At 52.8% G+C, this 58,956-nt stretch overlaps 3 protein-coding genes across 4 annotated transcripts; 2 read left to right on the plus strand and 1 right to left on the minus strand.

Moving 5' to 3' along the window:
* The first annotated feature begins 2,317 nt into the window (after nt 1-2,317).
* Nucleotides 2,318-46,822, plus strand: EDC3 (enhancer of mRNA decapping 3). Its single transcript, XM_075535526.1, has 7 exons — nt 2,318-2,476; nt 10,601-10,782; nt 12,884-13,194; nt 30,115-30,450; nt 39,328-39,481; nt 43,024-43,241; nt 45,023-46,822. The coding sequence occupies exons 2-7, from the start codon at nt 10,619-10,621 to the stop codon at nt 45,355-45,357; spliced, it is 1,518 nt and encodes a 505-aa protein (XP_075391641.1). The 5' UTR covers nt 2,318-2,476; nt 10,601-10,618; the 3' UTR covers nt 45,358-46,822.
* On the plus strand, nt 9,431-9,922 carry LOC142430455 (large ribosomal subunit protein uL24-like). The gene has a single exon (XM_075535559.1). It carries the CDS (start codon nt 9,431-9,433, stop codon nt 9,920-9,922), a length of 492 nt encoding a protein of 163 aa, XP_075391674.1.
* A 296-nt stretch (nt 46,823-47,118) lies between the features above and the next one.
* On the minus strand, nt 47,119-58,741 carry CLK3 (CDC like kinase 3). 2 transcript variants are annotated; one of them, XM_075535616.1, is made up of 13 exons: nt 58,617-58,741; nt 54,965-55,116; nt 54,360-54,576; nt 52,802-52,898; nt 52,467-52,533; nt 50,630-50,746; nt 49,907-50,073; nt 48,927-49,021; nt 48,716-48,845; nt 48,458-48,540; nt 48,227-48,306; nt 47,944-48,034; nt 47,119-47,553 (listed from the first exon to the last, which is right to left on the minus strand). In XM_075535616.1, exons 2-13 carry the CDS (start codon nt 55,114-55,116, stop codon nt 47,377-47,379), a joined length of 1,473 nt encoding a protein of 490 aa, XP_075391731.1. In that variant the 5' UTR covers nt 58,617-58,741; the 3' UTR covers nt 47,119-47,376. The 2 variants fall into 2 exon arrangements, with proteins under 2 accessions (XP_075391731.1, XP_075391729.1); XM_075535614.1 differs by having other exon boundaries at nt 58,578-58,690.
* Nucleotides 58,742-58,956: the final 215 nt, after the last annotated feature.

Genomic DNA, 58,956 nt, shown 5'->3' on the forward strand with positions numbered 1-58,956 from the left:
AGGGGCTTAGGCGGAAAGCAAATGTTTTGAGAATGATGAGGGCAATGAAGGTACAAATGTGCGTTCCACAATTTATGTATGTATGGATTGTGATAAGAGTTGTATGAGCCCTATTAAGACAATTAAAAGAAACAAAAACAAAAAAGAAACATACAACTTTCCTCTAGTTCTTTAATGCTTCCCCCCCCACTATCATGACCCCAGTTCTACCGTACAAATCTGGCTAGACCAGAGCATGTACACAGGTACAGATAAGAGCTGGAAACACAGGGAGTCCAGGACAGATAAATCCCCCAGGACCCATATTGAGAGTACCCATACCAGGAGAAAGGGAGAACCAATCACAATGATCTACATATAACCCACTCCTTGGGGGATGGACAACAGAAAAGTCGGTGAAGGGAGACATCAGTCAGTGTAATAAATGAACAAATAATGATTTATAAATTATCAGGGGATCATGAGGAAGGATGGGTGAAGGAGGGGGGAAATGAGGAGCTGATACCCAGGGCCCAAGTAGAAAGAAAATGTTTTGAAAATGATGATGGAAACAAATGTACAAATTTGCTCGATACAACGGATGCATGTAAGTATTGTGGTAAGAGCTGTATGAGCCCTCTCCCCAAAATGATATATATTAAAAAAAGACTAGTGGGATTGCACAGGTAGGTGGAACAGAAAGGAACAGGAAAATAACATACTCAATTGACTTTTGGGGACTACAGCATGCAGAAGAGAACTCTCTCTTTCTAGCCCCAAGAGAACCATCTCTTGATGGAAGCTGGGGTCTCCTAAACTTAAATACTGCTTGGAAGAATTTAAATACTCAAAGGAAGCCACAAGAGAATGTCCACCTTTTCAGGCCTCCCCAGAGCCCTGATGGCACAGCAGTTAGACTCAGTTGCTGATAGGTTACCAGTTCAAGCCCACCAGCTCCCGAGTAAGCTGTAGCAGTCTGCTTCTGCCAAGACTTCCAGCTTTGGAAACCCTGTGAGGCATTTGTTCTGTAGCACAGAGTTGCTATGAGTTGGCATCAACTGGATGGCACTGGGTTTGGTTTGGAATCCTGGGTTGTCAACTATGTGCATGTTACTCATTCAATTTCCCATCACTTTTGTTGGCTATTGTCTCCAGTTCAGTTTCAGAATTGCACAGCTATTTATTTATCTTTAAGGACGGTGAGCTAGGATTCTACTTTGAGTCTGATGTTACAACAGCTCCCAAATTTGGACAATGAAAAGAATAGACTGGGATGAGCCTTTTTTTTCTCATAAAAATCATTTTATTGGGGGCTCGTACAATTCTTATCACAATCCATACATCCATTGTGTCAAGCACATTTGTACATCTGTTGCCAACATCATTCTCAAAGCATTTGCTTTCTACTTGAGCCCTTGATATCAGCTCATTTTCCCCCTTCCCTCATGAACCCTTGAAAATTTACAAATTGTTATTGTTTTGTCAAGTGTTACCGTGACGTCTCCCTCCACCCACTTTTGTGTTGGGATGAACCTTTTTAAAAGAGGGATGCCAGCGCCCTTCTTGACCGACTCGGGTAGTGTCTTGGGTGCGGCGACGAGGAGGGTCCCTGGAAAATGTTACTTCCATACAACTCTTCAACTCGCTTTCTACCCGCAGGTGTAGGAAACCACTTCCCTCGTCTATGCAGCCTGCCTTGGCAGGGGGCCCCACTCAGGCGGCAGGCTTGCAAACTTTCAGGGGAGGAAATTACTTACTATGCTTAATTTTGACCCTAAAAGTCCCCTTACTTCACGCCCCCCCCCCGAAAAAATCCATACTAAGCTATAAAAAGTCTAACGTAGAAGGCCGGAGTGGCACGTTCTTCTGTACAAGGAATAGGTTGGTGGGGCAGAGGGGACCAGGTCGGCTGACTCTGTAGCTGCCCAAGATGGCCTTCACCCTGACAAACTTTGAAGCGGGCATGTTTCCTTCAACCCGTCGCCGGGCTGCCCTACTTCCAGCAGCACCCTACACCTGCGACGAAACAAGACTGGGCTCCCACGTCAGCAGGCACCCTTTCGGAAAGGGCTCTGCGCGAGCAAGGCGGCCGGCGTAGGCAGCGGGGCAGGAAGCGGAAGTTTCTCTCAGGAAGCGGTGTCTCCCAGGCGCGGGGGCTGGGGCCGGAGAGGCCGGACGCCGACTCCGGCCCGGGTTTCGTCTACTGTAAGGAGTGGGGTCGCTTAAAACGGTCGCCCAGGAGTGAGTCTGGCAAGCTGACGAGCCGGGCTTGCCCGTGGAGCCCCGAGCCTCTCCGCCGCCGGCCGCGGCGCTCCCTGCGCGTCGCGCCGGAAGTGACGCCACGCGGACGGCGTCCAGACGCCGGGGCGCTTCCGGCGGCGGCACCCGGGGCTCTAGGGGTCTGCGTGGAGAAGCCCCTCTCTAGCGTGCGTCCTTCCCGCGTTGGGCCGTCGGCGCTCTGTGGAGTTGGACGAAGCACCGGCCGGACGGCGCGGAGGTGGGAGCTGGAGGGGGCGCCTGGTTGGTGGGCGACTGGGGGAGGGGGCTTCCGGGGCTCCAGTGGGGTTTGCTTTGAGACTTCAGGGCGCCAGGCCAGGTGGACCTTGGGAGAGGCGGGCTCGAGGTGGCGGTCGCTTGTGGACCTGTAGGATGGGGGCCAGGTACTACGAGTTCCCCAGGGGGTTCGCATAAGGGGGGACAGCAGATTCTAAGCGAGGTGGCAGTGGCGTGAGGTCGGAAGCATTAGCGGCCTGGCCCCAGGTGCAGCCTGGTTGGTGGCTCTACACTCACTGGCTCACTCATCACTCCACTCCAGTGACCTGTTGGCCAGGAGACGAGGGCCACGCCCCTTACTGGTCGTTTGAGGACAGGTGGGCCTGGGAGATGAAGTGGATTGAGAAGGTAAACGATACATTCGAGGGCACAGCTTTACCTGAATCCCAGGAATTTCTTCCAGACTTTTTTCCTGCCCTAGGTCGGCCCACTATGTGGTATTCGTTGTAATAACTTGCTTGAGTACTTAAAAGTGTTTGGGTGGGTGAGAGGCAGCGTCCTTGCTGGCCAGGTGAGTTGATTTTGAATAAGTGCCCCAGTTCCAGGCCTAGACGGAGCTTTAGCAATCCCCTCCTCTGGTTACAGAGGAGGAACTTGAGGACCAGAGTGGTTTTTGTTTATTCTCGTCCCTCACCTCAGACTAAACGGACTTCATTTGGTCATCTGTCAGGTACAGGTTTTCACCCCACCAAAATGTAAATGACTGTGTTTCAGTCTGAAACCTCAGCTTGACTCCAATCTCTATGAATGTACCAAACTCTCGCCCAATTGCTTGCTTCTCTGAATGAGGTGAAACGTTGCACAGACATGCCCTTTTGCTTACTAAGAGTATTTTGGTGGCGCCTTCATGAGAGGGTAGGCTGTGGGCCTAGTAAAGTGTCTCAGGCATTCTTGACCTGTGACCCACAGTTGACTATATTTACGTCATTACCCAGTGTACTCCTGCACACAGGAGCACAAGCATGAGCGTGCACACACTTGGAATTAGAGTTCACCTATCCTTTCTGCAGATGATGCCAGCTGACATTTCTATGGAATCAAGTGAAGACAGGGTGGTGGTGGTGGGATTGTAACTCACTAAATGAACTCCGAACCACAGGGTGCTTATAATTTGAAAAGCACTAGACTGAAAGATACATAAAATCCTGCCATTCCTGAGAGCCTGTAAATACTACAAGTGGAAGATGTTGCATTTTCCTGTTCTTTGCCAGATAAGCAGGGTTAGGTTAGACTTCTTTTCAGGTAGCCAGATCCAAATTGGTATCTCAAGGAAGATAGTGTGAGGATTTTAGTAAGACACTTGACTTGTTAAGGCTGTTCCGGTAACATGGGAGGTGAGGTGGAGGGATCGTGATAGGATTAGATTGAGTGCAGTTGTCTCAGCAGCATGTGCTTACTTTGCGTCATTAACATTTTGATAATTCTCACATTTCACACTTTTCCATAATGCTGTTATATACTTGATAGACTATTGTGCAGTGTAAACCTAAGGAAATAACCACATCTGTGTGATGTACTTTATGTGGTCCCTTTATTGCAGTGGTCTGAACTGAACCTGTAATATCTCTGAAGTATGCTTGATGTTTCATGGTTAAACCAACCTTGCATTCCTGAAATGAACTCTGTTGGTGTTTAGTTCTTGCTCTATCTTGCCGAGTTGGGTTTACCAGTATTTTGTTAGGAGGTTTTGTGTCCGTGTCCATGAGGAATATTAGTCTGATGTATTCTTTGCCGGTGTACCTTTGTCTGGCATTGGTCTCTGAGTAAGATAATACTCCTCTTAAAATGAGTTGAGAAATGCCCCTCCTCCTTTGGTTTCTGAAGCAGTTTGTGTAGGATTGGTATTACTTATTTCTCAAATATTTAATAGAATTTATCAGTAAGGTCATCTGGTTTAAAAAAATTTTTTTAAATGACAGCATTTACAAGTAAAGTCACCAAAGAAAATGTCAGACCTGGACCTTCCTTTGTGGGAAACTTTTAAATGACTAAATCAGTTTCTCTACTTGATATGTGCCCCGCTATCACAGTCATTACACGCTCTGTTACCAACTGAGAGGCCAGTGGTTCGAACCCACCAACCACTCCATGAAAGACACACAGTTTGCTCTTTACAACCTTGGGGACCCTGACGGGGTTCTGTGAGTCAGAATCAACTTGACAGCATCAGGTTGGGTCTTTTGCTTTTACCTGGTATAGGTCTATTTAGAATTTCTGTTTCCTTGAGTTAGTTTTGTATCATTCTGAGAATTTGTCCATTTTGTATTTTCCCTTTTTCTTTTGAATATGTGTCCATTCAATTTTTCTCGCAGATGTTCAGTAATGGGATGTTTTAAAGAATCTACAGATGTGCAAGGTGGTAGGATTTATAGGCCGGATGATCTCTTTACAACTACTCAGCTCTGCCCCTCTAGTGCAAGACAGCCGTAGACAGTACACAAATGAGCGATCACGGTGGTGTACCAAGGAAACTGTGTTGACACCGGGCCAATTCGGACTGAGCGGATAGACTGCTGGTCCCTTTCCTAAAGTAGTAATAGATTTTATGGGTGAGTCTTTGATTGATTATTCAATTAGGCAAATCAGGTTTATGAAAGAGTAGAGTGCTTGCATAGCGCTTGGGAACTTTGTGTACTTGCAGAGATATGTGTGTTCCAGTTTGAAGAGCGGCACTTTGCAAGGGATCAGAGGGTGAATTGGGGCATTTTTGTTTGGTTGAGAAGAGAGGTGTTCCTCACAGGGTGATTGTTCCAGGGTCATCCCGTAGTCTTCTGTCGGATCAGTGTGGTTTCTGTCAAAAGGAGACCTTTGGACTAAAATCTGTTACATGGTATACACCCTATAGATTCGCTCAATCTTCATAATAATTCTGCAAGGTGTTTAATTGGTATAATTTCCACATTATATAAGACACAGTTGAGACCTCCATTGGGTTACTTTCCCAGGACGTATAGCTGGAAGGGTGAACTGGGTTTAGGATGTCAGACTTCAGAGGTGAACTGGGCTTAGGATGTCAGACTTCAAAAGTTCATGTCTTTTCACCCTGGAAAGGTCCTTGCTATTCCCACAGCTTTTATTCTACAAGTACAAACACCTTTTCAGGTGCATGGGAAATGCCTCGCTTTTTAGAAGTACATGCTAACTTCTTGCTCATGCACAGCTGGGTTATAATTACTTGTAGCAGGTCCAGGGGCTTCTCCTTGTACCTGAATGCTCTGGACCAGAGGCGGCAGGTGAAATGAAGCGAGTCAGCCCCGAGGCTCACCAGCTGTTGGCAGCTTATGGACCGTGTTATGGCTTCAGCTGCAAAATGGCCAGAAGTCTGTTGAGGGCCGCTGTACTTTATTGTATTTTACAAGACAAATGATGTAGTAACGCCCTCTCGTCTACCATTCGGGGGTCTGGGAGTCCTGAGAGTTCAACAGTGGACCCAAACTGTTCCATTTAAGAGTCATCTGGAAAAATCCCAGTGATCTGGGGTCTGATGCTGCTTTTGTAGCTGCACAGATTGTTAGGATAGGTTCTAGGAGCGAATTGGTAGAATAGTGTTGGCTGGGCCAGCATTGCGTCCTCGTGAAACATCTTGTTAACATGTTGAGAAGTACACCAAAGATTTCGTCTTTTTAGAGTGGAGTTGCTTGAAGGATTCACTGCCATAGATAGGCTTTTCGGGGGGAAATTACATATTTTCATTGTACATCAAATCCGGCCAGCACACTTAACCAAGATGTAGTAGGGAAGTAGACTGGTGAGGTGACGGCTGCCCTAGTAGGAGAAGAGCAAAGTGATGGGTGAATCAGGCACAGTACTAAGGGAGATGCTTAAGAACTGGAAGCAGAAGGGGCACAGCTAAAAGCCAATGAACTTTGCCTTTATGCAGTGGCTGCCAAGCTGCCAAAGGTACCCCCTGCCATGTGGCTGGCCAGCTGGCTGGCGGTGGTGGACCCTGTAGCCGGGTTTTCAAGATTTGACAATGTTTGAAGGTGGATAAGCATTATCATGATAAATGTTTTCCAAAAATATGTCAAAGGATGACTGTGGGAATAAAACAACAGCCCAAAAACCAAACGAATCATACCAAGCATATTACAGGCGGGGACAAAAAATTTATCCAACAGGTAGCTGTGGGTAAATGTTCAAGCCTTTATCGTGGCATTTAAAAGTGCTTGGGGAAAAAACAAGTGCTTCATGCCTCAAGTGTGGCTTGCAATATTAGGGAAGAAAAATTGATCATGAAGAAATATTTTATTTGGCATTTGTGTTAGTCTGGGTAGACTAGAGAAATAAATCCAGAGACACTGATGTATATAAGAGAGTTTTATACCAAAGAGCAGTTGTATATTGGGAAAACATCCCAGCCCAGCCTAGATCAAGTCCATAACTCCAATATTGGCCCATATGCCTGATACTAGTCCATAAATCCCTCTTCAGACTCACGAAACACATGCAATGATGCCAGGTGCAGGAAGATCACAGGCTGGTGGGTGCAAACTCGTGTGGATCCAATTGCAATGGAAGCATCACCTGTCTCCACAGGTCTCCGCCGCAAGGCTTGCTTAGGTCACAGTGGAGCTCCATGTGTCTGGTCCACAGGAAGATGAAGGCAGAGAGAGTGTGGCCCGCCTCTCAGGAGAAAAAGAGGAAGTTCCCAGAATCCTCATGAGAAGGCCACACCCACAAGGACGCATCCTTAGGCTGTGACCTGATTGACAGGATAGACTCCACCCCTATACTGGAATTTATCAAGTTGACATCAAATTAAGTAACTACCACAGTATTGATAATCTTATGTAACAATCAACATGTAGAAAATTTTGTATTTATGTGGTTATTGTTTCATTTGCTGGGCAATAAAGTTTTCTATTGTTGAAATATATGTGCAGGTCTTTAAGTAGCTCCTTCTCGTCGTTAGCAGTCATAGACTTGGCAGGATACGATGTGCTTGTCAGTCACCAGCTGATTTGTGGGGGGTGGTTTCTGCAGACGTCTTCATCCCTCCAGATGGGATAATTAAAATGCCCTTATCTGGCTCCTCTTTGAGGACCTGTTCTTGGCCCTGAAAAACAGTTCATTGGACTATTCTACCCCACCTCTGCTCCCCAAACCAAACCAAAAACCCACGGGCATCAGCTTGGTTCCAACTCACAGTGAGCCCATGGGACAGGGCAGAAATGCCCCTGTGGATTTTCAAGACTAACTCTTTCTGGGAGCAGTGAACCTGTCTTCCTCCCTCGGAGTGCCCAGTGGTTTTGCCCAATGTGTAACCACTGCGCCATCAATGTTTCTCGTATTCCAGCCCCACTAGTGCTTAATAGCCGTGGAATTTCCCATAAAGTTTTCCCTTCTGTGACCTATAGAATTATCTGTAGACATTCTGTTTTTGACAACTTGCTTTTGAAAGCTCAGGACAGCTGAATATAGTCCCTGGCACTATTAGGTATCCAGTGCATATTTGTTGGATGAATAACTAGGAAAAACAATGAGTTACTTGTTCCAATCCTGTAGAGAGAGGTTGAGAGATCGATCCAGCTTTGTGATTGAGCTCTGTCAAGTATGGATTTCAAAAGAATTCAATCCTGGTGGAGTAATGGGTTAAGCATTGGGTCACGAAGCACAGATTTGGCGGTTCAAACCCCACTAAGCATTGGAGAAGGAAGAGGCTTTCTGGGCCCATTAAGATGGGAAACCCTAAGAAGCAGTTCTTTGCCCTGTTAGAGCGATTGTGAACTGGAATTGCTGCAACAGCAGGGGGCTTGGTTTTGGGGGGGTTGTAATAGCTTGTTAATGCAGTGGCAGTTTTGTCTTGATACTTTTAAATGAAACTACTACTATTGAAGATTTGTAAAGTGGACACCAATAAAAGGTACAAGATAGGTATGTTTTCCCATGATGGCCTCACTGGCAGTGCCTACTTTCCCTCCGGAAGTAAAGACTGGGTTTGCCATTAAAATCAGATGAACCTTGATAGCAAGATACTGACTGATTATTACCAAGTGTTGGGTTGTTAACCATAAGGTCGGCCATTCAAACCACGGGTCTCTGCTGGAGAGAGTTGAGGCTGTCCGCTCCCATCAGGATTCCCAGCCTGTAGAGACTGGCCCCATGGAAGCCCTGCAGAGGCGCTGCGAGTGGGAATTGACTGAGTTGCGGCACTAGGCGAGGCTGTGGAGTGCCCTGTTTTAACTTCCACCGCCTGGTAGAGACTGACGAGGAGCGCCTTTTCCTGTGCTGCTTGGCCTTTGGAGCTGTCGTGGTGGTTGAGTGGGAGGTATCTCGGCCTTGCGTGTGGGATACACAGTGCGCCTCAGCGCAGTAGCACTCATCTGCCCGTGGAGGCTTGCCTATGGCTGGGATGCTGAACTGGTTTAGCAGAGCTGCTAGACTCCTAGTCGGTACTAGGAAGAAGGTCCTAGTTAAACGATTCTGAAAAATCAACCACTGACAGGCCTGTGGATTACAGCCATCTGATCTTGGTGTGAACGGCTCTCCAGGAGCCGGGTGACTGGACGATAACTTGTAGCTCTTTCATTTGGGATCAAGTTTGCTTTGCCCCCTGTAGCTTCTTAAGCTGGAAGCAGATAGATCATTGGTGTGAAAACCTTTCTTCTTTTCTAATATAAGCATTTAAAGGTGCACATTTTCCTTCAGGTTCTGCCCTGAGCATCCCACATATTTTTGCATGCTCTGTTTTCATTCCCAGTGAGTCCTAACTGGTTCCCCTTTGCCTTGTGAGGCCATCTGTGACCCGTGACGTATCTAGAAATACCCTGCTGACTCTCCGCATATTTAGGAAGATTCTAAAATGCTGGCGTTGGTGTCAGGTGTGATTTTGTTGTGGCTTGAGGACATACTCAGCTATTCCAAGCCTTTGAAATGTAATGTTTGCTTAGGGCCAAGAATGTGCTGCTGGTGCTTTCCCTTGGGGGCCATCGCTGAAGGAGCAGCAGCCAGAATTAAGTTCAGTCCCTTTGTGACTTCAGATCGGAGCAGAAACCGGAAAAGGCATTGCAATGCACCTTCCCATGTTGGCAGGAAGATTATGTCTTCCCCTCTTTCCAAGGAACTGAGACAGAAATACAATGTTCAGTCCATGCCCATCCGCGCGGATGTTGAAGTTCAGGTTGTGCAAAGACACTGCAAAGGGCAGCAGATCGGCAAAGTGGTCCAGGTTTGCCGGAAGAAATGCGTTATCTACCCTGAGCGGGTGCAGCGAGATCAAGCTCATGGCACCGCTGTCCGTGTGGGCAGTCACCCCAGCCAGGTGGTTACTACGAGGTTAGAACTGGACAAAGACCGCAAAAAGATCCTGGAACGGGAAGCCAAATCTCGCCAAGTAGGAAAGGAACAGGGCAAATACAAGGCAGAATCACTTGAGAAGATGCCAGAGTAAAATGTCTTGTACACAACCTCCATTAAAACCGGCACATTTGAGAAAAAAGAGAGACTGTGCTGGTGACTCTCCTATGTGTGGTGGGAACGTAGGAGGGAGAATCGAGTGCTACGACCACTAGAGTTTCCCTCCGCGCTCCTTGAAGCTCGCTTGTGTTTTCTGCAGCCGCTCGGTGTAGTCTTCCAATTGCTCCCTGTGGTCGAGAATTCATCACTGTCCGCAGCCGGAGGGCTCGTCGGATAACACGTTCCTCTGGCATTGTCAGTTTTAGTACTGCTGCTTCCACATTTCTTGGGATTAAATTATCTTTGAGAGCATTCTAATAGCAAGTGTATTAAACTATCCCCAGATATAAACCGGTTATAGTTATATGATTTGATTAGGAACATAGTATCTTTGCCATGTGATAAGAGAAACAGTATCTTTGCAATGCGCGTGCGTGTATGTGTGTTTAAAGCAACTCTAAGATCTCTACGTTAAATGATAATGCCTGTTTATTGATATGTACACTCCTACTTGGAGAAAAAGAGTTTTCTAGTGCCGCTTCTGTTACCAGTGTGACAGAATGTGTATTACTAAGTGCTGAGTCAGACACAGAGTAGCACCAGGTTAATATTTGCTGCTTGTCAAGACCCGTGTGTTTTTCTAGGCACACTGAATGGTTTCTTCTCTTCACAGGGGTCTCACATCTGAAACATGGCTACAGATTGGCTGGGCAGCATTGTGTCCATCAACTGTGGAGAGAGCTTGGGTGTGTATCAGGGCAGAGTGTCGGCAGTGGATCAGGTCAGCCAGACCATTTCTCTGACCCGGCCGTTCCACAATGGAGTGAAGTGCCTTGTGCCAGAAGTCACCTTCAGGTGGGTGCCCCGCCTCGGGAGCGTGAGCCCCTGGGTCTGCTGTGCCACTCTTCTCTCCCACAGGCAGCGCTGGCTAGAGCTGTGCCAGATGACACTTTTAACCCGAGGACGCAATTTCTAGCTGCTGTTCCCAGCAGAGATGCGATGGCGTAACTAGCTTTTGGCTAATGATTTAGGGCTTGTGAAACCTTTTTCTTAGAATTTGTCAAGCATAGGACATTACTTAAATGGATCCATTTCAGAAGAACCTTACATTTCCCCCTCTAATATGCTTTAATATTTTCTGCTTTTTTTCAGTAGTTTTATTGAGACATGACTCACATTTCATCTACTTGCATAATTCAGTCATATTTAAAAAGAGTTATATATACATCACCACAACCAGTTCTAGAGCATCCTTTCCCACCTGTATTCATTCCTTACTCCCTATTTCCCTTAAGACCTCCCACTCCCAAGCCCCATAAGCCATTGTCCCAATTGTTAGCTCTGTGCCCCTGCCTTTTCTGAGTTTCAAAAACTGGGAAACATAAAAAATGCAAACAGAAAACTGAGAACAATAAAAACACACACGTGTGTGTGTGTGTGTAAATATATATATATGACTACTGGTATTATTAAACTAGAGGATAAAAACCTTTGTTGAGAAAAAAGCAAGAAATATTTAAAATGAGAACAAATCCAGAATGAGTCAAATGACCAGGTGTCATATTATGCCCTAGTCCCATCCACCACAGTCAAGTTTACAATAGTCTCTAGGTGACCGCAAGGTTTCTCCCACCCCCCAACTGTGGTCAGGGGATCCGCGTTGGTGGCCTGCAGATGGATTGGGGGCGCCCACTGTCCTCGCCACAGCCTTCTTCAAAGTGGGGTTAACTATTTAGGTTCTGATACTTCACCCTCCTTCATGTTTGGATTTTGTTATTGTCATTTTTGGATCACACAAGCTGGTGTGCTTCGTCCAAGCGGACGTAGTTGACGTCTCACTTAGGTGGTCGCTTGTTTGAGTATGAGCCTTGAAATCCAGGCACCGTCTGCTTTCCTCAGCACACTTCACTGTAACACCCATACCCTCCGTGATCTCTTGACGCGAGAGCACCAAGCAGGGCCATGTCGTAGTACTAACTGTTCTGGGATTGGGGTAGAATTCAGTGGGAGCCCAGAATCTATGTGCTTGTCCATGGATTAGATATGACTCTGGTTCACTTCAGAGTTCGCCTTATAATTTTATGACAAAGAACATTATTGATGATCCTCCAGGGGCATAAGACTCATCCACTGAAAGCTTTCATTCTCAGCTTTTTGGTTGTTTTTTTTTTCATTCTCAGTTTTATGTGATTTGAATTTTCTTCCTTTTTAGGACTTTTCCTCTCCATAAACGTACCCCACTCTTTAGATTTGTAAACCAGTTTCTCCCTAGAGGCACCATCTCCAACAGCTAAATCCTTCTCAGAGTCAGTGCCATCGAATTGATTCTGACTCACAGTGACCCTAGGACAGGGTAAAGCTGCTCCTGTGGGATTCCGAGACTATAATTGTCTTCTAATTTATTAATTGGGAGTTAATACATATATCTTTCTATAGTTCAATTGCATATTGTACATTGCTACCACAATTGGTTTCCAAAAATGATTTTTCTTCTTGGACTTTTTGATATCGCCCTACCCCCCCCCCCCCCATTCTACTTGCTGTCCCTTAGGTTCATCAAGACTGTCCCCTTCCTTCGCCCGCAGAGCGGCGAGTGCTTTCGAACCGCTCACCTTGTGGACCATTAGCAGCCCAACTTGTAACACTGCTCCACCTGGGCTCCTCACTAAGTTCCTTAGTTGACCAAAAGTTCTTTTTCTTAATGTTTGCTGACAGATCTCAAGAATTAGCCACGGAAAACCTTATGGATAATTCAGGCCTAAGAACATATTAGTTAAGTGTTCTATTTCTGGTGAGAGAGTGAAAAATTTTTTTAAATCCATAAAGCATTCTTAGTGTCTGCTTCAGATGATCATTGCAAAGCCCGTGGCAAGGTGTCACTTGTTGCTGTCGACCCGTTTGTTTACTATTACCACTGCTACTGTTCAGTGATGTGGACTCTTGTTTTGTGTTTCAGGGCAGGTGACATTACGGAATTAAAAATTCTGGAGATCCCTGGGGACAACCAGCAATTTGGAGATCTTCATCAGGTGGAATTAGGCCCCTCTGGCTTGGGGTACCAAGTAGGTATCAATCAGAATGGCTTGGGCAAATTGATCAAGAAGCCATCCTCCTCCAGCAGCGCCCCGCAGAACATCCCTAAGAGGACAGACGTGAGGAGCCAAGAGGCTGCCGTTTCCCCCCAGCAGCAGTGCTCCAAAAGCTATGTGGACAGGCATCTGGAGTCCTTGAGTCAGTCCAAAAGTTTCCGTCGACGGCACAACTCTTGTAAGTAGGATCGCCTTGATAATTCCTCTCTCCCTGATGGGTCCGGGCTAAGCTCTTCACTGCCGCTCTCTCAATGAGCCTTTCATTACCCGAATAAAAAGAGCACTGGAAGAACAGCTGTAGCCTGGCGTTCCTATGTCGGCTTCAGTCTCTCTCCGTGCAGGGGGAAAGGACGTAGACTGCTCAGGACACATGCTCACACTGTGCCCTCTCCTACCGCTTCTCTCTTCGTTCCAGAAAAACCTCTGCTCTGCCTCGAAGTCACTGGACTGGCCATGGTGCTTCCACTGCGCTGACTGATGGCAGTCGTGGTGCCCGAGGGTGCACTTGCATCTGACCTTCTGGCAGTTCCCGAGAAGCTTGTTGTTGTTGGTGGTGGTTTGCTCCCATCCTCTGTTGGGAGGAGAGCCGGGTATTGGCGCAAACATCTCTCGGATCTGTCCGTCTCTGAGAGAGACTGGCAGTTTTGAGCTTGCTGTATTTACTGCCCCTGGCGCATCAGTGTGTGCTCGTGTAGCGATCATGCCTACCTTTGTCCGCACCAGAGTTCTGAGTAGCATGTTCTGATTATCCAAAGCTCACTGCTGTTGAGTCAATTCTGATGCATAGCAACCCTGTAGGACAGGATATCACTGCCCCTGGGAGTTTCCAAGACTGTTAACTCCTTATAGGAGTAGAAAGCCCCATCTTTCTCCTGAGGAGCGGCTGGTGGTTTCGAACTGCAGATCTCTTGGTTAGCAGCCCATCTCGTAACCCACTACACCACTAAGGCTAACTGTAGAACCATATCAAGCTACTAGAGTCTGTTAGGCTTGTTATGAAAGTTCTTTTCAAAAAATCATTCATCAGTGGCAAACCATTGTAATTTTCTGGATTTTGGCCCCAGAGGTAGTGGCAGAATATGGTAGAAATGTTTAACATGCCTTTATTCAACTATCCACATAAGGTTAATAAGCTGAAGTCAGATTAAAGCAGAATTTAAAATAAGCTCGGTCTCTGCAACTCTCATTCAGAGTGTATCAGAGAGCCCTGCAGAGACACTCCAGATGCCATTGACGGCTCTGCGCTCCTGTGCGACCCCGTGCCAGTGCCAACAGCTCCTGTCTTGGAATTGCCTGATTCAAGTGGACTGACGTTGGGAAACACTCTTCCTCCTCTGCTTTTTAAAGTATATTTCAAGGCAACTATGAACAACTGTCTTGAGAGATGATTGGAAAATTTACCCTGAAATTTTCACTTTTGTTTCTCTTCTATCCTTAGAAAAACTGTAGAATACTTGGGTAGAAAAATGACTTGTATTTAGGCTTCAAACTTTCAAATTTGTTTTATTTTTTTAAGAAAACTTTCTTATAACGAATCACCATGTTTTGTAACCATTACTATAGTCTTTGGAAGGAAATCATGTGCGGTCCACACTTAAGGAATGGTAGTGCGGTGCCACCTCTGGAAGGGGGGTCGATATGTGCATCTGCGCACACACGCACACACACACACACACACACACACACCCTATCATGGTAGTGCTGTACCACCTCTGGAAGGGGGGTCGATGTGTGCATCTGCACACACACACGCACACCACACACACACACACACACCACACACACACACACACACACACACACCCTATCATGGTAGTGCGGTGCCACCTCTGGAAGGGGGGTCAATAAGTGCATCTGCGCACACACACACCCTTATCCCCCAAACCAAACCCACTGTCAGCGAGTCTATTTTGACTCAGAGCCCATCTAGGGTATCGGAGACTCAATCATAAGTCCCCACATTTATTTGGCTTACCACCCCCTTTATAGAAAGACAAAGAAAATCAGTCAGTGCCCCCTGGCAATTGAAAACTTTTGTACTTGGCCCATAAGCCAGGATCAAGTAAAGGTATCTCTTTTGCAATCTTTTTGTATGAACCGTATGTGTGTACGTATGTACGTATGTATGTATGTATGTATGTATAGAAACATAAGTTCAGACTATAATGTCTTAAACTCTAAACCATCGCCAGGTGAATCCTTCTATTCTCCCTTTGCTTACCTGTAACTTACCATCTGCCATCTTTTACTTAATTGTCCAGTTTGGCTTTCCGTTTGCTGTATGTCGTGTCCGAATCATTAACCCACACTTCCTTTGGGAAACAAGTAAAATATGGTGCTGTGGCCGCTCCCGTTTGCCTCTCACCTCACTCCATTCGTTTTCTAAATTACTGAGACCCCATACCACATTCATTGTTAGATTGCTTTGTCATTCCTGGGTCCTCTATTTTTGTTTTGTGAAGCTGCACACATCCAGATGGACTCTTTGTGCAGTGGTTCGGTAGTTTTGACAAAGGTCTAGTGTTGTGTGTCTGCCATGGTGTCGCGCAGAACAGAATGCAATCATCCATTGTCTGTGGGGAATTGGTGTCAGGAGCCCCTATAGATGCTAACATCTCTTACTTGAGGCACTTTTAAAAGATGGTGGAAAATGGGATTAAAAGATAATGGAATTATTTCTATGATTTTTGAAGCCCTATTGTATAAAATGGCATAGTAGTTAGTTGCATGTAACATGCACATTCTCATATACTTTAAATCATCTTTAGATTAGTTTTAATATCTAATACCCAAACCTAAAACCAAATTCACTGCCACCAAGTCATCAATCCTGTGTAGCCCCCGACTGTACATGTGTGTAGAAGCAAGCAGCCTCGTCTTCCCCACATAGAGCCGCTGGTGCCTTTCAGTCACGAATGTGGTCCACAGCCCAGTGCCTAACCCGCAGTGCCACCACAGCTCCTTACTTACCCAGGTCCTACCGTGTGTGTGATAAATAGAAAGCCCTGGACGCTCCCGCGTAGCCATTGAGGGATGTCTTTAGTCACTGAATTGTGTTTTTCCTCTTCGAATGTCATCTGTCCATGGTTGGTTGAGTCTGTGGACACAGAACCCACAGATATGGAGGACCAAATAGAATGTCACCACCTTAGAAACCCCCCTGTGGAGATGCAGGGAAGTGTTTCATATGGCCCTTCTAGCCGCAGTCCTTGTGACGCCCGCAGTGTTTGGATGTATGGAACCATAAGGAAGAGATTGGTCTCTAAGCTTAGAGCAAGCCCTCTGAGTCAGGAGCAGGGTGAGTGGGTGTGCAGAGCACATCCTTTGGACTTGGAGGCCCTGTGCTGAGAACCTCTTAGACCCAGGAGATGGAGACCTGTAACACTGGAGATGACAGCATAGCCAGGAATCGACTTAGGCTGGGCAAAGCAATTACAGTAGCTTTGCTGAGCTAATCCGTGGACCCAGGGACATGAATAAGCACCCTAGGGCCAAGGCTTCTTGGCGGAATGATACTTGCCTGAGCGGGGCAGAGGTTGGCCTGATCTGCCTGGAGAGCTGAGAACCAGGGAGATCCCTGCTGGTGGGCAGAGCCAGGCAACTGTTCTGACCAAATAACTGTGTTGCTGAATTGTAACCTATGAGTTCCCTAGTAAACTGTGAGTTCTCTGTGACCATGGTAATGAATTGAGCTGCAAAGTGGAAGCGCCAGGGGAGGGACCTTGGGTGTCAGAATTGGTAAAAAGGTGGGGGCTGGAGGTATGCATGACCTGCACGGCATGAGCATCAGCCTTGGGCCACTGCTGATGGTGATTGTGAAGTTAGAGGGGAGAGGCCCCGCAGGTGTGCTTCACCATCTGTCCCTTTCTCCGTTCTTACTCATTCTTGTTTCCCCTTCCCTTTCTCAGTCTCTAGACTTCTGCCCTTTCCAGGATGTTGCATCATTACAAATCACACACTCGGAAGCTTTTTCATGTTGGTGTCTTTCTCTTAGCCATATGCATTTAGAGACTACCCAGGTGTTTTTTTCTGGAGTGGGGAAGTTCAGTTTATTAGTGGGCACAGGGCTACCAAGGCCTCTGTGAACGCAGGGTCCACTACTTGTGCGGGGTCCCTGATCGGGGATGTATTTGGCCCCCAGCCATCTGGGATAAGGCATTTCTCAGCCACCGTGTCCTCAGATTCATCAGCATTAACCTTGGGGAAGCCCCATTTTTAGAGATGTGGATCTTTTGGTACCCAGGGAACTTGAACTTGGCCCTGCTTAAGGCCTCAACCACACCCACGCTCCTTGCTTTGAAGTTTGTGCATCGTCCATGTCTTCTTGTGACTGATGAACCCACTTTCATCGATAAATAACACTCCATTGTGTAGACATCCCAGATTTTTTATCAGTTTGCTGATTGAAGGACTTGTTGGCTACTTCTAGTTGGGGGCATTTGTAAGTAAACTGTTACAGGCATTTGCAGTTTTCAGATCGTTGGGTAAGTAGGGGCACACTTGCTGGTGGTTATTTTAAGATGGTCTGCTTTCTATTTGGTTACTTATGCCTTTATTTTTTCATTACTCTTTCCAGAGTGCACTTCTGTTCAAATCATGTTATTTGACCTCTAACAAGTTAGACGCATAGTCAGTGGAGTCACTCTGAACAAAGTACTCTGGGTGTGGTTTATTTAGGGTTTGACATAGGGTCAAGCCAAGTGGAAGGAAGATGAGAAAACTCTTGACACCAAAACCTCCCCCCCAAATAAGCTGCAGTCAGCTCCAACGGATTCCGTGGATTCTCCAACCAACTCCACAACGGAGTAGAACTGTGCCCCCTAGAGGTTTGGGTGGCTGATTGGGGACATAGATTGCCAGACCTTTCTTCCTTGATTGTAAATCTGCATGGGGATAGACAGCCTCATCTTTTTCTTTCGGAGCAGCTGATGGGATTATCAGAGCCCTTGGGAACCTCAGTTTAACTATAGGCTTGACCCAAGACCTAAAACCCAACCCAGTGTTACTGACTTGATTCCTCCTCATAGCCCCGCTCTAGGGCAGAGACAAACTGCCCCTGTGGATTTCCAGGGCTAGCAGTGGAGTGGATTCTGACGCATAGTGACCCAATGAGATGACCGGGTAGAACTGCCTCTGGGTTTCTGGAACCGTAACTCATCACAGGAGTAGAAAGCTGGTCTTCCTCCTGGAGTGGGTGGTGGCTTCAAGTTTAACCACTACACCCCAGCGCTCCCTAGTCCTTGATCACATACAGTTCAATAAACATCTGAAGGTTGAGGCTGGGTTGCTTTGCCTGTAGGACACAGAAATGGATAGCGGCCCTGTAGCACCTATGGAGGCAAAAGTGGTTTCTCAGATCTGTCTCAATCCACTTGGCACTAATTTACTCTATTCCCTTTATTTATAGCAGCGGTTCTCAACCTGTGGGTCCGGACCCCTTTGAGTGTCGAACAACCTTTTCACAGGGGTCGCCTAAGACCATCAGGAAAAACATTTTTCTGATGGTCTTAGGAACCGAGACACAGCTCCTCTGTCAACCTTCTCACTGATGTTGGCTTTTTATTCATACTGTGGCAAAATGTAACAATGTAGTTTACTATTGTTATATTTAGACTGTTACCTATGCTACTCCACGTTTCAAGACAAAATGTCATTTATTTGTCATTAGAAATAAATATTTCACAATACATAATTACATATTGTTTTGTGATTCATCACTTTGCTTTAATTATGTTCAATTTGTAACAATGAAAATTCATAACAGTAGCAAAATTACAGTGATGAAGTAGCAACAAAAATAATGTTATGGTTGGGGTCACCACAACATGAGGAACTGTATGAAAGGGTCCGGCATGAGGAAGGTGGAGAACTCCTGATTTATAGGGCGCAGACTGGTTGCGCTTGAAGGGCATGTTTGTGTAGCAGCGAGCCCACTCTCTGAGGTCAGGCCTTAACGTTTGCAATGTTTTCCTTGGCCAATGGAACTCCCAGAAGCCCGGGTGGCACAAATGGTTAAGTGCTCAGCTGCCAACTGAAAGGTTGATGGTTCAAAGCCAGGGAACGGTTCTGTTGGTTTGATGATCTGCTTCAGTGAAGAGTACAGTTAAGAAAACCCACACGGGTCGCGAAGAGTCACCGTGGATCGTCAAACCAATGACTGCAGTCGCAGTGCCTTCTTAACCGCCTTGGCTGCATTCCCCACGCCCCTGCTGCTGGCGCCCAAGAGGTGGCCTGGGTACAGGTGCCCAGAACTGGGTAGTTAAGGCCCCAGTAAGTCTCAAACATATTCTGGTGAAGCTCATTGAAGCTGGCACTAAACCGTGTGCAGTTTGACCTTCAGATGCCCTTTAGCGTGCTAAGAGCCGGGGAAAATTCCCCTTTATAAAGTGTGTGTGACAAAAACCAATAAACAAGGGGCATGAGCGTTACTCAACAATGGGCTGGTTACAGGGCGTCCCGGCCAAAGGGCCTCTGTGCCAACAGCTGGCAGCAAAATGGCACAGGAAGGCAGCCAGCCGCCAGCCTTCGCACAGGCCCGGCCCTGGTCATTGGACGGCAGAGAAGTCCGGGAACTGCTGCTTATCTTTTTCAGGGGAAGTGCTTTCCTCTCCCAGTGGCCAGAGGCCAGCTTAACAGAGAGCCAGACCCCTTGGGGCTGAGTAAACCCAGCACTCACCCAGGACCTCCCAGTGTTTGGCTTCACTTGCGTTAACGTCTGATGGGGCAGGGAGACCAAGAAACCACCCCGAGCGTTCGCGTGCGTCCCTCTCCTTTCTCATGTGCTCCCTTATCTTCCTCTCCCTGACCTGCGCTGCCACTGTTTGCTCTGGGCTTCCTGCCAGCGTTTGCCACGGGTCCTGAGGGTGGGTGCAGCACTGGAGGATGAGTGCCCAGGCCCTCCTGAAGACACAGCCCGGCTCGGCGCCAGAGTTGTGCTTGTAGAGCCCATGGCAGAGCCCGAAATGGAGACGGCATCGTTGGGGACACATTTAAGGCATTGCCTTTTCCAAACCCTGGTGAGAGAGGCTGCTTTTTTTGTTGTTAATCGCGCGTGTGTTTCAGCAGCTTTCCATGGTGCTGCTGGTACAAAGCGGCCACTACCTGCTGTGCTTTGCCTTTGACCCCACCCCTGCCCTTGTGAACAGTTTGACCTTGGTGCTAATGAGCCCCTGTAGCAGCCAGCAGCAGCAGCACCCACACCCCTGTGCCTAGTCTTTGAGCACTGCCCACTGGAAGTCTCACCTCCCTGCAGCGCTTGGGTCTTTTGGAGTCCTGGTTCATTTCTGTTTCCTCTAGCCGTTGTCTTTGTGTGCTGTGTGTCTCTGCCGACTCTTCTTTTGCAATGCCCTCTGTTGTCTTTGTATTTGGTGGCCTGTTTGTGCAGCGCCTGGGGTTTCATCTGAACGGGGATGGTTTCTCAGCCGGATGATTTAATACCACCGGTTAAGCACGTCATCTGCTCCTGTAATAGGCCCCGGACCGTTCGTTGCCGTTCGTGCTGAGCCCCTTTTCTCTGACGCTCTGGCCTCATGCGCCCTCTCATATTGCCCTCGACAACTTGAGAGTCCTCTTGCAGTCACTCATGGCATAATGTTTGATGGCTCCCTTTCTCGTGGTTAATCTAAAATTACCTTTTATTTTACATACCTCTTTTTACTCTTAATTTTTGTTGGTGTTTTTAACTTTTTGACATAATGCGGCTGCTTCTTTTTTCTCTCCCCTGAGATTTGTGTTCTTCTGGTGGATCAACCCTAGTGTTGGGGGACAGGTATGAGCGACAAGGTTTTTGCCTTCTGTTAGCTTACCAGCACTGTGGGAAGCAAGACGAGGAACAGAGAACAAAGGAAGTAGTGTGGGCAAGTGCTGGGTGAGTAGTGTGGCAGCCAGTGATTGTTTAGCGGAGTAATCAAAGCCGCTGGGTTTGAGCTGAGTCAAACAGTAAGACAACTGGAACTTCAAAGTTCACCAATCAGGAGTGAGTGTATGTGAGATAATATCTGTAATTTTTACAGCCATAAAATAGCAATGATTTGAAGATTGATTTTATGAAATAGGAAAATGATCCCAAGAAAGCAAGACACAGATCTTTGTACACCTGAGTGCAATTTTTTATTAAAAGGAAATATATCATCATAGCATGTAATTCTCCAATAGTTTCTGTACAGTATGCATTATGTATGATGGACATTAATGAAAAGTTTCTGTGCAGGGTTTTTTGTTTGTTTAAAGCAATATTTGTTTTCTGTTGCCTTTAAATTCCTTCATTCACCATTTAGTTGCATTGAGTGAGGTTCTTTTCTCTTAACTTTTTTAACTCAGAGCCCTGTGGTCTCCCTCTTCTTGCTTTCATGATTTTACATGGGGAGTTGTGTGCATTTTGAAGTTCAGCAGATCTGAACGCAGCCAGGGTTAGCTGTGTCAGTTTGGAGCAGGGCACTTAACCTTCCTAATCCTTAGAGCGGTCATTTCAGTGGTGTTGCTTTGTAGACACACCGGAATACTGTATCTCCTAAGACGGTGCCAGGGACCCAGGCTCTGCAGACTGACCAGGCTGGAGGTTTTAATGGCTACTTTTCTCCGAGGCTAATAGGTGACCACAGGCAATAGCCATCATCTAAAAGCATGTTTGCGCTTCTGTCAAAAATTCGCTGCCGTCCAGTCGATTCTGACTCATAAGACCCCACATGGCAGAGTAGAACTGCTCTCAGGCCTCTGAGACTAAATATTTTACAAGTGTAGAAAGCCTCCTCTTTCCTGGGGAGCAGCTGGTGGTTTCAAACTGCTGACCTTGCGGTTAATAGCCAAACGTGTAACCCACTATGCCACCAGTGCTTCTTATGGTTCTATAATATCTTATAATAAATTAAAAGTATTATAAGAGTATAAGAATATTATAAGAATTAATGCCTGGGCTGGAGGGTGAGAGAGGAAATGATGATGGCAACATATGTACAGAAGTGCTTGCTACAATTGATGTATGGATTGTTATAAGAGCTGTAAGAACCCCCAATAAAATGATTTACTTAAAAAGAAAGAAAAGAATTAATGCCCAAGAATTGGCAACCTAAGATTACCATATATTTGCTATTTTCATATTTGGCTTTTTGTGACATAGCTTAGTCCTGTAGATATATTTTTGCCTTAGTGAATGTGTGTTACTGAAATTTTTGCCTGTGTGTAGCCTCATTATTTTCTTAAGCACTGCAGTTTTTAATCCTCATAAGTGAGCGTTCCATGCATTTTAGCCTAAAGAGCATCCCACTATATGTACATTTTCCTCTTCTCATTAATATTTTAGGTTCTAGATTAGATTAATAATACTGTTGTTAGAACTACAAATGTCCCATGCAGGTTATCTACATTGTTTCCCAAGAATCTGATCATGCTGCTCCTACAGTGGACCAGGGATATATATACACCTTAGATTTGAGAATGGACTTTTGAGCTTCTACTTACTCATAAGCCCTGTTTTAAGAACGAGTTTTTATGATGTGGCCCTGCTCAGTACTGGCCCTCATGAAGTGATCACAGAAGAAAGAAATCAAATGGCACTTGGCTGTCGGAAAGAATCGTGTCTGGGATCTTAAAGGCTTGTCAACACAAGCAACTATAAGTGAGGTGTCAGCGAAGTCCACACAGAAGGCGCATACCAGCCTGTGTGATCCAAGGATTGTAAATAGTAAAATTCAAGATCAGAAGGAGCTTATATTAGAGCTTAAATTCTGAGCCCCCAGTTTGCAGAAGGCTGTGGTTGACCGTGAAACTCTCAAATCCATTTGCAGGGCCCCAAATGGATTAGGCCTCCATTGAATTCCCTCAGTCCATTGACCGAGGAGGTGAATAGTCTTGTCCTCAGCCCGAGTGCATTGGAAAGTCACTAACTGCAGATATAGTTAGGTTAGGGAGCCCTGGTATAGTACGTTACATGTTGGGCTGCTAACCACAAGGTCAGCAGTTCAAAAGCACCAGCTACTCCTTTGGAGAAAGATGAGGCTTTCTGTTCCCACAGAGTTACCGTCTGGGAAACCTACAGGGACAGTTCTGCCCTGTCTTCTATGGGGTTGTTATGAGTTGGAACCAACTTGATGGCAGCAGGGTTTGGTCTGGAGGATAGTAATGTTAAAATTTAACATCTTATTGTTGGTTTTTCCCTTTGACCCATTTTTAATTTGTTGTTATTATTTTCTGCTTTCTTTTGGGTTGAGGTTTTCCTGTGTCTTCTTTTGTAGCATTCTTTTGTTTTTGTGGGAGTCTGATTTTCATTATGTGAGACCCATGATAGGTGAAGCCGTAGAGACAGCCACTAGATGAGTACTTTCTCAGGCTTGTAGCAGGGAGGTTGGGGAAATGTGCAGCTAATAAAGTACATGAAAGAAGAACATGTTCTAACGTGAATTGTCGTGATTATGGCACATCTCTTTTTAAATTAATGAGTTGAATTGTACGGTACGTGAATTATATGCCAATAAAACTGTTCAAAGAAGTTCTAATGAAGTACTCTTGGTGGAAAGGGCCATAGTAAATATTAAAGCACTCTGTAAATTATATTGGATGCTCTAGCTGTCAGTAATTACATATCTTATTCAGGGGCTTACATGGTAAATCCAGCGGTTGTGCAGTACCATCAGAGGCTCCACCTTGTTTCCCTCCCACGCTCTCTGTGTATTGGCTTCACCCTCGGATCCAGGCTGTCTCGGGGCCACAGCCTTCCAAAAGCCCGTCTCTTCCAGGGTGTCTTGTCAGCTTCAGCCGGGTTTGTCAACCCTGTACCTTTGACACTTTGGCCCATAAGACTTTTTGTGAGAGACGACTGCGTTGTAGGTGCCTTGTAGGATGTTTAGCAGCATCTTTTGTCTATACTGAGGACCCCTCGTGGCACTGTGGTTAAAGCACTTTGGCTTGCTAATCCAAAGTTGGTGGTGTGAAGCCAGCAGTCCCCAGCCAATCCATAGGGGGGAGCCTCGGCAGCCTGCTTTCCGGCACAAGGACAGCCTTGAAGAGTCCATGGGAGAGTTCGCCGCCCTGTGAGGGGCATGAGAGGGAATGACCTTGACGGCTGTGAACTGCTGGTTTACGTTGGCTTGGCTTGGCCTGTACCCGCTAGATGCCAACAACATCCCTTCACCAGGTCTGACAACCAAAAATGCTTCTAGACGTTGTTAAATGCTCCTTCTCCCCAAAGAAGAGGGAACTTCCCTTTGCTAAGAACCCTTGGTTTTCAGGAATGAGGAAACTGTTCTAGTTGGCATTGTGTTCATGTGCCCGAGCACCACGGTGGTGGATTTAGGAATTGATCAGGTCTCCCAGAGTACAGCCAGCTTCCCCTAACATGTGACAGAGAGAGGAGGGCGTCTAGCTGAACAAAAATGGGGTTTTGTTGTGAGTATGGGGCATCTTGCTGTTGGATGGGCAATGGCAGGGTTGGCTATAAGGAGAAACACTCTAAAGTAAAAAATTGGTGCGATTTGACTACTGGTTAGGGTTTCAGGAGTGATCTAGTGATAGTATGGCTGAGTTTAAGACTGATGAGCCCTGAGATTGTTTGAGTCTTCTGCACCCTGTGTAGCTCTTAGTAAATAGCAGACACTTTAAAGGTATTTTTGTGTACAAATGTGCGTGACACAATGGATGGATGTATGGATTGTGATAACAGTTGTACGAGCCCCCAGTAAAATAATTTAAAAATTAGTTTTGAATGAATTATATAGAAAAATGTACTGAGTTCTAAAACGCTTCCTCCCCGCCACTACCATGATCCCAATTCTACATTGAAAGTCTGGCTAGACCAGAGGATGTACACTGGTACAGATAGCAACTGGAAACACCGGGAATCCAGGGTAGGGGATCCCTTCAGGGCCAGTGGTGAAAGTGGAATTACTGAGAGGGTGGAGGGAAGGTTGGGGAGAAAGGGGGAACTGATTACAAGGATCTACATATAACCTCCTCCCTGGGGGATAGACAACAGAAAAGTGGGTGAAGGGAGATGTCGGACAGTGTAAGATATGACAAAACAATAATAATTTATAAATTATCAAGGGTTCATGAGGGAGGGAGAAGCAGGGAGGGAGTGGGGAAAATGAGCTGATATCAAGGGCTCAAGTAAAAAGCAAATGTTTTGAGAATGATGATGGCAACACATGTGCTTGACACGATGGATGTATAGATTGTGATAAGAATTGTACGAGCCCCAATAAAATGATTTAATATAAAAAGAAAAATGTACTGATCAGAATACTCTTGTGCATGGAATATTATTCTGGATTCAGTGACCAGATGGTGCGATTGTATGAAGGCCTTCAAAATAGGTCAGATGGAATTAAGACCCAATGGAATTTTTCCATGAACTTTTGAAGCCTTCTCCTAAGTGAAGTTAATGAAGTAAAAAGAGTCTTGGAGACAATCCCAGTTATTTCCTTCTAAGTTATGTTTGGAAGGAATTATACTTTGATCTAAGTTACCCCAACCCACTGCTAGTCCATTGCTTCTACCTCACAGCAACCTGCTGCAGGGTCTCCAAGACTGTAAGTCTGTCCAGGAGCAGACAGGCTCAGTCTGTCTCTCTCAGAACAGCTGGTGGTCGTGAACTGCTGACTTGTGCTTAGCAGCCCAGCAGTTACCCAGCAGCACCACCAAGCCTCCTTGTGGCCTAAACACCTCCTTAAAATAAGAATTCATCATACTGATAATATTTTATTAGATTTCACCTTCAAAGCAAAATATTTCTGTGACATTGATAACTCTTGGTTGATCTCATCACCCCGCCATGGGCCATCATCCCTGTAGAAAGGAAGTGGCACTAGGGCCATGCCTCTGTCCAGGAGGCCACTGTCCATTTTGACACCACTGCTAAGGCCTGAAGTGGAAAATCAGATCCTCTTCCATCTGGACACCTTAAACCTGGGGTGAGCTAGCTACTTGGGTTCCTGGGTGGAGAAAAGAATGATTTCCTGTCCATGAAACTAGAGTTCTCTAGGCCCCCAAACAGTTCCTGACATATAGTAGGCCTTCAAAAAGATTTGGATTATTTGTGGAACACTATTCAATGATGAATGAATTATTGAATTGATGTTTTTATAGTCAGTATTACGTAGTTACTGGTGTTTTTCTTTATTGTTGTGTCTCATGTTCCATTTCTCTCTCATAGGTTTTGAAGTGTATAATTTCTTTGTCAGCCGTCAGGAGTGGTAAGATCACCTTTATTTTTAGGCTGGGGGACTGCCCTCGCTTTTGAAGGATTAAACCAGTTGCCATTAAGGCAATTCCAACTCATGGCTCCAGACTAGAAGGGTTTTGAGTGGCAGCGTTTTTAGAAGCAGGTTGCCAGAAATGAAATCCTAGAATGTTTTCACTCAGCACTTGACTACGTTTTACTATTACACTTTGGCCTCGGTTCTGAAGGGATCCCCGAGGGCACGGTGATTAAGTGCCTGGACTTGGGCAGGCATGGGGGATGAGGGTATCGCTGTGAGAAGAACCGGCAATAGGTGTACTTGGGGGGGTATGATTGGGCAGGCTTGCTCCTGCTCATTCTGATCTCCACGTCAGTGTGGTCGGTGAGTGGGGGCTCCTTATCTCGAAAGGAGGTACGTCACATTGACTTAGACCGTGCTAGAGATTCCTTGGCATACCTGTCGCCAGGATCATCCTTGGCGTGTAGTCCAGTGAGGACCAAAGTCTAGGTTCACTTTGGGCTTCTCTGGGGCCGGGTGGCTTGGCAAGTGCTGTGCACTCTGCCTTGACGGCCAGAGGGCTCGTCATCATCTGGTGTGTGGTGGCTGATTCAGGGTCTCAGACACACCTGGCTAACACGCTCCTGTGCCTTTGGGGTTTCCTTTGCAGGAGCTGCTTGATAGGGCCCATTTGGTAGCTTGGAAATTGGAGTATTCCTCACCCAGTAGTCCTTACTCACGAGTGATAAAATGCTGGGAAAAGAAAACATTACCCAAAAAGCCTAAAGACAAGTTTGTATGCTAAAATACCAATGCACAGTGACAGATGGCAGATGGCTCCAGATCTGGAATTGGTTATCTAAACCAGGATTACCTTCTGTTCAGGTCTTGCCTAAGACCAGACTAAAAATCTGAAGGGTGCTTGTTTAGTAAACATAGATTTAAGAGCCAGTTGCTTGGATGAAGTATGTGTTAAGCCAGGTTGACTAGAGAAACAAATTTAGTGACATGCATATATGTGTAAGATAGAGCTTTATATCAGGAAGTAACTGTATATCAAGGAAACATCCCAGCCCAACTCAAGTCCATACTAGTCCAAGACTAGTCCATAAGTCCTTCTTTAGAATCCTGCAGTCACAAGCAATGATGTGGAATGCAGGAAGATCACAGGCTGGTGGGTGCAAAGTCTTGTGGATCCAATGGCGGTGGACACATGACAGGGCTCACAGCAACCAGGTAAGTCAGCAGGAAGGTGAAGACAGAGAGAGAAGGGGAGGTTTCTAGGACCTTATGAGAAAGCCACGCCCACAAGGAGTCACCATCCGGCTGTGACCTGATTGACAGGCCAGACTCCACCCCTACACTTTCATATCTTCAAGTTGACATGATGTAACTACTACAGAGGGGAAAATGCGATGCTATGATAGGAGAAGAGTCAAGGGGGTGTGGTTGGCAAGCTATTGGGAGATAAGATAAGTAGTTTAACTTACTGAATAAAAAACTGATGATCTGAAATGCAAGCCTCTACCTAATTCATAATAAAAAGTTTAAAACAAACAAGAAGAGCCAGTTGAATCTTATATTTATGGGCTTCAAGTTAGGAGGATTTAGTCTTATTTTGTTTTGTTTTAAATCATTTTTGGGGGGACTCTTACAGCTCATCGTAATCCATCCAGCCATTCATCCATTCATCCATTGTGTCAAGCACTTTTGTACATCTGTTGCCATCATCATTTTCAAAACATTTTCTTTTTACTTAAGCCCTTGGTATCAGCTCATTTCCCCCCTCCCCCACCCTCCCTCCTCATGAACCCTTGATAATTAAATTTTTTTTTTTAATTTTTCATGTCTTACACCAACTGCTGTCTCCTTTCACCCACTTTTCTGTTGTTTGTCCCCTTGGGAGGAGGTTATATGCCGTTCATTGTGATCAGTTGCCCCTTTCTTCCTCCACCTTCCACTTACCCTTCTGGGTATAGCTACTCGTTATTGGTCCTGGGGGTGTTATCTGTCCTGGATTCTCTGTTTCCACTCTTTTTTTTTTTTTTAAACAATTTATTAGGGGCTCATACAACTCTATCACAGTCCATACATATACATACATCAATTGTATAAAGCACATCTGTACATTCTTTGCCCTAATCATTTTCTCTTTTTTTCTCCTCTTTTCTTTTTTTACATTTTATTAGGGACTCATACAACTCTTATCACAATCCATACATATACATACATCACTTGTATAAAGCACATCCATACATTCCCTGCCCCAATCATTCTCAAAGCATTTGCTCTCCACTTAAGCCCTTTGCATCAGGTCCTCTTTTTTTTTCCCCTCCCTCTCCGCTCCCCCCTCCCTCATGTGCCCTTGGTAATTTATACATTGTTATTTTGTCATATCTTGCCCTATCTGGAGTCTCCCTTCCCGCCCTTCCCTGCCGTCCCTCCCCCAGGGCGGAGGTCACATATGGATCCTTGTAATCAGTTCCCCCTTTCCAACCCACTCACCCTCCACTCTCCCAGTATCGCCCCTCACACCCTTGGCCCTGAAGGTATCATCCACCCTGGATTCCCTGTGCCTCCAGCCCTCATATGCACCAGTGTACAACCTCTGCCCTATCCAGCCCTGCAAGGTAGAATTCTGATCATGGTAGTTGGGGGGAGGAAGCATCCAGGATCTGGGGGAAAGCTGTGTTCTTCATCGGTACTACCTTGCACCCTAATTGACCCATCTCCTCTCCTGAACCCCTCTGTGAGGGGATCTCCATTGGCCGACACTTGGGCCTTGGGTCTCCACTCTGCACTTCCCCCTTCATTCAGTATGGTGTGTGTGTGTGTGTGTGTATATATATATATATGTGTATATATATACACACACACACACATATATATACATATACACACACCTTTTTTTATTTTTGCATGATGCCTTGTACCTGGTCTCTTTGGCACCTCGTGATCTGTACCAGTGTACATGCTCTGATCTAGCCGGATTTGTAAGGTAGAATTGGGGTCATCATAGTGAGGGAGGTATAGCATTAAAGAACCAGAGGAGAGTTGTATGTTTCGTTGGTGCTATACTGCACCCTGACTGGCTCGTCTCTTCCTTGTGACCTTTCTGTGAGGGGATGTCCAATTGTCTACAGAAGAGCTTTGGGGCCTCACTCTGTCATCCCCCTCATTCACAATGACATGATTTTTTTGTTTTGGGTCTTTAATGCCTGATAACTTATCCCATCGACACCTCATGATCACACAGACTGGTGTGTGTTTTTTCCATGTGGCCTTTGTTGCTTCTCAGCTAGATTGTCGCTTGTTCGGGAGGATTTAGTCTGTTTTGGGGATACTTCTCTCCCAAGTAGCGACTGGACATTCAGAACCAAACCACCCTGACCTGGGGGGAGGGGCTGCTGTGTTCTTGCCCTTCCGCCTCTTTCCCGATCCTCCCTTGTCAAGACACAGCAGCCTTCTTTCCTTACCCCATTCTCTCAGGGGGGCAGGCTGGTAAGATTCCCAGGGCGCTGTGTATTTTGTATTCACTCACTCGTTATGTAGGTCAGCATGGTGGTGCAGCAGTTACTCAGTGGGTTGCTCACTGCAAGGTCAGCAGTTTGAAACCACCCGCTGCTCCTCAGGAGGAAGAAGGGACCTTCCACACCTGTAAAGAGTGACAGTCTTGGAAACCCACAGGGGCAGTTCCAGCCTGGGCCATTGGGTCCCCCCGAGTGGGCATGGCCTGGAGGGCAGTGGGAACGAGTTACTTGGTGATATTTGGACTCTCTTATTCCAGATGAGATTTGGGGTCGTTTGTGATTTAAGAATAACTTGCCTTTGTCATCCTCACTGTGGTGTCTGTGACAGTCTCTACCACGGCGAGCATGCTGTGTTGTCTGCCCTGTGGGCCACTCTGACTGTGGTCTCTCCTTTCCCAGGGTCATCTAGCAGCAGACACCCCAATCAGGCAACTCCAAAGAAAAGCGGGGTCAAGAACGGCCAGGTGAAGAATAAGGACGACGAGTGCTTCGGAGACGACATTGAGGAGATTCTCGACACCGACTTTGACTTTGAAGGGAACCTGGCCTTGTTTGACAAAGCAGCTGTGTTTGAGGAGATTGACACCCATGAGAGGAGAGGGGGTGCCCGTTCCCGGGGCACCCCGAATGAAAAGCCTGCTCGGTACCGCCACGATGAAAATATCTTGGAGTCGGAGCCCATTGTCTACCGAAGGATCACGGTGCCCCACAGCGGGAGCAAGGAGTTCTGCACCGGTGAGTGCCACCGAGCCGCCAGAGTCAGCAATACAGGGGCTTGGGGACTGGCCCGTTGTTCATGCCTTTGGGGTCCTGCTCACAGGTGCACATCCTGTTGCGATGGAAGGCTCCTCTCTCCGGTCAGCACCCAAACCAGCTGCCCTGAGTCAATGCTGACGCATGGTGTCCGTGGGTTTCCGCGTAGCTAGGACTGCCCCGCAGGCTCGTCATGGCTGGGGCCGTTTCTTTTGAGGTGCCTCTGCTTGGGTTCAAGCTGCCAGCCTTTCCGTCAGTAGCCCTGTGTTCAACCGTTTTCTCTCCCCAGAGAGGGCCCTTACTCAGAAGGGAAATGCAAATCCACATCATACTGAGGTAGACCTCACCCTCACCAGAATGGCGATTACCAGGAAAACCAAAATGAGCAGTGTCTGTCTGGCCTGCGCTCTGTATTGCAGCCAGGGGCACCCTGGGCAGTGGATGGCGGGAGTGTCTACGAGGTTCTGCAGGGTCCCCAAAGGCATGTGCAGCCTCCCAACAGGTTCTCGGTGTTCTCATCTGGACACTGAGGACCCCAGTGAAGGGCCCGCTAACGCTGAGCCCTGAAGGCTCTGCTGGCCTTTTGGAGCTGGCACTCCAGGCCTCTGTCCATGTGTAGGAGGTCTGGGAGGTAAGGTCATAGGGCCAGCTGTCCAGATTCAGATCATCCTGGCCTGCTTGCACTCTGCCTTTGCTCTCGCAGCCTGTGCGTCTCAGTAGAGGGCTGGCTGCCTTATTAATGATTTGCAGCTGGAAAGCAAACAAAACCATTGAAGATGGTTATTTGAAACCATTGGCTGCAATTTAAGGTTTCAGTAAATTATATTTGTTTTCTACACTATCCGAGTCTTCTGCTGGCCCTGGTCATTGAGAATTGATCAGCAATGATTCTTGAGTAGTGACGGTAGTAACGTAGGTCGCTCTGTATGATGGTCTAGTTGTATTATTTTGGTGATTCTTAAGTTTCTTGTTTTTAGCAATAGAATCTTTCCTTTAAATAAAATCCTAAATGCAGGCCCTTGGCGTATGAAGTCGATACAGATGGTGTAAAGGTGGTCTGCCTTGCCCTGCCCCATCCCTTCTCCCCGGAGCCACATGACTGACTAGGCCTCCAGAGCGCCTCAGTCTCGCGAGTAGGAAGGAGCCAGGTAGACTGAGCTCATTTGGGTCTGATGTTCGGACGTCAGGGCTGTCAGTCTTCGGGCCGGGAGTGGTTGCAGAGAGAGTTATGGAGACAGACTAGCGGCATGTGGAGGAAAGTCAGAGAGCATGACTCTGGGCAGGCCACAGCGGGTGGGTGCTGTGTGTGTGAGGGAGTGGGCAGTGGCAGGCAGAGAAAGCCGGCTAACATGCCCTCTCGCAGGCGTGCCTCACACTAATTCTGACCCAGCAACAACAGGGCGGTGTGAGCACCTCTGACCCGCTTACCACCTGTGTAAAGGGAAGCAGTCTAGTTCAAAATAGGGCTGCACTTAAATGGTGAGGTTTCCAGCGTTTCCGAGGCAGCTGGCACCCAGCAGGCCCCGTACTAAAACCAGACCCTGCCCACCACCTCCCACTGCTCCCTTTTTACTGGAGAAAGCTCAGCTGTGCAGAGAGCTGCGCTCACTGGTAGCTCTGCTCTCTGTAGCTGTCTCGGTGGTGGTTTTGGAGTTGTTGGAATATGCATTGTATGATTGTCCTGGAACTTTGCACTGAGGGGATCCCTGAGTTTGGGAGGATTGTCGTTGGCCTTGGAATGAGGCGGCTGAAAGAGTAAGAATAAAACTGAGTCAGAGGCCATGTTCTACCTCCTACTTGGGTGAGTGGCGACGGGGGGGCTCGTGAAAACTCGTGCCGGGCCATCTTGAGGTGCAGCGGTGGGTGAAGGAGAGGGCAGCAAAGAGGAGCAGGGCCTGGCGCGGCGGCTGCAACAGTGGGCTCCAGCCCTGGCCGGCGGTGAGGAGGGCCGATGGTGAGGAGGGCCGACGGTGAGGAGGGCGCTGGGCCGCAGTGTGTTCATTCCGTCGTGCTAAGGTCGCTATGACTCACTGACACGTAACAACACAGCAGCAGCGGTGTCTCCTCATCTGGAGGAGAGGGAGGCGGGGACAACTGGAGGTACATGGAGTCAGATTAGTCTGGTGGAGCAACAGGCTGCGTGCACATCAGGCTCCACCTCCCTGAGACCACAAGGCCTAGGGGGCCCAGCCTCACTGCTACCTGCTCTTGGAAGGCCCTGGATCGAGGAGGAGAAAATGGGGAAAGAAGACCATCAACTGGTAGCTTATCAACAGGTAGCTCTTTCTGGACAGCATTTGGATTGTGTGAAAAAAGCTACTGAAAATGAGATGCAGGGAGGGGGAAATGACCAGGCTGACTGGTCAGATAGGAGTGAGTGGAACCCCCGAGATTGAAGTCCTCGCTCACCTTCAGGTCTGGAGTGGGGCTCGCCCCATGGCTCGGCTTTCAGCCAAACAGCAGGGAGGCACACACCCCTTAGAGAAGCCAGCCATGTAAGCTGCACAGAGCAGTCGTCCCCAAGGACAGAGCTGAGAGGGTTAGGAAGGAGGGGGGAGCAGAAGCAGTGTAGCAGTGGCACGATCCACGTCAGCACCCACCATATGTGCGATGCTTGAATGGGAGACTGACCAGCCGTGCAAACTGACCTAACTCACAGGGAAGCCTTAAAGAACCGTGAGAGGCAAGATTCTCCGACCTGAAAGAACCCGAGAAAGCCTTGGCTCAAGTAGACAAAGGGAGAGCTGGCCATTCCCCCCTCCCAATACACTCCACTCCCCGCCCCCGCCTCCCCAGCAAGATCTTCACACCTCTACCGACAGGAATGGAAAGTGCTTCCCCAGCACTGCAGTCAGCGAATGTCCTACAGACCACAGGGGCTGACACTTGGCCAAGAAGTGGGGTGTGGCGGTTTCTTGGGGAGTCGGGGCCAGGTGCACTGCACTGGGTATGACGGGGAGGGGTAGGAGAGGCTTGGCAGCCTCCTGCTCTCTGAGTTTTGACTTGGTCTCAGCCGTGGTGAGCAGAGAGGGAGCTCTTGCCAAGCATCGTCTCGCTTAGAAACAGCTAACGAGCTGTCATCTTGCCCAGCAGTTTCTCTCATAGGTGATTTTTCTCTTACTGAATGCTATTCAGACAGTTAAAAGTAGGAACGCTGTCTGGTCTGTAATGTTTGGAGGAAGAAGCCCGGATCAGAACAGATTGGCATTAGGTCATACAGTTATCTAGTAAGATGGTCTCGTTTTACAGATGAGGACACGAGACCCAGAGGGGTGAAGGCTGTACAACTCTGGCGCCCACTCTGTCCTCCTCTGAAGCTTCATGAGAGAGTGGACTGTCCTCTGTCTCCTCAGCATTCCACAGACATGGACTGGCTGAGTCTAGCAGTTGGGAGCGTTGGCTAGAGAGCTCCCCAATCGCAGCCAGTTGTGTGTCAGAGTAGAAAGAACTGTGTCATAGAGTTTTCCTTATCTGAGTAGCTAGACCAGCGGTTCTCAACCTGTAGGTCGTGACCCCTTTGGGGGTCGAACGACCCTTTCACAGGGGTCGCCCGATTCATAACAGCAGCAAAATGACAGTGATGAAGTAGCAACGAAAATAATTTTAGGGGTGGGGGGTCGCCACCACATGAGATGCTGTATGAAAGGGTCGTGGCCTCAGAAGGTTGAGCACCACTGCCCCGAGCGTCTGGTTCATTACTTTGCACATACAGGGCGGGATCTGTGATTTCAGCAGCTTCCCAGGTGATTTGCACCATCAGCCAAGTTTGGGGACCTAGGTACCAACCTTCCAGTTGGCCTTTGAGTGTGTTAATTGCCCGCACCCCCCACCCCCTCAGAGACTCCACTCCCTAATGTCGCCTTGTGTTGTTCACGCTTTAGAACCCCAGACACCTATTTCCCACTAATTTCCAGAGGAGGAAAGAGAGCATTTCTGCCAGGCTTGCTGAAGGCCCAGGCTTCAAGGTCCGGACTGGCAGCTTGCTGCGGTGCCCCACGTCGGAACTGCCTGTCAAGCGGTGCCTGCAGTAGACAAGTCATTGTTCTCTAATTGCGCAGCAGCATTCTGTGTCAGCCGCAGTGGTGGGTGCGTGGGTAATAAGCCCGTTGACTTAGTCCTGTGTTTAACGCGGGTTTTTCTCTGTGGAATACAAACCCTTTTGGGTCCATGGGCGCTGCTGCCATCTCCAGTTATGAATTGACAGCCATCCCTCCAGCCTGGGCATGCCCTGCTGACTATTGCTATCCAGCTGTTACCTCTGGGTTGATGAGAGTTTCTCTAGAGACCAAACTTGTCATTTGAAAGCTCTTGAAGACAGACTCTTAGATATCGTCTCTCTCTCTCTTTCTCTCTCTCTCTCTCTCTCTCTCTCTCTCTCTCTCTCTCTCTCTCTCTCTTTCTCTCTTTCACACACACACGTTTAGCAGTTAAATGCTAGATATATTGTGAGCACTGTTTACAGGCATGAGATTGAAAGAAAAACTGAAACACTGTTTAGAAGAATGACAGGCTTCAGAGAAGAATTGTTCGACATTGACAGTGCTCTCAAATGCTCAAAGGCGGTTTGGTTCAGTCAAAATGCTCAGCTTATTTATCATCCGTAAGTCGCTGCAATTGAGATGAGATGGGAATTGGAAAGTGCTGTTCCCCTGTAAAACATCTGGATGAGCTTACATCGCCAGCAGGGACTTTTACCCCAGGGATGGGGATCGAAGGAGCCGGGGACTAGGTTAATGGAAGCAGAATGAGAGGAGGGTGAAACCGTTGTCACTGAACAATTTGTGGAGGAACTGTTGAAAGGGAACCTAAGTTGTTAAAACAAGTAATTTGTAGCATACCTACTGTGTGCCAGGCACTTTCCATGACGTCCATCCCTTCAGGGGCCCAGAGTATAAACCCGTGCCCTGGAGTGGCTTCTGACCTAGGTGTGGTGGCCCGGGTGTGTCGGGTACAGCTGTGCTCCGAAGGATTTTCAGGGCTGAGTATGTGAAAGTGGATTGCCAGGCCTTTCTTCTGAGGCACCTCTGGGTAGAAGTGTGGCAGGGAGGGGAGGACCTGATTCAGGAGATGTCACGTCCTTACCCTCTCAGTTCTTCGTGTGGCTTCTCTTACATGAATCACCCCACTTCGCTCAGAAATGTGCGCAAAACCTTCCTGCACGCCGTCGGCTCCGACTCTGAGCGACCGAGGCTTTGTCCATCTGTGTGGGAGCGCATGGCCTCACCTTTCACCCTCAGCGACTCGTCAGACGCTTCCCAGACAGCACCCCCAGGGCGCCTTTGGAAATGGCTTCTAAGGGACTTGGATTCCTCCTCCCTTCCTTTCTGGTCATTTTCGCTCAGGTGTATGTACACATCAGCACTTCATTCCGGGTAGACTTGTTATTTAATCCCAGTCATTTACGTCTCCCTGCCTGGCCCTCTTCTTCCAGCCTGACGGGAGGCCGTGGGTGCTGTGGGTGCAGGTCGTGCCTCTGTGCTTCCCCATCTGCTCTTTCCTGAAGGAGACTGCTTGACCTTCACGCTGCGTGAGAGACCAGCGAGGGGCGGAGGCTCTGCCCCACTTGCCCATACCCAGTTTGCTTGGTCAGAGTCGTTCTGGTTTCTCCTGGGAAGGGGAGCAGCTGGGGAAGCCGAGTGATTTGCTGCCTTTTCACTGTGGCTTTTGGCCTTGGTGCTTCCCACCCGGGCTCACTGAGCCGCTGAGTGGCAGGGGACAGCTTGCTTTCCAGCCCAGTGTGGCTCTCAGTCATTACTGGCTGGCAGTTGACATTCCATTTCAGCCTCTAGTCACCCCCTGAGACAGTTAAAGCTTATTGTGCCAACCTGACCGATAAACACATGTGGGGTTAACTGAAGGGCGGAGAGAGAAATGACTCGGTGAGCCTCGCTTTTCTAGTTCTCTGGTCTCTTGTTTTCTGATGGTCAGACCAGGTGCAGCTGCCTAAGCCCATTCCCCGCTTCAGCTGACAAGGCTCCCTTCCTGCAAGACATCCCTGAGGAGAAGCCACATGAACCTGCCCCAATGCAGCCCTGGGTGCTGGAGCAGCCGCGTGGAGACCCCTGCCAGCACTGAGATGCTTATACACTCACTGATGTGGCTTTTCCGCAGTCGGCGTTGTTGCATGTGTTTTGTGAGATGGAGGAGGACTTTGTAGATTGGTGTTGGACATATGGGCTAATGTTGGACTTATGGGCTTGGACAGCACTGGGTTGGGGTGCTTCTTTAATGTACCCTTACCCTTTATATACAACTGTCTCTTATACACTTGACTTTCTGTGGATTTGTTTCTCCAGTCTGCCAGACTAACACACCCCTCGTGAAGTGTCTGAAGCGTTCAGGGTGCACAGAGTAGGGAGTCAGGTAGGGGCTTTGGCTGCTTTGTGCGTGAGTGCAGATGGCATGCGGGAAGGGCTTCCACATGGAGTTAGAATGTTCCCTGAGGGAAGTGAGGCCTGCCGCAGCAGCAGCTGGGCTGCTCGGGAGAATCCTTCCCTCTCAGGAAGCCGACTGTCTGCTGAAGTCACTGGGGTTACCACTGTGCCCTCACCTTTGCCCCAACCTTAGACCCCACGATCCCCGCCCTACACGGGCCGGAGAGGACCTGGCCGTCCGGCGCCAGTGGAAACTCTCGGGCCATTCTGGCTGCCCCAAGCGAGCTTGAGGCCTTTTTCTGAAATCCCCGACGGCTGGTTCTCAGTGCTCCCTGCTTGGCTCGCTGGCTGCAGCATCTCCTCCTCTCGTCTCTCAGAGGACATGAGCTACCTCCATCCCTGCACAGTAAAGCTCCGCCCCCACCCCACCCCCACCCCAAACTTGGCAGCCGTGGTGCTGGTGCTGGACCGCTCATGCTGCGCTCTGGGCATTCCTGCGCCGCCTCTGCTTTTTCCTGGTGAGCCCGTCAGTCTGGTTGGGCTTCGTGTGTAAATGTGGAAAAGCGTGTGCTTGAAGGCATGGGCCCCTCAGAAGAGCAAATGGAGGGCCCCAGCCCCGGGCAGAGACCCACGAGTTCTTCCACAGCACTGATGGCAGAGGGCGGTCCCGTCGCGCGGTTTTCAGCTGCCCGATTTAGCCATCGGGTGGGGGTGAGGACTCCTCTCTTGGGACCTTAAGGACTATGAGAGGTAGGCCTACCTTCAGAGAGCCCCCAAAGCCCTCCGGAGGGAAGATGGGGGTGCGGTACCTGGCCACAAAGCACAAGGCTGGGCCCAGAAAGACCACTGCCCCGCCTGGTCGGTCTCAGGTCCACCGAGGGAAGCTTGAGCCCTTGCGTGACTGTGCAGGCAGGCAGCTGGCAGGGGTGTGACTTGTCTGACAGGTTTCAGGCAGTGCTGCGGCTTAGGACTCCTGGGAATCCTGTCAGGTCTTCACGCTGCGATCAACAGTTCCTAATTAGCCTAAAGTGGCTGTTTGAATCAGCTGTTGGCATGCGAGGTCAGGCTGCAGCCTCCTGCACTGGCACCTGGCACACCAGGTGCTGGGCCTTTCTCTCAGGGGTGGCCCGACAGACTCCACTTCCCCAGTGGCACTGTTTGTGACTTCTGCCCGAGGGGGGGGAAGAGGGGCACCAGGAACTAGTGTTATAATGAGCTAGTGTTATTTTGGGGTGTGGGTCACCACTCCATTGCCTTCCCCCGAGAGAGCAGCGCTGACAGGTGCTTCCGGCTTGCCTCTGTGCCTGAGTCCTCCGTGTCTCACTGGGCAGCTGCACCGCGTGTCCTGTGGTGTAGAAGTGCATGTAAGCGACACCAGGAGGCCAGGGGTGTGGCTGCAGGGCTCCCCAACTACACAGAGAGCAGAGCGAGGCCGGAGCCCAGGTGGCATCCTTCAGAGAGTCCACTTCCTGGTGAGACCTCTCCGCGGAGGACAACGTGCTGGAGACTTGGAGCACTTTGATGTCGGAGGAGATCCAGAGGCATCGACTACTCACCTGCAGTGTCCTCGCTGCCACGTCGAGGCCTGGGTGCTGGGGGCTTCACATGCTGACCTTGACGGTCCATGGTAGCCTGCCCCCAGGGACTGGCCTATTGGGTTTGTGTATTGGTCCGACTCCCATAAACTCTGTGCAAAGGGTCTGCTCGTCTCTATCCAGGCCGGTGGTGTTGGCATCTTGGATCACCTTGTAGTCTGGTGACCGCTGTCTGCAGTGCCGTAGCACACCCTAACGTGTGTGAGCCGGCACACGTGTCAACTGGGTGCCTAGAAGAACCAGGTACTTTCCAGAAGGTACTTGTAGTGCCCAGGATTCTTCAGCCTGCCTTTATCGAGTTCCCATGTTTCACGATGAATAGAAAATGTTGGTCTTATTCTGAATGGCTTATGAAAGGAGGGCGTGGGTTTACTTACATGTCCCCTTCCCTGCCGCACTCGCCCCAGATTTGGAGCACGTGACAGGATGATTTGGGTGGATAAACTGGCTGGCTGGCTGTGTCTTCCGCTGAGTAGCAGAGAGGAGAAGGAAGAGGAAGCAGAGGGAGTAAACAGGTCAGGAGGTTAGGAGGGAGGCCGGCTTACAGGACGGTAGTCATCGCCGGGCAGGGCCTCCCTGCGTCTGGGGGAAAGCAGGTTCTTGGTGGGCTACTGATAACACACACTGCGTACGCTGTGCTCAGCTTTCTCGGGGTCCCACATATGCTGTGGAAGACTGGGCCTTCACCGTGTGGCGCTCACTGCTCGGGGGGCTGTGTTCGTCGTGCACCACCCACTGCCTGAGCCTGGGAGCGCTGCAGGGATTGTACTCATGGCAGGTGAGCGGGTTAGCTTTTGTAGGAGAGCGCGTGCGCGCGCACACACACACGCATGCACACACCTGTGCCTGGCCCTGATTTCCCGCAGTCATTTTCCCTTTCTTCCCCACAGATTCCGGCTTGGTGGTCCCTAGTGTCTCCTATGAACTGCATAAGAAGCTGCTGTCCGTGGCTGAGAAGCATGGGCTGACCCTGGAGCGGAGACTGGAGATGACTGGCGTCTGCGCCAGTCAGATGGCGCTGACCCTACTCGGAGGACCCAACAGGTAAAGCCGGGGCCACAGCGGGGGCTTCAACTGGGTGGGCGCTCGCTCCGTCCACTAGAACGGGTGTGACGGCAGCTTTGTTTGCCCTTCCTCCCACTCGGCCTTCGCAAGTCCTCGCCTCCGCACAGCCAGCTGGCGGCCTCCCACTTTCCTGGTTTCCTGCCTGCCTCCCAGCGGCCGCCCTTCTAGACACCTGCAGAGATGGCCCTGGACCCTGGGCTTGTCATGTGACCTAGGTGGGCAGGGGTGTGATTCGCCCCGAGTTTCAGCCCTGAGCAGCACTTGCAGAGACACTGTGGCAGCGGGGTCGGGAGCTGGGGCGTGGTACTTTCCTACCTGCCCCTGGGTCTCCTTGAGCGGGCGCAGGTACACCGCTGTTTGCTGGTGACACTCTGTCCCAGACCTTGTGCAGTAGATACTCGGGATACCACGAACAAAGACCAGCAGAGTGCTCCTGCCCCCAAGGAGCCGTGAGGGTTCTGCACAGGGCACCGAGTCGGAGCCTAGGAAGTTGAAACTGGTCCAGGAAACTGTCCTGCTGCCCATCCCAGAGGAGCCCACCTTCTCAGAGCAGGGGTCCTGGAGAGCAGGGCGAGCAGGAAGCGGGAGATGGATGCTGGGCACAGGCAGTGCCCTGTGGCCGGGTAGGGAGAATTGAGAGGCCCTGCACCACTTTGTGTGTGGCTTGAAGGTGGCGGCTTGGTCCAGCCGAGCAGTGTGGGGCAGCTGCTGAGGGCTTCCCGCTGTGCTGGGACAGCACGGGCTTTACGCTTGCTGAAGGCGACTGGTGCCCTGCAGACCATAGATCGAGTAGGGGCAAGTAACTAAGGCAGAAAGAGCGGTTTAAACCTGGAGCAGAGAGGCATGGTGGCCCCAACCAGGGACGGAGGGGTCAGAACAGTGGGCGTGAGCTCAGTAGAACCAGGTAACTGGATGGATGGTGGGAGCATGGGGGAGCGAGTGCTGGACTGGGCAGCATTCTGTCTTGGCCACCGCTTGGAGGGGGTAAAAGCCTCCACAGGATCCGGTTGGGGGGCTGGCTCGTCTGGGTTATGTTGCATTTCAGCTGCCCCGGGACCTCATCTGAAAGGGCCTGGACTCAGCAGAGGTCGGCCTCATCAACCTGTAGCCCTTGTGAAAGCAGCCTCCACGGAGGGTCTCAAGAGAGGGGTGCACAGAGAATTCTGGGGGACATCCACGGGAGACCGAAAGCAAGCCAGGAGACAAGAACACCGGGAGGGTGGAGTTGAAGATCCAAGAGAAGGGAATGATCGGCGACGGCGTTGCCGAGGGCCGAGGAAAAGTAGAGTTGGCAGGGGTCTGGCACATTTGTTAGTTGGAAGGACGATGGCCCTCGGAGGGAGAGGGGCATGTTGAGTGGGGAGGCCTGCGTCCAGCAGGACCGAGAGAGCCTGGTCTCCTGAGCAGCACCCAGCAGCCCTGGAGTCCAGCAGAGCTGCTGCCTCCGATGACCCAGCTCTCCCTTTCCTGTTTGGGCTGGGACTGTGCGCAGCCCTGGGAATGGGAGTTCTTGCGAGAGTACGTGCACTGCAGCTAGGAGCCTCGGCCCCTGCAGCCACTGTCTGCCCCTCCCTGGTGTCCTCGCCAGGCTGTGTTTGACGCCGCCGCCATACACTTGGGTTGATGCAGGCTGGGGCGAGGGGTCCTCGCCTTTCACTCCCAGTGCCAGGGAGTTGCCAATAGAGCCCCCACAAAGAAAGGGTGGGGGGCTAGCTCTGCAGGTGCACTGGGTCCAGCGCAGACATTAGAAGCTGCTCCTGACATCGGCTTTCCCCAGGGGCGCGTGTTTGAGGCCATTAAGTGAATTCTAAGAAGCAGCTGTCCTTGGGCAGGAGTGGACTGCCCTGCCCCTTTCTAGCCAGCTCCTCCCTTGGTGCTGGTCGTGCATAGGCCTGGTTCTTTGTCTGAACAGCTTGCTCTCCCCCTCTCCTTGTGAAAGTGTCGTTCAGGTACAGGTTTGCAGAGCAGACACGTCCCCACTGTGCACGTACTTTGTCCACCAGCAGCCTTCTTGATGTACCAGCACCCTCCTCACTTCTGCCCTGGGCCCCCACTTCCCATCGGAAGGGCAGCTCTGGTCCTGCCCGGCCGTGGTTGATTTTCCTTAGAGAAACCAAGCCCCTCTTCTGACTTTGAAGCTTCCTGTCTGTGTAGCACACGGCAGAATTCGGATTTGAGCCTTTGCCCAGGATTGTACAACTTGGAAGCAGAAGAACCAGGTCTCCAGTCCAGGCAGAGCCGAGTTCCTGCCGTGTGCCCCTGCTGCAGGGCACAGACCCGGGCAGTCGTGTGCCCTACCTCAGCAGCATCTCCTACTCGAAGACATTCTCCTGCTCTCTCCAGATCATGACTAGTCTCCTGAGATGGCCCTCAGCCACCCTGTGTGGAAAGGAGCTCACCCCCCTGGCTCAGCTTTCTGTCAGAGAGTAGACATGTTTGGAACGCGCAGTGTACTAATCTGGAATATTCCAAGCCCTCGAGGGGAAGACTTGGAAGGGAGTACTGGGCTTGCAAGAGACGAGAGGTGCAGATGGCGTTTTAAGAACTAGGGACAAAGAGTGCAGGATGCTCTTAGAGATAAGCATCCTGTCACAGGTGGGGGTGCGGGGCATCCGCAGGAGCAGCTTTATAATAGCACTGGTGGGGCGTGGCTGTGCTTGGAGAGACGTCCTCCCTGGGGAATGTGCACTGAAGTGCTTCCCGTCGCTCTGGACTGCGGACACGTACCTCCCACTTGGGCTGCCATATTCCGTCAAGTAGGCGTCCCAGGAAGCTGCTGGCTGAAGACTAGGCACCCTCACCTCTGTCCTCGGTGACCCGTATACCATAGCATTGGCCAGCAGTGAATGAGCATGCACCTGCTGAGGTCTGTCCCCATGATCTCAGCTCACACCCCTATAAAGCAGGTCCGAGTAGTATCTTCTCTCGATACTCTGTCACTCTCACCAATGTGTGGACAGCGCAGTAGAGAGAACTCGGATGGTCTCTGATGGAGGAGGGTGCCATCCTACCCTCAGGTACCTGCTACAGGTCGTCCAAGTTGAAAAAAGGAAAAAATTCAGGTGAGCCAAAGTAATCAGGGCAGGCTTCCTGGAAGATGGGGCTCGAGGGGATCTCCCCAGGCAGTCAGAGTTCCTGGGCAGGGACGTCGAAGAGTAGATGGGCATGCTCGGGGCTGCCTGACTTGGGAGAGTACAGTAGTGAGGGGAGTGGAGGCTGCAGAGACCTTTGGTGAGTCAGGACTTGGCCCAGAGGCCACACCGTGAAGAGCTGCGCTGTGTTCGTGGACCAGACGCGTGTTTTCTGTCAGCAGTGGTAGATGAGCAAGCCCTGGTGGGCTCCCGGAGAGAAGTCCGTCTCAGCATGGGGTGCGGGGCAGTGGGTTTGGGCCCCCTTAGCGGTTGGGACTTGGTGAAAGGGGAAAAACCCGAGAGAGCCCAGGCTTGGTGCGCTGGTCTCGGTGTGCAGTGCCCGGCCTGGCAGGTCTCACCAGTCCTGCGCCTCATCGCCCTCTGTTCCAGGCTGAATCCCAAAAATGTTCACCAGAGACCGACAGTTGCCCTGCTGTGCGGGCCCCACGTGAAGGGGGCCCAGGGGATCAGCTGCGGACGGCACCTAGCCAACCACGACGTCCAGGTCATTCTCTTCCTGCCCAACTTTGTGAAGATGCTGGAGTCCATCACCAACGAGCTCTCGCTCTTCAGCAAGACCCAAGGCCAGCAAGTCTCTAGCCTCAAAGGTGGGCCTTTCCCCCTAGCAGCACTGGCCGCCTCCCTCGGCGCTAGTTCGGCGGCCTGATGGTGCCACCCAGTGGCCACTGGTGGAAAGGCACCGTGTGTGTAAAGACAAAGCCGAGGCTCATTAGAGCTGCAGAGAGCAATGTCCCTGGTGCCCTCCTCCCTCCTACTCAAGGGGAGTGGGTGCATGTCTTCCCGCCCCGAAGGTTGATGGGACAGAGAGACGGCATGGCAAGCCCACACGCCCACAGAGCTGCACCGTGCAGCCCTGCTTGCATCAGGTTGGCTCGGCAGTGTTGTGGGAAGTAGTGAAGCCGCTGCATTGAGGGCTGGGTTGGGAGTGGGGGGTGTGGTTGGGCAGGAAGAACCGAGGAGCCTGGCCAGGGAGAAGCCGAGGAAGGGCACTGTGAGCTCAGGTGTCAGGAGTGTTCAACCCCCAAAACCAGGCCCTCAGCCCCTCATGGCTGCTCCGCCTCGTAGGGGCCCTCCCTGTACGGGAGCAGACCGCCTCTGCTCTCCAGAGGGGCAGCCACTGGGTTTGAACTGCCGACCCGGCGTTGAGCAATGGAGGGCATGAGACTGAGAAGAGCCGGGGGCTTTCAGAGTCTGGGCCCTGTGGAACTGGGAAGGCTAGGCAGGGAGGGGAGCGGCCTTCGCAGAGATCGGGGGACAGAGGGGAGGAAAAAGACGCTCTGCTTGAGGACCCGGAGGTGCCCTGGTGGCAGCCACAGTGGGTACGTTCTCAGCAGCAGAAAGGCTGGGAGATGGAGCCTCCAGCTGTAGTCCACGTGGGAAAGGCCAGGCTGTCTGCCTCCCTGTCCCAGGGCTTCCTGTCGACTCAGCGGCACCCCTCACCCTGTGGGCGCGCTTTGCCAGCCCACGGCCATGGACAGTGGCGTGAGGGGAAGCCTCCCTCCCTCCCAGTGGGGTGCCGGCTGGGAGGAGGAGGGGAAGGAGGGGGAGTGTGGGAAAGTGGGAAGGCAGTGCTGAGTGGAGCTGACAAGGCCTGGCGTGGCCCTCAGCGCGGGGAAGAAGGGCCGGGCGAGCAGCTGTGCTGGCAGGTGGGCTCAGCGGAAGCGAGAGAAGAAGGGATGGCTGCACTGAGTGGAGCAGGCCCCAGGTTTCGCCTGGAGTGTGGCGCGAGGTCTCACTGGAATCGGAAGAAAACACAGGAAAGGATTCGAGCCAGCGCGGCCCAGAGAAGAGGCCTTGTGAGGGATCATTGGCAGGTTGGGGAGCCATGGCCCAGGAATCAGCCTCAGTTCTCTGGCCAGATTCCTAGCCCCAGAAAACGAACCGACAGCGCTCTCACTCATGACCTTCCTGGCTTATGACGGCATGCTTTAGGCATGGCAGCCACGCCTTTCCAACGAGAGAGGCGTGCTTTTTTTAGCTCCTGCTGCGGCTTTTCCTGCTGCATTCTCCCACATGGCCCCTCCATGGTCCATAGGCTCCCCCTAAAGGCTTCTTCCCCCACAAGCCCTGGTGCCCTCTTATTTGGCTTGCTTCTGTCTGTTGCTTTCTGTTTCGTGTCGGAGGCGGGTCCACGACTGAGCGGGTCCTTTCTGCGCTGTCCCAGGGCCTGGTGTGGCCATGGAGCTAGCAGAGGACAATGGTGGGCTGGAGGTTGGGCTTAGCCCCAGGAGATGAGGAAGGGCGGGGCCGAGAGAAGGGCCCAGCTCCCAAAGGCTGCCACACGCTGGCCTCTCACACCTGGCCCAGCCTGGGAGAGGTGGTGGGGTGTCGCTAAGCCCAGCTGAGGCTGCTCTGCTTCTGCTTGCAGATCTGCCCACCAGCCCTGTGGACCTGGTGATCAATTGCCTGGATTGCCCTGAAAACGCCTTCCTGCGAGACCAGCCCTGGTACAAGGCTGCCGTGGCCTGGGCCAACCAGAACCGGGCACCGGTACTCAGCATAGACCCTTCTGTGCATGAAGTTGAGCAGGGCATCGATGCCAAGTGGTCACTAGCGCTAGGCCTGCCGCTGCCGCTGGGGGACCACGCGGGCAGAGTCTACCTGTGTGATATCGGCATCCCCCAGCAGGTGTTCCAGGAAGTGGGCATCAACTACCACTCGCCCTTTGGCTGCAAGTTTGTCATCCCCTTGCACTCGGCCTAGAGGTGAGACAGAGTGGCTGGGCCCAGCACTCCCTCCCCTGCTGCTGCCGCGGGAACGTGACAGCGAACGCCTTAAGGATGTGAAGCATCATGGACCTTGTCAGTCCCCCTCCCCCCTTGAGGATGTTTCTTGGGTGAGAGGACAGATATATTGAAACTGACCTGTCCCCTGCCCGTAGCCTGCGAAGGCGCTCCTCCCTCTGCGTGTGCGGGGCCAGGTGGGGCTTTGTTTACAGACATAGGCAGCTCTCCGACTGTGTTTCAGGTTTACAGCGGCCTGGGTGAGTGCCCGGCATGGGGTGGTCCCAGTGGAGGGCCTGCCCTTCCAGCTTTGCGGCTCCTCCCCTGCTTCCCCCGCCTGGGCAGCCCTTTCCTCATCTTTAGAGCCAGCCATGCTGCAGCTGTCCACTAGAGGGCAAGCTCCCCATCCTTCTTTGCCAGGGTGACTAGGCTTTCCCCAGGCACCCAGCCTCCTGCATTTTTAAGGGATCTTTTGTGAGCCGGTCTCTCTAGTTTATGCTGGATTTTCCCCACTGCATCCCTCTGAAAGGTAGGGTGCCACCTGTCTTGTGGGGAGCACCAGGCTGTGCTGCTGTTGGCCGAACCTTTGCCTTTGCCTTGTCTGGGGCCAGGCCCCTCGGGTGCAGCTTTAATGTTCAGTATTGGGGTCTCTGGGGGAGCCTGGTGCTGAGCCACAAGAGGCTCCCTGGTGCTTCTGCCCTGCCCACCCTTTCCCCAAACTGGAACCTTGCCTCGCTCGCTCGCTCGCTCGCTCACTCACTCACCTGCTCTGCCTCTCACTCACCCGCCCTTCCTGGATGTGGTCCTCAGCAGCCATCATCCCAGAGTGCTGCCCCCACAGCACTGAGCTTCGCACCCTGGTCAGCTGTCCATTCTTGAAGCCAGTGCCCTTTCTCAGATGCCAAATGAGGCTACATATGGATAAGCTGGCTGACGGGGCCTCGGCCCCAGGTGCACACATCACTGCTCACCTCTGGTTGTGGGCGCAGGCAGGCAGGCACTTCTTCCTTCCTCTCTTCATAGGAGCAGAGGACTGGGCAGAGGGAGCCTGGTGCTGGGTCCCTCCCTCCCTGAGCCTCCACTCCCCCAAACAGGGCTCTTTGTATCGGGTGCAGTCCAAGCAACAGTGTGAGGGAGGGGCATTTTAGCTGGCTGCCCAGCAGCCAGGCCCCTGCAGGGTGGGGCACAGCTCAGAAGACCCTGCTTGCTCCGGGCAGTCTGACCCTGAGGTGACCGCCATGCTGAGGGCCCGGGAGCTTGTGTGGAGCCTCAGCTTCACCGCTTTCCCGGTGGCTCTGGGCCTGCCTTCTCCAGTGGCATTTCAGCTAGCATGCTCCTGGACCTCAGCTCTCCTCTGAGGCTTCCCGCCTACAGTGCCCAGTCTGTCAGGTGGCCAAGACTATGACTCTAGAGGAACCCAAACCAGCACTGAAATAAAGCTGAATGCCCGAGTTCCGTGGTGTGCGTGGGCTTTTGTGGACGGTGGGGAGGACAGTCAGTTTGTGTCCCAGAGCCTTGGAGGCAATGGGAATAGGAGCAGAGTGCCCCATGGGCCTTCCACCTGGGCCCAGAGGGATGTCCTGCCTCCTAGTGGTCTCCACCTGGCTAGCCCCCTGTGCTTGGCCCAGGTCACACGTGGCTCTCCACAAGCTGAACTGCTAAGACAGACTTTATTTAGGGGGTCAAGGGGTGGGGGGGGGGGAGGCAAGGAGCCTGGAGACGGACACACGGGTACGAGGGGTTACAAACAGTAAGAAACACTTTATTATAACTTTACAACATATAAATAGCTTGGGTCAGATCTGTGCTTTCTGGCAGCTGGGCACCAAGTCTCCTGCTGCAGGCTCCTCCTGCCTGCCTTCACATGACACTGTTCCTTGGGTGGCCCCGGCCCCCCGGCACCGGGTGCCTGGTGGTGGTGGCTGGAGGAAAGGGGCTGGGCAGCCCAGTCCCAGACGCCGACACCTCCGCCGCTGCCTCCATGCAGGGCCTGCGCCTGTCATCTGCTCGGGTTGCGGCTGTTGTGGAAGGAGCGCTCCTCAGGGGTCAGCCCAGCAAAGAAGGGGTGCAGCAGGGCCTCGGCCAGTGTGATGCGCTGGGCAGGGTCGAACTCCAGCATCCTCCGCATCAGGGCAAAGAGCTGCACGTGCTCCAGGGAGTCTTGGAGCATGTAACTCTGCGCAGGGACACAGGGCCTCAGTGCGGCCGAGGCCCCCTGCCTCTCAAAGCCTGGTCGGACACCCGGGGGAGGGGGCCCACCCTCGCCCTCCTGGACAGAAGCAGGTAGCTCCTTGCTGTGAGCCTGGTTGGGGCTCTGGTCTGACTGGCTGTCTTGCTGGCTCAGTGCCTCTGCCCCATGCAAAGTCCTGGTGCTCCTGGCTGGTTCCCTTGGGTGACACCCCCTCCCCCCACCGAGTCCTTCCCAAACAGAAAGAAAGGGAGGCAGGCAGTGACGGGGTCACAGGCCTCGGACTCCCCTGGGGTTCCTCCACGGCAGTCAGGGCCCCCGGGCCTGCAGCCTTCCCCGGAGCAGGCAGGCAGAGGGCGGGCGGCCTCGGACACTGACCTGGAGAGGCTTGCAGTTCTCCTTCACGTACCGGCCGTCGGAGCTGTTCTCATCCCAGACCAAGCCCCCTTTGTAGAAGTACTTCTGCTTCCTGGAAATGGGGACCAGGGGGTCAAGTGTTGGCAGTGCGCAGGGAACAAACCTCTGCTGGTGGGTGGGGAAGGACGGCACAGGGCCTTTCGGAAGGTCCAGGAAGGATCGTCAGGAGCCTCAGGTGCCCAGGAAAGCCCATCCCGGCAGAAAGGAAAGGCCGGGGCCGCCCTGGGGCCTAGTGGCTGCTCACCGGGTGCGGTGGACCATGTGGGAGGGGATGGGGCCCAGGATCTTCTCCATCATGACCAGGTGCTCGCGGTTTTCATGTGTCTGGAGACAAGTCAGGGGTGCGCACATGTTAGTGCAGCCACAGCCCTGGGAAAAGGTGCCCTCCGACCCACCCGAGGCCTGGAGTGCCCTTTCCTCCCACCCCAGCCCTCCCAAGCACCTCCACGCAGGGTGGGAGTGGGTACGGCCGTACCTGGAAGAGCGTGAAGCCCCGGTAGTACTCGAAGAGGATGCAGCCAATGCTCCAGACGTCACAGGGCTGTGCCCAGCCCAGCTCTGAAAGCCAAGATGGAGGCAAGCTGAGGTCCTGCCCCGAGCTCCGGCCGTGGCCACGGGCAGCTGCTCCCCTGGCCGGCAGCAGATGAGCCTCTCGGTAAGGCTGACTGGAGATACTGCCTGCGGGGGCCGCGGGCACCCTGCAGCCTCTGCGGATCCCCTCACAGCCACTCACCAAGGATCACCTCAGGCGGCCGATAGTGCCGCGTGGCCACGATGGTGGTGTGGTGCTCATGGTCGAAGGTGGCACTGCCAAAGTCGGCCACGCGGATGCTGGTGTTCTTTACCGACTTCTCCTCACAGCGCTGCGGGGCAGGCTCCGGGTCAGGGCTCATGCCCAGGGCCCAGCCCGGCCCAGCCGCTGGCGCCCCGCGCCCCCACAGTACCTTGTGCTCATTGTAGAGGGTCTCAAACTCGGAGTTCACAAACAGGATGTTCTCTGGCTTCAAGTCTGTGTGGGTCAGTTGGTTGTCGTGTAGGACTGGGAGGGGGGAGGAAGCTCTGAGACTCTGGGCTCACCCACTGGCTGGAACCCAGAGCCCTGAGCAAAGCCAGTGGTGGCCAGGCCCACCCACCCTTGTGCAGGGCCCCGGGAGCCTCGTGTTGCTGGGACTCCAGAAAGAGGGGGGGGGGGGGTTGGGGTGTAATTAAATAAAGAGAGGAAGGTGGAGGAGAGGGCTTCTATGAAGACTTGCCCTCCTCCCCTGGTCCCACACAGTAAAGCTGCAGCAGCGCCTTCGTGGGGCCCAGTACACCACAAAACTGACTGCTCTGAACCGGCAACAAGGCGCCCGGGCTGGAGAAGCCAGGCCGCAGAAGCCACGTGCTGGGCCTTCAGTGGTCCTGCTCTCCTCACCTCTACCCCCACCCACGGCCTCCCCAACTCCTGTCACTCAGCCCCCGCCCTTCCCAGCTGAGCCCTCATGAGGCTCCACACTGCAGGCTCTTGGCGTTCCTGCTCAGTCTAGCTCCCGGCTATGCAGAAGCCCTGGCGCAGAGTGGTGAAAGCGTTCTGCCGGCCTGAGGACACCTGTCCTACAGGGACAATGAGTCCCATCAACCTGCCAGCAGTGGGCTTGATTTTGGATCTCCTTCCTCTACAAAAAGGCCCTGGTGGGGGTGTCAGACAGCTCAACTGCGAATCTGGTGGTTCAAACCCGCCAGCTGCTCAGAGGCAGCCAGGCACAGCTAGCTGGTCCCATAAGGACTCACAGGGCCGCTGTGCGTGGGAATGGAATAAGGTCTTGGCTTGTGGGGACCTGAGCTAGTGGTGCAGTAGCAGCTCTCACTGCCCGGGGACAGAGGTCCCACGCTCAGCCAAAGGGGCCCGGCCCGGCAGGGTGTTCTGGGAACCGGCGGCACTTACATCGAAGGGCGTGGCAGAGCTGGTAAGCCATGTGCCGGACGTGGGGCAGAGGGTAAGGCTGGAAGTTATTCTCCTTCAGGAACTCGAAGGTGTTTTTGCCCAGGAGCTCGAAGGCGATGCACATGTGCCCGTGGAAGTTGAACCAGTCCGACATCAGGACGCACAGGCTGGGGAGGAGGGTAGGTGGGCTCTAGGCTCAGTGCTGGGGCTTCCCCACCCCCCTCAAGATGAAGCCCATCCCCACTCTCACCTGGGCCACATACCAGGGGGAGGTGCATCAGTGAACAGAGCGGGGACATACCCCACCTCCACCCCCCAGATCAGCTGAGCTTCCTGCCAGGTTCGGGGAGAACTGGGGTTCAGGTCTGAAGGAACGGCACCCTCACTCCACTGAGCTGCTCCAGGGGCCGCCCAGTGCTTGGAGGCGAGGAAGCTCAGCATGTTGGCCAAAGACAGGCTTTCCTCTGCGTAACCCCCCACTACCTGAGCGTGTGTCCCCACTCTGCTGCCTCACAGGCCCCCACAACCTGGTCCCCAGCTGCAGAAGGGGCCCGCCTGCCTTGGCACTAGGCTGGTTGAAGTGAGGCCTGGACTGGAGTCCAAAGGCTCCTTCCAGCAAGCCTCCACGCCAAGAGTAGGCGGCACAGTGCCAGCCTCTGATGGGATGCAGCGCCGGGCCCAGGGACTGGAACGGCCCCTGAAGGCTTCCCTGCCGACACTCACAACTTGTTCTCTTTGTCCTTCTCCTTGATCTTTTTGAGGACGTTGATCTCTAGCCGGGCGGCCTCCCGGTACTTGCCCACGTTGCGGATGATCTTCAGGGCAACCTGAGATTTCCCTCTAGGCCAGGGAGAAGGTGGGTCCTGGTCAGCAGTGCCCAGTCTCCCCAACCCTGTCCCTGCCACGGTCCCAGCAAACCCCACTCAGCAGGGGCCTACTCGCCTTCCAAAGAGCCTAGGCTGCCAGTGTGTGCGTGCATGCGCGCACGTAGCTCCTTACCTCCCGTGTGTGTGTGTGTGTGTGTGTGTGTGTGTGCGCGTGCGCGCGCACACGGGAATACTCTAGGCACCCATGCCAGCCTCCGGCTTTCATGAAGCAATGTCTGGCTCCCCGGGCTAAGTGTGGGCAGAGCAGAGGCCAGCCCAGAATTCACGCAGTGAGCCTGCCGCAAGGCCAGTTAAGCCTGGACCCTGGCTAGGCCATCCCACCTGGGACCCCACAGATCAACAACTGTCCCTGAAGTAAAGTGAAGTAAAATTAAGGTCAAGGAGTGAGAAGTGGGTCTTCTCCCTGAGGCCAGGGACTGCTGTCTTGACCACCCCCCCTCTTGGCTCACCCGCCACTCACCTCCCAGCCACAAGCTCAATGCCAGGCTCCCTGTGAAGGGTCTTAATCTCTGCTCTGCACTCCCTCCCCCAGCCTGCCCCAACCGCCCTGAGATCCAAGCAGAGGTACCCTCCTGCCCAGGTACAGTCGCCAGCCCCAGCACAGGCACCCATCCTTCGGCCTCAGGAAGACTCACAGGCCCCAAGGCGAGGCCTCCTCTGGAGAAGAGGCTCTTTGCCACATCACCGAGAAGCCACCACGACAGGCTCCCCCTGAAACAGGGCCTACCCTGCTGTGGCAGGGGGTCACCATCCCACAGGGGCCTGCAGGACAGGAGGGTGAGGCCCTCCTCTCCAGTCCCCACTGGACCCGGGCCCCAAAATTCCCTGCCCCGCCTACCCCTGCAGCTCCTCAGAGTGGCACAGCTCGGGGAGCAGAGCTGCCCTCATGAGCTGCCGCTCTTGGGTCAGCCACACCTGTGTGGCAACAGTCTCAGGATGAAATAGCTCCATCCTCCCTGGCCCGGCCCTCCTGGGTCGCTGATGGCCAGATTCCTGGGTCTCAGGGTCCTTTCTGAGCACCCTCTTATTGTGGATGATGCCAGCTCCTCCCTCTTCCCACCCACCCCCCACGGCTGGGAGACAGGGACAACTGCACCTGCAGGTCACTGGCCAACGGGACGGCAAGAACACAGCACCTGTGACTACAGTAGCTGATTAACCAGGGAGAGGGCTGCAGGGGCAGAGCCCCCTACAGGGCAACCCGAAATATGCCCGGCCCTGCACCAGCCTCATGTGTTCGTATGCTTGAGCTTTTAGAGATGGTTAAGGGCAAAACAGGTTTTCCTGTTACGCCTGGAAGGGAGGGGGTGGCTGCAGCAACACCCCAGCGTCCCACCTGGTGATGAGTACACCCCATTCCACCCTGGCCACACCGCAGCTGGTAGAACCACTGGCCTGCTTGGGGCAACATGCCAGGGAAACCCGGCCAAGAGGAGATAAGATAACATTCTCTGCCCTGCTAGGTCAAGACCCTCCAAGGGTCCAGGGGGTGGGGGAAATTGGGGCAGAACCAGGCACCATCCAGCAAGAATACCCCCCTCATCTCATGGGGTCAGTTGAACCCCAGTTGGCACGGGTCCGCTCTGGCCTTGCGGCTAGTCTTCAGAAAGAAAAGAGTCAGTTCTGATGACCGCCGCCCCCCAACCCCCTCCCGCTCCTCCCAGTCCACTCACCTGGCATGGTCCAAGCACTCCACCACCTTGCCAAAGGTGCCCTCGCCCAGGTTCCCCACAATCTCGTCTAGGAGAGAAAAGAAGCAGGGCGTGAGGGGCTGCCAAGCGGGGGCCGGCGCTCCTGTGAGTCACAACACTCAAATTCTTAATCACAAAAAGGCTTCTCTCCACGGCTACACTCTTAACAACCGAAGCTGCTAGTGCCTGTGCCGCTCAGGCAGTTACTGGCGGCCCCGCGCAGGCGCCCGCGCACTAGCAGCCCCTCCGGGCAGGAGAGTCTGCTCTAACAGGGGGTAGGAAGTAGAGAGGTAAAGTTTTACGAAAGGTGGCTGTACATCGCTCTTGGAGCCAATCGCCGATCCGGCACACCAGGTGGCCCTCCTTGTCATCTTCCACACTCCGGCTGCTGCGCTTACTGCTCTGTTGGCTTCTCTGCATGCACCGCCCCCCGAAACGCCATCCGACCAATCGCATGGTAGGCGGTTCCGATTGACAGATTGAGGTGTCAGTCAAAGGCAGAGGCGGAGACGGTGCGGAGCCGGTGGGTTGGTGGTTGGATTTTCCAGATCCCAGCATTTCATAAGGCACACAGCATATATAACGATAGGGATATTGCAAGGGACACGTCAAGACACAAACTGACTTCAAACACAGAAAAGTAAACACAGCTACAGGTATGTAAAGAAAACTCGGACATTATCTACAAGGCGGGCGGAGCAGTGCTGGGAGGGAGGAGCGACCACCGACCTCTGCCGCCGAGGGGCCAGGCCGCGAGGAGAGCCACAGCCCGGGAGCACCCCCCTCCCAGGCCCTCCCGTGGTGGCTTCGGCCCAAGGTGAAGAAGCAGAGAGAACGGCGCAAGAAGGCAGCCAGCCCATGTGGACCGGTCAGAGGGCCACCCTGCTGTCCTTGCAGCCCTGCGCAGGCCCGACTGCGCCCACTCAGCCAAGCTGCTAACTGTCCCCGGACGGCATCTGTGGCCAGCCTCGAGCGCCACTTCCAGACAAGGCCTGCCAGCCGCAGCCCTTCCTGCCGCCAGCCTCGAGCAGGCAGGACATGGGCCAGACGGGCTGGCCTGCAGGCTCCGTCCACCACGGCCCGCACACGCGCGGGCCACCTCTGGCCCTGCCCGTGCCGAGCCTCGCGACCAGAGGGCGCCCGCAGAGGGAGCGAGGCCGGCCGCGCGGCCAGCCTGTGGCTCTGCGCTGCGGCCGCCAGGTGGCGCCAGCTCGCGCACACGGGCCCTTGCTCTGGCCTGGGCCACCGAGCCGGAGCCGGCGGAGGAGCGGCTGGCCTCGCCACCGCCATCGCGCCTCCTCTCGGAGGGAACGGGGACGAGAAGGCAGCACGCGCGGGTGCCGCCGAGACTCAACCTGGCCGCCTTCCCAAGGGCCTGGAGGAAGGACCACCACGCCAGGACCACCGGCTAGTCCCTGCTCTTGGCCGGGGGCCAGCAACTGCCACTCTCACCTACGGGTAGCACCCAGCCACCTGGGTGGGCAGGTGTGCAGAGCTGGACTGCAAGGTGGGCACACACCACACCACTCAGAAGCTGATCCGCCAGGCAACCTCCTGGAGGGAAGGCCCAGAGCACGCAGAGCACAGAACAGCACCGCTACTGGGTCCCCAAGAGCAGCCTGGAGACAGAGAGCCCAGCCAGCCAGCACCGGAACCAGAGCCTCTAGAACTGCCACTGCCACGTGGCTGAAGGCGGCCGGTCACCCAGCTCAACGCAGCGCCTGGACCAGATGACACACACACGCACACACGCACGCACACCACGTGTGTGCTCAGGGCGGGCCATACTCACCTGGACCTACCAGTCTGAGAGAAGACAGAGCACCCAGAGCTGAGGCCCGGCAGCCCCCGCCAGCACACTCTGGAATTACTCACCGAGGAGGCGCTGCTACAAGACCTGGTCCGGCGCTTGTGGCAATGGTGGGCATGCTTGCGGGCACGATAAGGTCCCCTCTCCCTGGAACGCCGGCGGTGGTGGGCCCGCGATGACCCATAGCAATCCTCACTCAAGGACGGGCTCCGCTCTTCACAGCGGTACGGGTCACTCTCTCGCCGCTCCCGGTATCGCCTCTGGTAGGGCAGGCGGTCATGGCTGCCAAGAAGGCAGGCAGGTGGTCAGCAGAGGCCTTCCTTCCACCAGCCACCTCCCTACTGCCAGGCCAGAAGCCAGAGCGGCAGGGAGAGGGCCGAGGAAGGGGGCACGATGGAGGCAGAACAGTGGGGAAGGAAGGCCCGTCCAGGTCCTTGGGCTCCTGGGAGTCTGTGGCCGGAGCCTGGGCCTGAGGCAGGAGCAGGAATCAGCTACTAGCCAGGGCTACACACCCCACCCTCACCTCTACCCCTACCCCCGCCAAGGAAGACTCTTGAGGTAAGTACAGCAGTGGAAGGGCCACAGACTTGCACAGCCACCTTGGCCTGAAGCTAAGTGGAGGTCAGGACATCCACAGGTCATCCCTGCCACCCCATTCATGCCCGCTCACCTCCTGGATCTCGACCTGCGGGGTGGCAGCTCCCTCCGGGACAGGTAGCGCAGTCTCCCTTCATGCTCCCGGCTGTAAGACCGCCTCCGCTTCCAGCGGTAGCTCAGGTACGGGTCTGGCTCAGGGGAGCGGTATCGCTTACAGTGATGCATCTAGGCCACAAGACAGGGTGCCCTGCTCAGCTAGCCGCCACCACCTCCAGCTCTGGGGTTGCCAGGCAGCCAGGACGCTGCAGAAGAGGCCCATTGTTCTGCTGGGGGGGGCAGCCCCCACAGGGGTTTATGAAGTGAAGAAGAACTCTGAGGTCACACTGGCCAAGAACAGACAGGTCGCACTCTCTCTCTCTCTCTCACTCTCGCTCTCTGCTAGTGAACCAACCAGCAGCTGTCTCCCAGGCAGAGCCTCACTGGCCTGAGCACCTGGGGAGCCGGGGGAGCTGGGGCCGGTGGCCAAGGCCAGTGGGCAGGTAGGAATGATGAGCAAAGCTTCAGGGGGACAATGTCAGGGAGATGGGGCAGGGGACTGACTATGAAGTGACCAAGCTGCAAAACTAGGGGCCGGAGTCAAAGGGCTATTGGCAAGAGGTTAACAACCCGGGAGCAAGGTGACATACCTTCCACTTAGAAGCCTAAAGTCTCCTTGCCCAGGGCTGCACCCCACTCGAGGAAAGAAGGCCCACAAGTCAATTTGAGGGGCCACAGATGAGAGGCCCAGCCCTCAGAGACAGAAACCACGAGGTCCTGCAACAGTACCTAGTCCACCTGAGAGTCTAGCCAGTCCTCAATAGTAGGCACCCAGTCTCAGCACCCTTGGGATGCCAGAGTCCATAGAGTGCCCATGTTTCTTGCTCAAAGTCCACGTAACAGCCTTCAGCCTGCCCAGGGTGCCAGGCTGGACAGCACCTCATGTCCATCCAAGATAGCCTTTGCTGCCCCCTCTTCTCATCCCCCTGCTCCACGCCCACTCCTATTCCATCTCGGAGCAGCCGCGAGGTGGGCTGGCTGCACAGGGAAGCAGCCGATAGAAGACTCACCCCAGCCACAGCAAAGCACCAGAGGGCCCCAGCACCCACTGAAAGTGGTGGCTATGTGAGACTAACTCCCAGCTCCACCCAAGCCCAGAGCCACGGCACTGCCTCCATGGGAGGGCTGGGCCAAATCGGCACCCTTTCTAGACGACAGCCAGTCTCCTGGGCTTGGCTGACCAAGCACGTTTGGGACAAACCTGCTGAGTCCGCACCACGGAGACAGGGGAGACCACCAGGAGACCAGCACGCACAGCTCCCTGTGGGGGTGAGTGGGGCAGTGAGGTCGGCCTGACCAAATGCCTAGAAGTGCCTCGATGTTCCTGACCAAGTCCCTAGCCTCCATTCCTCCAGCAGCAAATCAAATGTCTCCCCTTTTCCACCTGGACAGTCCAGAAAGTGGCACGGGCCCACCCCTGGGCATTCCTGTGAGATAAACACCCAGTGACATGGCTGACAGATTCTTAAGAGCCTGGATTTCTGTGCTGTTTTGATGATCAGCTGACTAATGCATCCCTGTTTTCCTGCAATTACCCTAGGGCAGGTGCCCAAGCTATGGAATGAAAGCTCACCTCACATCTCACTAATTGACCGGGAAGACGCTCCAGTGGCAAGAACAGGCCCGCCCACAGATCAGTGGGGCCCTGCCCTTCTCACCTAGCAAGGATCAGAACAGGAGGCTTCAAGTCCACACCAAGCCACAGCCTCCCTCCCAGAACCCAGAAACACCTCTGTCTCCCTGCTTCAGAGTCGGGATGGAAGTCAGGTTGGATCCTGACCCTGCCGCTTGGAACTGTGTGTCCTCAGGCGGGTTACCCCGCTGCTCAGCTTCCCCTGGGAACTGATCCTCTCTCTCCACAAGGTGGTTGTGAGCTATCAGTGTGTCTCCTCTAAGCATAGGGACTAGCACAGGACTGGCCCACAGGAGACCCCAAAGGGGCCAAGACCCCAGTTAACAAGTCTGAGCCTGGGTTAAATGCCTGAGGGGCAGGAGAACAGTTTCGAAGGCCCCTCCCAAGAATCTTGGGAAAGAGAGCATTCTGGACAGGAAAACTGGCTCAGTCCCCAGTGTTGTGCCTCACTGTCCTCATAAAGCTAAGCCAGTCACTCTATCAGGGGACCTCAAACTTTTTAAACAGGGGGCCAGTTCACTGTCCCTCAGCCCCGTTGGAGGGCCGGACTACAGTTTAAAAAAAAACAATGAACAAATTCCTATGCATACTGCACCTGTCTTATTTTGAAGTAAAAAAACAAAATGGGGCAGAAACACCTGGCAGAACGGATAAATGTCCTCAGCCAGCTGCAGTTTGAGGACTCCTGCGCCTAGACCTTGGGAAACTCAGACAAGGGCACCTCCCAGCCACTGTGGGAGAGATGACAAGCAGGAGACCCACAGAGCAAAAACCAGAAACCAAAAAAGCACGCACACACACACACACCACGACAATCAGGGAAGCCATCCTTCAACACATTGCAGGCAGGTGAACCAGACCCCCTCCTCGGCCTCCCACCTGAAATGGGTGGCGCCCGGGGTGGTTTCTCACCCAGGCCATTCAGAGAAGCTAAGGCCCAACTCCCTCTGGGAGGCTCTCTGCTCCTCACAATGAGAGAAGGGGGGAAAGGGGGTGGGAAACGTCATGTGAAGGAGCGGCACGCTGATGCCAGCGCTTCTCCCTGGGACGCAGCAGGCGTCCTCGTCTCATCTGCTGTTCCTGGCCGGAGAACTGGGCTGACCAGAAGTGCAGCCAGCCAGGTCGGCGACTGCCCTCCCGAAGCCCCGCCACCCCAGCGCCCCATGGTTATTTTTGGCTGGCACGGTCCCACCACTGCAACCTCAAACCTGCCACCTCGCAAGCCGCCACGGCAAGGAGGGTGAAAGGCTCCTCCTCTTCAAGGGCACGGAGGAGGGAAGCTGGAAGCCCGCCAACGCCGCCTCGACGAAGGGGGCCCGGCTCTCCGGCACTTGCCACCCCGGCTCCGCACCGGGCCAGCGGGGCCCTGGCACCGGAACGACGGCGCGGGGACGCCGGCATATTGGAGCTGTCAGCCTCGCCGGGCCCCTCCCCCGGGCTGGAGCGGCTCCATCAACACAAAACACAGCGCTGCGCCCGGGCCTTCGCTCCCGGCCCTTCCGGCCGCCCCGGGGCCCGGGGAGCCCCGCGTCGCCCCCAAATCGCCGCCGTTGGCGCGGAGGGGCTACCCGGGGGTCGGGGCAGGCCGGCCTGGGCCAGAACCAAACGCCAGGCTGCTCGGGGGAGGCGAGTTTGGGGACCACGCTTCGAGCCAAGGAGAGCAGAGGTCTGCAGACCCCTCCAAGCTCCCGCGGGTCGCGCTCGCCCAGGCGCGGGGCCGATCGTGGATCCCTGCCGGGGCTGCGGGAGGGGGTCCTACCCGGACCCCGAGGCACCTAAAGGTCGCGGTCTGCAGTGATCCACCCCCGGGGGGGTGGGGGGAGAAGCGGCGGGTCAGGGGTGAGAGGTCGGGGCCGCGGGCTGAGACAGGCAGAGGAGGAGAAAGAAAGGAAGCGGGCAGAGACCGCCGCGGGATGCCCGGGGCTCGTATCCGGCGCGGCCGCCTAGCCCAACTCACCTCCCGCCGCCGCCGTCGCGGGCCGAGGCCCACACTCACCGTCTCCCAGGCTCCGGCTGCGGCTAGGCCCCACTCCCCGCTCCAAGGACCTCTTCCGCTTCCGGCTCCGGCCTCCGCCCGTGGCGGCCCCGCCCCCCGCGTGACGTAGCCTTCGCCGGTGCGGGGCCAGCTCCGCTCGACGACTGGCCGCTCTAGCCCCCGACTCGAAGGCTCTGGAGGACTGTCCACCTTCCGCGTTCCGGTCGCTGCGGCAGAGCGGTCAAGGCTAGTTCCGGGAGGGCCGCGCGGTGGCTCGGACCACGGCAGGCCCCGCCCATCCGTGTGTCGCGACGCACTTAAACCTGCGGACCAGACAGGTGCAAGGTCCCCGGGCAGGGGC

Source organism: Tenrec ecaudatus, chromosome 17 (genome assembly GCF_050624435.1).
Source record: "Tenrec ecaudatus isolate mTenEca1 chromosome 17, mTenEca1.hap1, whole genome shotgun sequence".
Classification (NCBI taxonomy): Eukaryota; Metazoa; Chordata; class Mammalia; order Afrosoricida; family Tenrecidae; genus Tenrec; species Tenrec ecaudatus.

Bases quoted from the DNA above. Each gene is read 5' to 3' on its own strand.
- EDC3 (XM_075535526.1), top strand. From the start codon at position 10,619: ATGGCTACAGATTGGCTGGGCAGCATTGTGTCCATCAACTGTGGAGAG. The intron at 13,195-30,114 runs GTAAGTAGGATC...CTCCTTTCCCAG, and splicing joins CCGTCGACGGCACAACTCTT to GGTCATCTAGCAGCAGACAC. The intron at 30,451-39,327 runs GTGAGTGCCACC...TCTTCCCCACAG, and splicing joins GAGCAAGGAGTTCTGCACCG to ATTCCGGCTTGGTGGTCCCT.
- CLK3 (XM_075535616.1), bottom strand. From the start codon at position 55,116: ATGCATCACTGTAAGCGATACCGCTCCCCTGAGCCAGACCCGTACCTG. The intron at 50,074-50,629 runs GTGAGTGTCGGC...CCTCCTCCCCAG, and splicing joins AAGGACAAAGAGAACAAGTT to CCTGTGCGTCCTGATGTCGG. The intron at 48,307-48,457 runs GTACGGCCGTAC...ACTTGTCTCCAG, and splicing joins GGGGCTTCACGCTCTTCCAG to ACACATGAAAACCGCGAGCA.
- LOC142430455 (XM_075535559.1), top strand. From the start codon at position 9,431: ATGTGCTGCTGGTGCTTTCCCTTGGGGGCCATCGCTGAAGGAGCAGCA.